This window comes from Capricornis sumatraensis, chromosome 3 (genome assembly GCF_032405125.1).
Source record: "Capricornis sumatraensis isolate serow.1 chromosome 3, serow.2, whole genome shotgun sequence".
Lineage (NCBI taxonomy): Eukaryota > Metazoa > Chordata > Mammalia > Artiodactyla > Bovidae > Capricornis > Capricornis sumatraensis.
Window position 1 is genome coordinate 148,367,377 of NC_091071.1, and position 72,089 is coordinate 148,439,465.

Consider the following 72,089-nt stretch of genomic DNA (forward strand, 5'->3'; position numbering starts at 1 on the left):
CTCCATAATTTTTGCCATGACTTTTTTCATAGCTGTGAGAAATAATTTTCTAAGAAGTTTGAGGACATTTTCCACTTTCAATAGCTGGAATTACAATTCCAACTGCAGGAAGAATGAGGACAAATTTGGAGCATGATCCCCTTACACAAAATCACTGATTTGTTTGATACAAGGGGACGATGAAAAGAGTAGGGAAAACACACACTTTGGAGTCATTTTGGCATTAATTAACCTCACTAACAATGCCCCAGAGGCAAATGTGGCCAAATCTAAAAGTTTTAGCATATGTTCTAAAGTTAAACTTAATTCAAGTTATTTTTATGCCCCATGGGTGTGCGACCAATGTTCTGAATCTAAAGGCTGGCTCAAGAAAAAGAAAGGAGAGATATGGAAAATATCAAACAAGCAAGTTATATATATTGATACTTAGGAATGGTAGTAAAAACCAATTCAAACCTTGGCCCATCATTAAAACAAAAATATTTTTAAGCTTTAGGACAAAACAGATTGCTCTTCGCCTTGTTCTCTGCACTTCTTTACTGCTGATTCTCAAGATTATAAGAAAGAGAGACTATGCATCCAATGCTTCTTGATTAAAACTCTTAGAGTCGGAAGAATCAGTGACCTAATGCAGAGCTACACTATATGAGAAGCCATTCTCTCCCCAAGTGCTTAGCACCGCCTTTGTCATTTCCTTCGTACACTCCAGCCATGGCCAGAAAAAGAATTTTGAGCCATGAATCTTTAGCCAGATGGAGAAGTCTTTTCTTAGCTTTGTCATTTTTTCCCTTCTCACTTAATGCTTTCCCTTCCTTTCCTGTTCTTTAATTTCCCTATGCACCTTCTAGAGAAATTTATTTATTAAACTATTAACTAACTTCCTTTGCAGTGCTATACACTGAACTACATGTGAAAATCCTTTAAGAGTTAGGATGATGATTTCAGAGTTCTGGCTCTTACCTCCAAGATAGATTGGAAGCACTTATTAGGCTATATGTACAAGATGTCTGGACAATGGTATCTATGGACTTGTCTTCCTGGTATAATAAAAACCTAGATTAATTCTTTTTCATTTCTTTAGTTTCATTCTCAAAAGGAGAAATGGTCACTGTTTTTGTTATGTTCTGTTTTAAAGACATGTCAGTGTGCGTCACTTCAAAAAACAAATCTTATGCATCAAAATTTGAACCAAGAAATCATTCCAAATTATTCACAATTCAAAAGGATTAATCTCTTCATGGAAAGATTCTTCACTGGTTTCTTTCAAATAAACAGTAAGCTTTTTAAACAAATTTAAATTATCTAATTATATTTTAAGATTTATGCACAAGTTTTCAGAGCTTCACATTTTATATTATACAACAGATGTATTCTTTTTCCAAGTAGATTGACTATAAATCTCACTATTAGTGTTTTTCCATTATACTGTCTACCACTGCATTACTAATTGATATTTCATAGAAATCTCACCCTGTTCAAAATATATGTCTTAGGTTATTTAATCACTTGCCAATTGTTTCTCATGAGTCGCTTATGCAACCAAAGGCTTATGAAACATCCATGAGGTTTCAGATCTTTTATCCAGAATGTACCATGGCTAACAGCATTTTGTACCTTCCCTGTACTCTGGGCAGCACAGGACTTGCTGAGTCATCCAACCTCAGTCGAAACTTTTATTATTTATTATATTTGGTAGAGTAAAAACCCTGCCAGGAATACAATCATATGTGAAAGCTTAACATATGGTATGACCAATATATCAGATTGGTGGGGAAAAGATAGACTTATAACTAAGCAGTATTGGCCTAATTAGATAACTCTTTTAAAGAGAAAAAATGAATCTATTTCTCACATCATAAAATAGGATAAATTCCAAATGTATCAGAAATGTAATCAAATGAAACCATGCAACTGTAAAATGAAAGCTTGAATGAACTGCTATATTATATGAGAGTACAAAAGTTTTTCACAACCATGACTCAAAATCCAGAAGCAGAAAGAAAAGGGACTAAGAAAATTGATGTAAAACTTTATAGAAAGAAAAAAAACCTTTACATGTGAAAAGCATTATAAAGAATATTAAAAGATAAGTTACAAACTAGGAAAAATAAGTACAATGTACATTACAAGTAGTAAATACCCTTAGTATATGAATGGCTTTTAAATTTTGAGAAGAAAAGATGAAGGACTTTATATCCTCAGAAGTGAATAAGAAGCAGTTCACAGGCAAATGTAAGTGGCCTACAAGAAACTCATCATTGCTAATGAGAGAAGTATAATTTCAAACTTCATGAGATACCAATTCTCACATACCAGATTGGGAAAATCCCCCAAATTTGACAATACACACTTTTGGCAAGGCTTTGGGAAAATAGACACTTATGTTTTCCTGGTGAGAATGCAGTTAGTTATCTCTCTTAGAGGGAAATTTGCTAATCTCTTCTGGAGGTCCCTTGCTAGATACTGACCCAGTAATCACATTTCTAGTAATCTAACTCAATTTTCGAGCTACAAAAATACAAAAAGGTTCAAGAGGCTATTCACCACAATACAATTTGTAAAGTTAAAGGTCTTGGAAGAAACCCAAATGTCTATAAGAGAGGACTGACTGAAGAAACCAACATATAGCCACACAATGGAGCATAAGGCAAATGTAAAAAGGAATGAGAATTATCTCTACACCATTCTAGACTGATCTCCAAATAAATCATAAAGTTAAAAAGGCTGCTGTATGTGTATCATTAGGAAGGAGGAGAAAGATATGAATGCCTATAAATACTTGCTCATTTTAAAAAAATACAGCGGAAGAATGAACGTACTTTTTAAAAACATGGTTACCTATGAGAACTTATTTAAAAAGCAAAGACATCACTTGACATCCAGTAGTCATGTACAGATGTGAGAGCTGGGCCATAAATAAGACTGAGTGCAGAAAAATTAATGCTTTCAAATTGTGGTGCTGGAGAAAATTCTTGAGAGTCCTTTGGACTGGAAGGAGTTCAAACCAGTCAATCCTAAAGGAAATCAACCCTGAACATTCACTGGAAGTAAAATATTCATTGGAGGGCTGGATGCTGAAGCTTTAGCTCCAATAATTTGGCCACCTGCGGTGAAGAGTGGACTCACTGGAAAAGACCCTGATGCTGGGAAAGATTGAAGGAAAAAGGAGAAGGGAGTGGCAGATGATGAGATGGTTAGAGAGTGCTCATTGTCTCAATGGACATGAATCTGAGCAAACTCTGGGAGGTAATGAAGGACAGGGGAGCCTGGTGTGCTGTAGTCTATGAGGTCACAAAGAGTCAGACATGACTTAGCCACTGATCAACAACAAATAAGAAATTATATAAAGAGGACAGGAGACAAGACAAGACTTCTTTGAATATACCTTGAAGAGTAAATTTGAGTTTCGCACAATATGGATATTTTACATAGTGTTAGTCACTCAGTCATATCTGACTCTTTGTGATCCCATGGACTATAGCCCACCAGGCTCCTTTGTCCATGGGATTCTTCAGGCAAGAATACTGGAGTAGGTTGCCATTCCCTTCTCCAAGGTATCTTCCTGACCCAGGGATCGAACCTGGATCTCCCGTATTACAGGGAGATTCTTTACCATCTGAGCCATCAAGGAAGTCCGACGTATTAGCCACTTAGTCATATCTGATTCATTGCGACCACTTGGGCAAATTATATAACAAAATTAAACATAACAAAATGAAATCCTTAAAAATTGAGAGCAACAATTCAAAGACCATAGAATGTTTGCAGTAGGGCTAAATGTGCATCACTGTAGCCTTTGGAAGGCTTTTTTGGTGTTTATTTTCATTTTTTTGTTTTGTTTTGCCTGCCCTGGGTCTTTGTTGATGAGTATGGACTGTCTCTAGTTGCAGCTCTCTAGCTGTGGTGTGCAGGCTTCTCATTGCAGTGGCATCTCTTGTCGCAGAGCTCAAGCTCTAGAGTGGTGAGCTCAGTAGTTGCAGAGCAGGGGTTTAGTTGCCCCACAGTAAGCTAGATCTTCTTGGATCAGGGATTGAACCTGTGTCCCTTGCATTGGCAGGCAGATTCTTAACCACTGGACCACGAGGGAAGTCCTGATTTTGTTTTTGGTTTTACACTTGTGTATATTCTCAGCAAGTGAGAAGTAGTGGTCTTCCATAACAAAACAGATTTTTGGTTAGCACAAAAGTTTTTTTTTAATTGAGAGCAAAATTTAGCAAGTGAATGAAACTGTGTATCATGTAGGGGTAAAATCACACAGCCAAGGTAATTGAAGTACTGTAAATTGACTATATATCTTTATTAGGACAGACCCTGAGGACCAAAAGAACTACAAACAAATCTTAAACTGCTTTCAGTGATCAAATCCTTGATTCTAGTGGTAGGTATTATTTTTCTGAGTCTGTTATGTGTGTATTGTGAGAATAAACAAAATAAGTAATTGTGCTGATGTCTTCAAACATCAGGATTCTTGGCAGGAGGGAAAGGAAGTACAAATATAAGATTTGTGAGTTAATGCCCTGTTGTCCAAAATCACTGCAGATGGTGACTGCAGCCATGAAATTAAAAGACGCTTGCTCCTTGGAAGAAAAGTTATGACCAACCTAGATAGTATATTCAAAAGCAGAGACATTACTTTGCCAACAAAGGTCCGTCTAGTCAAGGCTATGGTTTTTCCAGTGGTCATGTATGGATGTGAGAGTTGGACTGTGAAGAAAGCTGAGCACCGAAGAATTGATGCTTTTGGACTGTGTTGTTGGAGAAGACTCTTGAGACTCCCTTGGACTGCAAGGAGATCCGACCAAGCCATTCTGAAGGAGATCAGCCCTGGGATTTCTTTGGAGGGAATAATGTTGAAGCTGAAACTCCAGTACTTTGGCCAACTCATGGAAGGGTTGACTCATTGGAAAAGACTCTGATGCTGGGAGGGATTGGGGGCAGGAGGAGAAGGGGACGACAGAGGATGAGATGGCTGGATGGCATCACGGACTCAATGGATGTGAATCTGAGTGAACTTCGGGAGATGGTGATGGACAGGGAGGCCTGCTGTGCTACGATTCATGGGGTCACAAAGAGTCGGACATGACTGAGTGACTGAACTGAACTGAACTGAACTGTCCTAAATTTGAGCAAGAACTATCAGCATGAGCTTATGTATTTAATTTTTTTTAAATACGTATTTCTTAGTCTGTCTTCTGAAAAATTCTGAAAACAATGACCAACCCAAGAGCAATGAGCAGCCTTAGGTCCTACACTGCTGTTTCTATAAATAATTTCCAACTTAAAGGAATCATATTCCTTTGGGAAAATAGCTGATTCTAAGTCTGAAAAAGGAAATGGACCATCTTGTCAGATCATAACACAGGGACTCTCTCAAGGTTACCAAGATTGCCCAAGAGAATCAGAAAACAACTTGAATATACTCTCACTGCTCAAAAAGGGACACATTGGAGCGTCAATAAGAATAATGACTGCAGTGACTGAAAACACAACAAACATACTTATTTCACAACAAACATTTTTAAAATTAATGGATCGTCTTTGAAGGTTGCTAACCAAGTAACGTTTCCTGGTAACTCAGGTGATAAAGAGTCTGCTGCAATGTGGGAGACCCAGGTTCAATCCCTGGGCTGGGCAGATCCCCTGGAGAAGGAAATGGCAACCTGCTCCAGTATTCTTGTCTGGAAAATCCCATGGATAGAGGAATCTGGCAGGCTGGGTTGCAAAGAGTCCAACATGACTGAGCAACAAACACTAACCAAGTAATGCTTTTGAAAATCAGTTAAGGGGAATAATTAAGTCTTTATCCAACATTCCCTATTCAAACCGTACTAGGGTAACCAAACAGTTGATAAGGCTGTTAAATGAAAGTGGGATGATAGAGTTTAGACAGCATCATTTTGCAACCTTTAATAAATTTATAGAGATTGGCAGTGATTATCAGTGGCTGCCCATTGTACAAAAAGACTAGTAGATGTATACAACACCACTTAAATTGTCTTCTTGTAAGAAAGAAATAAAACAATAAAAAGAGTGAAACCTGGATCTGATTAAACCTCAACATCTAACCACTAGTTTATAAGATATACAAGAGTACAGGAACAGGTTAGAAAGTCTTTCAGCGATACAATTAGCAAAATCCAGGCTGGAGAACCCATGAGATGAATTACCCAGTTTCTTCAACAAATGCATTACCAAGAAATAATAAGATGGAGATGAAGGAAGAATTTGTAAATCAAAAAACAAAACACTAGAGATCAATCAACTCCAAGGTATGGCCTTATTTAAGTCTTATTTTTTAAAAAGATATTTTTTTTAAATCTGAGACAATTGGGAAAATTTGAAACTAGACAAATTATTTGTTTATACTGAAAATTATTGACATTCTGGCTTGTGAAGGGAATACTTAACTTTAGGTGTTTACATATTAAATCAGAGGAGATCTAGGATTTTATTGAAAATATTTGAGGCTGAGGAAATGGTTGGGGTAATAGATGAAATAAGGGTAACAGATAAAATTAACTGAGCCACTTGTTTATAACTATTGAAGCTGGATGATGAGCACACATAGTCCTTATACTATTTTATCTAATTTGAATATATTTGAAAACTTACATTAAAAAGTATCTTAACAAGAATATACAGAGGTCTAGAGGACCCATAAACAGGATTTCATGCTCCAGATAATAAACAAATCCTATTTTTCCCTTTCTGAGGTTTAGAATTATCTCAAATGTTTTAAGTATACAATTGTGAAGCAGAAAAAACAGTTCAAAGAGATTGGATTAAGTTGATTATTAGAGGGGAAAGTGGGTTAATGAGAAAGTGACTCAGGGAGGTATGTTGAGAGAGAGAAATTGGTTGAAAGCAAGCTTTGGGATAGTGCATGATTCTGAACAACGTGAATAAACCTTCTCAAGCAGAAATGAACCCAGGACAGGTATGATCTATTTGCCCATTCCCTAGTGAGGAGGCTGGGGATCTTCTGACCTTTGCACTCTTCAGTGTCTGGAGCCAGAATTGGGGCCTGAAAATTGGAGCAAGAGTGAGAGAGCAGATCTATTTGAGACGGTAGTCATAGAAGAAGCTGAAGAGCTGTAGTTAACCAAAATCTTTAGAGGGGACCTAAACTGGACATGGAACAACAGACTGGTTCCAAATAGGAAAAGGAGTCCGTCAAGGCTGTATATTGTCACCCTGCTTATTTAACTTCTATGCGGAGTACATCATGAGACACGCTGGGCTGGAAGAAGCACAAGCTGGAATCAAGATTGCTGGGAGAAATATCAATGACCTCAGATATGCAGATGACACCACCCTTGTGGCAGAAAGGGAAGAGGAACTAAAAAGCCTCTTGGTGAAAGTGAAAGAGGAGAGTGAAAAAGTTGGCTTAAAGGTCAACATTCAGAAAACTAAGATCATGGCATCTTGTCCCATCACTTCATGGGAAATAGATGGGAAACAGTGTCAGACTTTATATTTTTGGGCTCCCAAATCACTGCAGATGGTGACTGTGGCCATGAAATTAAAAGACACTTACTCCTTGGAAGAAAAGTTATGACCAACCTAGACAGCATATTCAAATGCAGATACATTACTTTGCTGACTAAGGTCCATCTAGTCAAGGCTATGGTTTTTCCAGTGGTCATGTATGGATGTGAAAGTTGGACTGTGAAGAAAGCTGAGAGCCGAAGAATTGATGCTTTTGAACTGTGGTGTTGGAGAAGACTCTTGAGAGTCCCTTGGACTGCAAGGAGATCCAACCAGTCCATTCTAAAGGAAATCAGTCCTGGGTGTTCTTTGGAAGGAAAGATGCTGAAGCTGAAACTCCAGTACTTTGGCCACCTCATGCGAAGAGTTGACTCATTGGAAAAGACCCTATGCTGGGAGGGATTGGGGGCAGGAGGAGAAGGGGACGACAGAGGATGAGATGGCTGGATGGCATCACTGACTCGATGGAGTGAGTTTGAATTCCGGGAGTAGGTGATGGACATGGAGGTCTGGCGTGCTGCAATTCATGGGGTTGCAAAGAGTTGGACATAACTGAGTGACTTGACTGAACTGAACTGAAAGTCCCAGGGACAGAGGAGCCTGGTAGAAGGCCGTCTATGGGGTCTCACAGAGTTAGACACGACTGAAGAAACTTAGCAGCAGCAGCAGCAGCAGCAAAGTCCCCACTAAAGAAAGAGAGGCCAGGAAGACTAATCTCAGTCTTTACATCTGTAAGACAAAGTCAGGACTCAAAATGGAAGCTGAAGCCAAGGATATTTAGCCTAGAATTGGAAAGACATCTCTGGTGATTCCTTCAGGTGAATTTTAAATGTTCAATTTGTCTTTCCTGTACACCAGTCCCACAGTGCAGAGAAGAAGGGTGGACTGAATGGACTAACTTAGTACCCTTGATGCGTGATGCTTTGACGTACGTTGTGTGGTTGATGGGCTACCAAGAACAACACTCAAGTGTGTGTACATGTGTGTCTGTTCGACTCTGTGACCCCATGGACTGTAGCCCACCAAGCTTCTCTCTCCGTGGAATTTTCCAGGCAAGGATACTGGAACAGGTTGCCACTTGCTACTCCAGGGATCTTCCCAACCCAGGGACTGAACACGAGTCTCTGTGTCAGCTGCATTGGCAGGTGGACTATTTACCACTGCACTACCTAGGAAGCCTGCAACACTCAAGACCAGAGTTTACAGCTGACCCAGAGTCATCCTTAAGCTCAGAGACAATACCAGTCCACTCATTTCTTCAACAAAGACCACACAGCATGGTAGGTACTGAGAAATTCACTATAAAGGAAAAGGCCATAGGACCACTGGGCCTCCTGTGCCACCCTCATTCTGCCAGTTCCTTAGCCACCAGAACTACTCTTTCTTGAACAAACAAAAAAACCACCGTGTCACTTCCATGCCCTCAAATCTCCATTTGGAACACCGAGGTTCACAGCACAACCTCCCAGCTACCTCAAAGCACATCACACCCTTGACAACATGTGACCCAGTGACCTCATACTCTTCTCTGGCCTGAACTAGAGCCAACATCTCTCCTCCACACCTCAGCACCTTTGTGCGCACCGCACGTCCTTCCCCCTTCTCTACTCTGCTTCCCAAACTTTCAAGGCCAGTTTAACTGTTACCTTCTCTGGGCCTCTCCACAGAGTTAGGTTAAGGCTCCTACAGTGTGCACTCAGGGTATTATGGTTTATCCCCATGTGTATCATATTTCTTATCATTGCAAATTTAGCTCATTTTTTGCTCTCATGGAAGATAACATTCATCACAACACATCTACAGTGTAATAATCTCTTTACTCTGTCACTTTAAGGTAGAAACTAAGGGTAAGTCGTCTCTATGTTTCCCTGCCCTGAAAGTTGCTTGGCAAGTGAAAAGTATTAATAATTCATTTATGTGGGTTGTGTTGGGTACGGGATTCAGGAGCAGTAGGGAAAAGAAAACAAAACCCAGCAGTTAGATTGGGTAGTTGACTTGCAATTTTAACTTGAAAATTCCAGTAACTGAAAATATATGAAAACTCACAAATAATGACAACACTTGAGTTTACTTTCTCCCACAAACAGAGGGTAGCTTGGGGGGAGGATGAAGTGAAAGGAAGCGGAGAGCAGAACAAGAGGGAGCCACGGAGAGCAGCAGTGGTAGAAAACTGTGGCAGTGCCGTTTGCTGCTTGTCTTCCCCTGTGATCCAGATCCGCTGCCAGACAGGCACTGTCCCCGGCCCACCCCCAGCTAGGTGCGCTGTGAGTCAACATGCTGATTACGTCAACCTAAGAAACGTGTGTGCAAACGGACAAAGACAGGAAGGAGAACACAGAGGTGAACTTATTCTGTTAGAGCAGTCCAATTATAGTTATTTACTTTTTTGTGTGTCCTTTGATGTTGTGATTAAAATAGTGGGTTTTTGACTTGACAATAGATATTCTTTTTTTTACTAAGGAACCACATTTGATAATAGATATTCTTAACAATAGCTCTTAACTGAAAATGGCAAAGCTGCTGATAACACAAATTAGCACTAAGATTTAAGTGATTGATAATGATCTTAGGGGGTTGTTCCTCCCAGAATGTTGCTTACATTGGAATAACAAATCTCTCCTGGTAGGTTTCATGATGAAGCATGAGGATAGGAAAACCGCTTTGGGGTTAGTTTCTTTCCAAAAATCTCTTGTAATCTCTAGGGAAATGTTTACTCTCCAGTTTTGTAGGAACATAAAATATAATTTCCCCCCAGTACTCCTGGCAAAAGATGGTAAGCATATTTCAATCAATAGTTACGGTAAATTATTTGCTGAAAACAATATAAAAATGGAAATTTTTTCTTAAAAGGAAATGACTGCAATGTTTTGACTCTACTAGTAACCTGACCCTTTTGTAAAGAAAGCACATGAGCTGTGAAGTCATAGCTGAATCCAGCAGACATTTAAGCAACAAAGCATGAATAATTGAACTGTTGCCCAATCTATAGTAATTCCTTTCTAGAAAGTTCTCTAAATAAAAATAAGTAAACAATCCCATTAATTTTGCAGTTTTCCCATTGTAGGTTCTTCTCTCTCTTCAAAAAAATATTATTATACAATAAAACAGATGTGCATATTTAAAAGTTTAAACCTATCTTCAAGGTTCACTGAAGATTCATTCTTGTTTAACATTCAGTTTTCTACTGTAAGTAAATAATTCAACAATTTTAAATATTGTTTATAAAGAAGTACCTAAAGGATCTTATCTGACCCCGAAATGTAAACTAAAAAGAAATTCTCTGTCATCTTTTTGCTAAATGTCGTCGCTCGAATATCTAACTCACCCACCAAGACACTTGTGCAAAAGCACAGATAGAACTAAGCACAACTTTGCAGGGAGACTGAAAGAGGGTTCAGCCCTAAAAATGCCCTCCTGTTCAAACGACTGACCCACCAAATACATCCTACTGTATCTGGACAAAAGATCAGAGAAGTTCCAAAAAGAAAAATAATTATTCCCCACTGATCTCTTAAAAAGCCTAAAAAGCCCGACCGTGGAAAATAACTTGGCTTAAGCTACTGCTTCTCGGGGGTTTCATTCAAGAATCCTTGACAGAAGAAGTGAAAACAAACTCCAGGAGATCCAGACACTAGCCCAGAGTAGTTTACCAAGACTAAAAGTGTCTTGTTTGCTCATGCTTGATTTTTAAGATATGGGGAATTTTTATTTCTACTATAATGTATCTCTTTACTTGTCTGTGTGTGTGTGTTGGTCACTCAGTCGTGTCTGACTCTTTGTGATCCCATGGACTATAGCCCAACAGGCTCCTCTGTCCATGGGATTCTCCAAGCAAGAATACAGGAGTGGGTTGCCATTTCCTCATCCAGCGGATCTTCCCGACCCAGGGATGAAACCCAGGCCTCCTGCCCTACAGGCTGATTCTTTACTGTCTGAGCCACCAGGGAAACCCATCTCTTTACTTGCTTTAATGTAAAAATAAAGTGGGTTCCCTTCCAAAAAAAAATCAAGTTAATTTGAAACTCCAGGAAAGTATGGAATGCATATTCTGTGAATTTTTCCCTACACACAAGCCATATTGGCAGGCCTGAACAGAGGAAAGGCATTAAAGATCCCAGTCGGATAAAATGGAAACGGGTTGTTTTTAAGCCGGTGCCTTTTTGCAGTTGGTTTTTATCAGCCATTAACAACTTGACATGAACTGATTTATGAGACAAACTGGCCAGTCTTCTAACAAGGCCTTGAAGTAATGAAACCCAAAAAGAGCAAGTTTAAACAGTAGAGGTATAAACTGGAAAGCCAGGTAAGAATATTGAACCACCACCTATAGGGTGGTCTAGAAGAAAGGGCAGAGGAGAAATTGAGGCAGTGTGAGAGAAAGCCTGGAGTCTGAAGGGACAGACAGGAAGAGAAGAAAGTTTTCTAAAGAGGGAAGGCAGCCTCCGAGATAAACTTTTCCTACATCTTGGGTTTATCTAATGCACCCCCAACCATATCAGCAGGAATGAAAACATAAACATGGGCTTAAAGCAAAATCAGCTCACTGAATTGGAAAGGAGCTGGAGAAAGTTCCTTCCATGGATTCTCTGGAGCCTGTGAAGAGCGCACAAGAGATAAAAAGAAAGAAACTCCTTCTAGGCCCTAGGCACGCTTTCTCTTCACCCCGCCCCGGCCACCAAACACTGATTTGTAGAGGAAGTCATTTTCTAGGCAGCAAATATGTTCTTCAACAAGTCATAAGAGCTCAGTTTTTAAAACAACAACAAAAAAATCAAACTCTACAATGGTGATTTCTTTTATGAACAAAGAAATACAAAACAGGGTCACCTATATCGAGCAATTATTTCCCAAACAAAGATAAACCTAGATTCCGGAAAAGCACACCAGTCAATTACGGATGGACTAGCCCAGAAGATGAGTAAGAGGCGATGCCTGGAATATACATTACAGAATGCCTCTCAAATATCTGAGAAATGTACATTCCAAAGTACCACAAGGACAAAATAAACAAGAGGGTCATACTTAAAAACGGGAGATTTCCCGGACTTTGTATAAAATAGCATGCTAACTCACTCCAGACTCTCAGGCTACTTCTCCTTCTAGAGACAGAAGGAAAGATGATTTTGTTGCCTGCCCTCTCTCTTCTCTCTCCCACTTCTCTTTTAATATGTTTTCCATATTTAAGGGAAGCCTTTTCTGGAAGAGATAGCACTTCCTGACATTAGAAATAGCAGCTTATTTTGCATTCTTTCTTTTCAAAATTAAATCATCATCTCCTTGAAAGCAAAGGCCACACTTTACTTCTTTTGTCTGTTCCAAGCAATGCTCTGTATGAGAGTCCAACAATTCCCAGTGGGGTTTGCCATAACACCCAGCATGTCCGGGTGGTTCAGAAGGTGTCACAAAATCCTTAAAACACAGCAAAATTAAAAATTAATAAATATGGTAAGTTCCATATTAACATCAAAAATAATTACCTGCCATAAAGCACTATTTTATAGAAAGATGCAAGATGTTACAGAAATCTAAAAACTCATTAATAAAACTGAGTTTTCCTTCAAAAAAAAAAAAAAGGTTTGTCCCATTCCAAAAATTTTGGGGAACCATCACAGTTCAACCTGCTCCACCACAGGCTTCAGCCTGCTTATATGTGCAGGAACCCCAAGATAGAGCATGTATTTTCATTCAAGGTCCTCTACATTCAACATTAGGCACAGGTTGCCAACCTCCAATTCAGCTTACTCTCACCAGCAACTCAACTGTTCTAGCAAGGACAGCCTACAGCCTGAGCAGCGCCCTCCCCAACACTTTCTTCCCATCCCCTCAAAGGACCTTGCAAAAGCTACTCCCAGGCTGTCCTCATCTACCAGAGTTCACAGTCTGCTTGATTCTCCCCCACATCATCTTTCTCTCCCCGGTATGCACACACTCACTCAACCATACGTTTTCCTCTGTTCTTTAATTCTTACCCAGTGACCTCAGGAAGAGGAACCAGGCTTTGTAGTGGATCCTGTGATTTCAGGACCGAGAACCAATCTGCCATGGCTGGGGGTGCCAGTGACCCACGGCTGTGTGATTGTTCCTTCGCAGGGACTGTGCTTACAGGGAGAGTCACTGGCTCAAGATCATACCCCCTTCCCTGGGAGTAACCTGTATCCAGCAACTAATCATGGAGAAGGCAATGGCAACCCACTCCAGTACTCTTGCCTGGAGAATCCCATGGACGGAGGAGCCTGGTGGGCTACAGTCCATGGGGTCACTAACAGTCAGATACGACTGAGCGACTTCACTTTCACTTTTCACTTTCATGCATTGGAGAAGGAAATGGCAACCCACTCCAGTATTCTTGCCTGGAGAATCCCAGGGATGGCAGAGCCTGTTGGGCTACCGTCTATGGGGTCGCACAGAGTCAGACACGACTGGCGAGACTTAGCAGCAGCAGTAGCAGCAGCGACTAATCAAAGACCAGATAAAAATCTCCACCGCTTGCCTAAAGGTAGGACAACTCTGAAGGGTTTGTACCTGGTCCATGGCTCCCAGAGCATCCGCAGAGTCTTTTGTGGCGGCTGCATCTCAGCCCAACATCCCCCTTCCCCAGTCCTGTACCTTCACCACCCACCCCCAACAGGGTCTATCCTAAGCGTGAAAGTGAAAGTCGCTTAGTCATGTCCAACCCTTTGAGACCCCATGGACTATACAGTCCATGGAATTCTCCAGGCCAGAATACTGGAGTGGGTAGACTTTCCCTTCTCCAGGGGATCTTCCCAGCCCAGGGATCAAACCCAGGTCTCCCACAATGTGGGTGGATTCTTTACCAGCTGAGCCACAAGGGAAGCCCAAGAATACTGGGGTGGGTAGCCTATCCTCTCTCCAGTGGATTTTCCCAACCCAGGTATCAAACTGGGGTCTCCTACATTGCAGGTGGATTCTTTACCATCTGAGCTATCAGGGAAGCCCTAAGTGTACTACCCAATAATCTTCTTGTACACGAATCTTTATCTCAGACTCAATTCCAGGAAACCCGACCTAGGACACTCTCTCTTTTTCTCTGTATTCCTTCTTTGTGAATAAAAATGAACCCTATGGTGGCTGCTTGCTATGGATATCTAAAGAGAGTTTTAAAATAAAATTATTCTTTAACATATAAGGCCTCTAAACATCCTGAGAATTTCCTCTCAATAATTCCACAAGTCTCTAACTTCCCTCTCATCCTCATAATATTAAAAAAATGCCATGATCAAAGGCATGTCATATACATAAGAAACTCAATTAATTCAGTTATTTTCTGTTATAATTAATGGATTTGCAAGCACAATCTTCACTTTTGTATTGTAATATTTGATTCTTCTACTGCTTTTCATTACAAATGTATGTTATTTCATCTATTAATTTAATAGATTTCTCCGGGCTGGATTTTTTTTCCTTTCCTCATTACTTTTGATAGAAAACAACTGATTGGAACCCAACCCATCTGTAAGTGGGAGGTCACTATTACATTGAATAATTGCCTTTGGAAACAGAGGGAAGCTTGACACCATTTCAGGAGCTTGAAACAACCTTCAGGTTTCCTCAGATGAAGCAGGTGTTTCCAGGGGCCTAACTATTCAACAGCAGAAGGGTCCCAGCTGGGCTGTTGCGGTTTGATTGCCTGGCTTCAGGTCACTACTTGGCCCACACCCACACTGACTATCTGAATAGTCTGGCCACTCATAGGGCAATTAGGACGGCCTGGTCACATGTGCAAGTGGGCAATGATTCTTTCCAACACATGGGGTATGTGAGGTCACCTAATGTATCCATCCAAAACATCTCCTCACCCCCTTTATTTTTAGAGATGAAGTAAGGCTAAACATTTCATTCCATTTTTTTAGTGATTTTTAAACTATTTTATCACCAGCACTGTGTGAGAGCCCAGAACTATAATACATATGAACAAGTCCAGAGCTTATTCATTCATATGAGAACAAAGATTCAAATTAACTTCAGACACACCAGTCAAACTGAAGGCAATGAAGAAATTGGTATACACAAATATGCCAAAAACAAACAGAAGGTAAATTTTCAGTTAATTGTTACAGAATGGGTAATCAAAGCTGCTTTCTTCAAATGTTTAAAGGATGAACAGCAAAACTAAAGCATCCCATAGGATCAGTCATTGATATGAAGACCTATTCAGCTGCCAATGGAGCACCACCTGAAGAGTGGAGGCCACCCCAGGCAAGAGAGAGACATCCCAAGAGGCACTGGGAGGGGCCTGGAACAGTCCTTCTTCTGGCTTGAGCCGGAGCTGGGAGGAGGTACTCTCCAGTGGGAGGAAGAGAGTTGCCCCCTCCTGGAGCTAAAGCCTGGAGCGCCAGTCAGCTCACCCTCAGGGGGGACAAAGAGAAGACCTGAAAGAATTCTGGTATATAGGATTAAGTCATATTTCAGTGCAGGATACCAGAGGGAAAGGTCAGAGTAGAGACAGATCAGAGCAGAGTGGCCCCATAAGGACATGTGGAGAAGCAGTCCACCCAGGGCAGAAGGCAGTGCTCATCTCTCCCTCCAGTCCTTTCCACTTAATGTATTTATTGCTCTATCCATAGGACAGTGCTTCTTAAGCTTTTTTTTTATTAGCACTCCCATAAGGGAAAGAAATGAAGTTAAATTTAAATTGTCTCTAGTGAGAGAAATTAAACACTAAATAATAAGATTTTGTTTGATAGGATTGAGTTTTGGAGAGCCATAAACCATCTTAACATCTAAGACTTTTTTCCTCCCCTCCCCTAAGAACCAATTGTTAGCCCCTTGGAGATGATATAACCCTTGATGATGCATGTCCCTGACTGATATGTCCCAGTGATAAAAGTATTGATGGAGCCACTAAAATATTTAATAGTTTTAGGTTGACTTTAGTAGAATTAACCAAATTTAATTGCATTGTTTTACAATTCAGGACAAAGAAATTACCAAACATCTCTGGAACATTTCACAAAAATCATCTGCTCTGTGTTATTTTGATTCGTCACTGTGGTTTGAAAAGTTCTTCTATATCCATCTGAAACATATGGATTTTCCACCATTTGTAAATAGCATGTATTATTTATATTGTACCATTGAGTCATGTTTCTTTGTGTACAAAAAGAAATCTGTTTATATTATCTCTTGAGAGGCATCCATGAAATAAATTTTCTGGAGAGGCAAGTGCTAATGTCCCAGCTTCAGTTCAGCTCAGTTGCTCAGTCATGTCCAACTCTTTGCAAACTCATGGACTGCAGCACACCAGGCCTCCCTGTCTATCACCAGCTCCCAGAGTTTAACCAAACTCATGTCCATTGAGTCAGTGATGCCATCCAACCATCTCATCCTCTGTCATCCCCTTCTTCTCCTGCCTTCAATCTTTCCCAGCATCAGGGTCTTTTCCAATGAGTCAGTTCTTCACATCAGGTGATCAAAGTATTGGAATTTCAGCTTCAACATCAGTCCCTCCAATGAACACTCAGGACTGATCTCCATTAGGATGGACTGGACTCCTAGGATGGAGTCCAAGGGACTCTCAAGAGTCTTCTCCAACACCACAGTTAAACACAATGTCCCGGCTTAAACACTTTGTAGTTCCTATTACATATCACAATCATACATTGACACAGTGATCAAGCTATACAGAAAAATATATTGCTATGACACTTGTAACTAAGTAAAATCATATAAAGACCTCACTTTTGTCTTTAGCTGAAAGTGGTATTTAAGCTAGAGTTCTAAGCCACCTCAGGGAGTTACTCATTTTTTTTCCCCTTGGGTATCTCCCAGGTATACGTGCAGTATCCATGTTAATAAGCTTTTGTCTGTTTTTCTTTTCTTTTTCTTGTTAGTCTTTTATCATAAAGTTCTTAGCCAAGAGCTCAGGGGAGTAGAGGGAAAATTAATTTTCTCCCCTACCCTCATGAGTTCATAGCCAGTTCTGTCCCAAACCAGTGGGCATTAAGTTATTGCTTCCCTCATAGCTCAGTTGGTAAAGATTTCACCTGCAAGAAGACCCCAGTTTGATCCCTGGGTTGGGAAGAGCCCCTGGAGAAGGGATAGGCTACCCACTATAGTATGCTGGCCTGAAGAATTCCATGGACTACAGTCCATGGGGTTGCAAAGAGTCAGACTCGACTGGCTGACTTTCACTTCACTTTCACTTCCTTATATCAGAGCTGATATTCATTATTCATTCATTCAACATATATTATTTAGGGCCTGCTATGTGCTGGCATACTGTTTTAAGTGGTAGAGATATAAAGATAAGAAATGGCCTTTGTATTTAAATTTTTTTGAAGCTGCAAATTTATCTCTTTGTCTTTGTGTTCAACGTCATTTTGCCAAGTAGTACTTCAATTAACATACCCTGATTAAAAGAAATAAGAGATTTATAAAATACAAGATGCATTTATGCCAAATGAAAGTAAATGAGATTAAGATGCAAAATTTCTCCATAGTTCAAGTGAAGAAATGGTAGAAGCTTTGGGATCACCATACTGCCTCAACTACACAGGCATGCCACATTCTAAAACCTGCTGCCCATGGCTGTCAAGAACATATTCATACTGGGAACAACAATTTAATTTCAGTTAAACTTCATTGCCACATCAGATTAAAGTTGTTAATTTGATTTTCATTGGTTTTAGAGTTTTATTCTTAGTTTGTAAATTTGCTTCAGTTTTATAATTAGAAGCATCATAAGCATCAAGAATTTATACTTAGTTTTATATTTGCACAAATGTAATATTGTCATTAGATTAATTTACTAATGACACTGAGGAACACTGTCCTCAGGTTCATATACACACTGGAAACTGACTTATGTGAACTGTGGTTGTTTCTAGAGATGGATTTATTTCAGCTTCTATTGATGGAGTTACCCTCTTTTTCAATTGTTTAGTTGATTCCAGCGTTGAAAGAAACAGTCCGTTTTTGTTATCTAGAGGCTTAAAGGGACACTTCTGGCCTTCTGTGTGTAGGGATTTGTAATTTCCTTCAAATTTATCAGTAAAAAAAAATGGTCAGTTGAGAGCTGGCAAACATCTGAAAACAATACAGAGGAAAGGAAAACCCAGTTCTGTCTATTGCCTTAGGGGATGGGGAAAAAGCTGTGCTTTCTGATAACACAGGGAAACTTGCAGAAGATACAGAAGAACAGCTGCGGTCCTCAAAATGGCAACAGCCTTTTCTTATATCATTGAAGGTGATACTGAAATCTGTACCCGGCCATCCTTCTGTTTCCCTATCTTGAAAACACAGGTGAAGAAAGCAATGTTTTGTTCTACATGGTTCCCAAATGCTTGTCCTCAGACCTCCACTGGCCCATGGCAGTTTTCAACAATCTTAGACAAAATGAGAAAGATAAGGTGGACTAGTATTTACATAAGCATGTTGGTGTAAGGTTACCAACTGTCCTTTCCCAGAAAGAACTGCTCTTTGTTCTAAGATGTGACCTTCTTGCTTTTTTGTGGTTGAAATGTCCTGGGATACATTAGCTACACACATGCTCAAAGTAAGATTTCCCTCCAGATAAGGAATCAGACACATTCACAACTTCCTGGCCTTCTAGAAATACAAAGTAATATGAAAAATGTTATATGTTAATATTTTAAAATATAATAAACAATTAAACACCACTGCTTTCACAAAACTGTACTGAGTAGATGATTATTTATTTTAATTTTAATTTTCTATTTATTTGGACATATAAAAAATTGTCAAGTTTATTTTAGTTAAGGATCTTTTATTTTGCTTTTTGAAGTTTTGCTGGTTCATGAAATCTAAAAGTTCAAGAATCACTGTGTGGTGACAAGAGCTTGTGACTTAAAAGTAGGGATTTTAAATTGAGCTCCACCTGGCTACAGATTTTGGAAAAGTTGCTTAATCTTCCAAAGCTGCAGAACCCTCATATACAAAATAAAGATGATACATCTTTCTTCATTAAGTCATTTGTGAAAATTAATGGAAAAAAAAACAAAACATCTGAGAGTTCAATTAATAAAAGTTACCATCATTACAAACTATCATCCATGGTTTTTCATACATTTACTGTGGATACAATGATGACGATGTTTAATTGGGAAGAGTCAACATTCTTTAAAATTAGACAGAACACCAGACCATAATTTCTCACTACAGTGGTTATTTTTTTCTAAACTGGACCAGACTCTATATACACAAGTCTCCAAAAAATTAAAGAGAAAGAAATGACAACACTAAATGACTTTTTTTTTTGCCTAACTAAATACCCAGTTAAGCTGATATTTTCGTTTTTGAAGTTAATATGACATCACTTCAGACAACTCCCAACATCTTTCGATGAGAACCTATCTATCCAGTATATGCACTGAGACTAAACAATACACCATGTTTTTAGAAGTAAATTCTTAGCTTAAAAAAAAAAAAAAAGGGCTTCTTAGAAAAACAAAGGAAATAGGAATTAGGATACTTGCCCAGAACAACAAGAAGTGCTTATTTACTTAAAATCAGATATATTTATGTGATTAAAATTTGATGTGTAAAGCTTACTCATTAAATGAATCATTTGAAAACGCTGTAAAGACACTGTTAATGGGTAGGTAATCTTTACCAATCTTATTTTACTAAGAGTTTCTGTTGTGCTCTGTTTTGTTTTAATGATGAATAGGTCTAAAACATAACCTAACTACTTAAGAAAATATAGATGTTAATAGATTTAAGTTGAGACTATGCTCTTCCTTGTTTGAATAATGATCAATGAGTGTTTTTTAAGCCATTGGGGAAATAGCTCAATTTTATTCTAAACAGACTCCAACTAAGAAAACAGCACAAGACCCTCTTTTGTTTACCTGGGAATTCTGAGAGCTCTGAAAGTTCACGTAGTTTTCGTGACTGAAAGAACCAATACTCCCTCCTTTCACAGACATGTCAAATTGGCTGCTCCCTAAGTCAAAACACGGCATGCTACAGACTGGGGTCTTGAGGTGGCACGTATCTTACACGTTCTTCACGAATATATGCTTTTAACTCTGCAAGTTATTCATCTAGGCTTAGAAAGTAAGCCTCTTACCTGTACCCTAACTCTTTCTACTGAGCTGTGTTTTCCTTTCCCCGTGTGATTTGTGGTGACTTGGCAACTAATAAAGGAAGACCTGGAGGACTGTGTTAGGTGAAAGCCATGAGCTCAGCAAAGAGAAGGCCAGAGCAATCACAAAAACCCCCAGATACCTCAAAACAAGAGCACTGATGAGCAGAACTGCCTATTCTCCAACGTATAGCCCATTCGACGAGGTTCCAACTACCCCTAACGGGAAGCCACACTGACACCCCATCACTCCCCCACCTGAGCACCGGAGAACTATCTTGATCTCCAGCATTCCCTTGACATACATTCTGCACGTGTATATTCATCCAGAAAAGTAGATCCTTGACTTGAGCCTATCAGGCTTTTTTTTTTTCCTTCAAAGGTAGTTAGCCAATTTCAGATATAATCTCTAAATTGAAGAGCTGAGACTGTTAACACCTTTTTTTTTTGTTTTTCAACTTGTTCAACAGCTTTAGTGACCTGTTTTAGTTTTTAAAATCTCGCAGAGATCTGGCTGGGAAATTGCTTTGCCTGATGCTATTTATTTGCAGAGGCAGAATTTCTCCACGTGCACATTCTCAGTCATTGAAGTTCACGTGTCCTCGGCACCCTAAAGGATGAGCCCTATTGGATGCAGAGAATTCCAGACTTAGAAATAACAATTCTCACAACTCAAGTGGACTTAAATATTCAGAAGTAAATTTGAAGTGGTGGAATAATTAAAATCCAAAGCAATTCCTTTCTTAATCCCTTTAAGAGTAAAAGATAATAATTATATATTTTTATCTTATCAAATTCTATGGATCAGTCCTTTTGTATGAAGTGGGCAATAAACTGCAAAGTTACTTCGAGAATTCATTATTAAATTGCTTTCCTTTTATTCATTTCTCCTCTTACTTTGATAGCATTACCAATTAAAATGCTACCTAGTTGGTTTAGAAATCTATAGACTTTTAAGTGGTTCCCATTTGGAAAAAAGTCAATACATGACAGAAACAGACCTCATTAGTGGTAAACAGCTAAAGGTAGATTCTATTGACATTATCCAAACCCTAGCATCCCCCAAGGATAAATTTAAATCCTCATTTCTTTATGGAATTCTTTCTGACTTCCCAAACTGAAATGATCTAACAAATTTCTGTATATCCCAGCAACTCAGTGTTTGTAATTAGTCACAAATGGTCTAGGAACATGACTATGCTGTTACCATGAGTTCTTTTTTATATCTTGAAAGTTATTTTGCTTCTAAGGCATGTTTACTGTGTCCTCTTGTCTCTTTTATAATAAACCAACAATTTTAATTCAGAAATCTTGAATTACAGGTTTTTGTATCTCCCCCTCATATAATCTTTTCATTAAAAAATATTTTTACTTTTTACTTTTTAACATTTTTTATTATAACATGACCGTCAGTGGGCTGAGTCAAGGGAACACAAAAGCACCTTAATTCAGCCTCGGTCTTCACGACTTTACATTTTGATAAAGGAAGAAAAACACACAAATTCAAAACAACAACATAAAATAACATGTCAAAGAATCTCTGAGGGAGATGTTCAAGAAAAGTCACACAGACAGAAAGGGCCAGTTTTGTGGAAGGTTGCCCATAAATATTTGTTTATGTAAGTTGATAATTCACTTTAATATCATGCTATGTATTTTTGTTTTATATTGACTTCTACATGTCCCTATTTGCAGCAGTTTTCATTCATTTGTTCCACAAATATTTATTGAGTATCTAAATTGTGTCACCCACTGTGCTTAATATTGGGGATATTAGGATAAGGAACAAGATACATAATGGTCTCTATACTCATGAAACATACATTTTGGGGAATTTAGACAAAGCGCAAATAATTAAGCAAAGCACTTATAATTTATGATAAGTGCTTTGAAAGGCACACACATAGAGAGCTGTGCAGAGAACAGGAAGCAAGCTCCTCTAGTCAGATTAGTCAAAGAGCATCTCTCTGAGGTAAAGTCAGTCTACTAGAGTGGACGGGTAAATATTCTGAGATTAGAGGGAGCATGTGCAAAGGTCCTGGGGCGGGAAGGAACCAAAGGAAAATCTATACAATTTTCCTGGTAAATAGTTCAAATTATTGAACTGGCAAATAGTTCCAATTAAAGCTTCAGATGTAGGCAGAGGCCACATCTTAAAATGCTTTATAGGCCAAAATAAAAATATTCACTTGCCTTTTATACTAAGAATAATGGGTAGCTACTGGAGATTTTAGCAACAAAATTATATGGCCTTTAAAGGGTATCATTCAATATGTTATTGGTGGCTGAAAAAGTGTACTGATTAATATTAATAGTGTAGATTCCAGATCTACTTCTTAAATAAGCTATTTATCTTATCTCTGCCTTGAGATAATCGGTAAAATGGGAATAATAACACTATGTGTCCCAAAAGGGTTTTATGAGCATTGAATAAGTTAATACATATAAAAAGCTTTAAATGCTGTTGGCAGATAATAATGTCCATAAATGGTATATAGATACTAGCTATTTTTTCAAGTCCATGGAGAAAAAAGATGGACTATTAAACAAATGAAATTGGAAAAGATGAACAATCATCTAACTTCCCCTCCCACCAAGATTAGATTATTAAGCAAGGATATAAACATAAAAACCAAGGTTTCAGAATGGGGACATAAAATAAGGAACAGAACAGTTAACAGTTAACATTTCACAGAAAGAGAAATGTGAAAGTGTTACTCTCAGTCGTGTCTAACTCTTTGCAACCCCATGGACTGTAGCCCACCAGGCTCTTCTGTCCATGGAATTCTCCAGGCAAGAATACTGGAATGGGTTGCCATTTTCTTCTCCAGGGGATCTTCTCAACCAAGGGACTGAACCTGTATCTCCCATATTAAAGGCAGATTCTTTACCATCTGATACCATCTGAGCCACCAGGGAAACCCAGGAACAAAGGAGATTTATTAGTCAGTCAGCTCAGTAGCTCAGTTGTGTCTGACTCTTTGCAACCTCATGGACTGCAGCACACCAGGCTTCCCTGTCCATCACCAACTCCAGGAGTTTACTCAAACTCATGTCCATTGAGTCAGTGATGCCATCCAACCATCTCATCCTCTGTTGTCCCCTTCTCCTCCCACCTTCAATCTATCCCAGCATCAGGGTCTTTTCCAATGAGTCAGTTCTTTGCAACAGATGACAAAAGTATTGCAGTTTCAGGTTCAGCATCAGTCCTTTCAATGAATATTCAGGACTGATTTCCTTTAGATGGACTGGTTGGATCTCCTTGCAGTCCAAGGGACTCTCAAGAGTCTTCTCCAACACCACAGTTCAAAAGCATCAATTCTTCTGCACTCAGCTTTCTTTCTGTACTCACATCTATACATGACTACTGGAAAAACCATAGCCTTGACTAGACAGATCTTTGTTGGTAAAGTAATGTTTCTGCTTTTTAATATGCTGTCTAGGTTGGTCATAACTTTTCTCCCAAGGAGTAAGCGTCTTTTAATTTCATGGCTGCAGTCACCATCTGCAGTGATTTTAGAGCCCCCAAAAATAAAGTCTGTCACTGTTTCCACTTTTTCCCCATCTACTTGCCATGAACTGATGGGACCAGATGCCATGATCTTCGTTTTCTGAATGTTGAGTTTTAAGCCAACTTTTTCTCTCTCCTCTTTCACTTTCACCAAGAACTAAAAGTTCTTCGCTTTCTGCCATAAGGGTGGTGTCATCTGCATATCTGAGGTTATTGATATTTCTCTCAACAATCTTGATTCCAGCTTGCGCTTTATCTAGCCCAGCATTTCTCATCCCAGGAAATTAGGAGGAAGATCTTTAAGTACTAGGTGGAAATCTTGTTGGAATACTCTGATTAATACATTGAAATAATGCCATTCTGGTTGGTAATTAGCTACTTTTTGCTATGCCTCTCTCCCTCAATCAATGCCTTCTTTCCCTTTCCAACCAACTGCACACACCTAAACCCTCCTCCCAGCCTCTAATTCAGTAGTCCATTGGTCCCATCTCCAGTGCTCCACCCTTTCCACATGGGCAGAACTGGCCCCCCGGTGGACAGATAATGGGCATCTGTCTGTTTTCCCTTCCCCAGATTGTGATTTCCCATCAGCCTTTCCCTGCAGTTGTCCCTGTGTGGCCATCTGTTAAAACCACAGCACCCACTGCTGGCTACCACCATCCGCCTGTTGTTAAATATATGCAATATATTTATCAAAATATATCACTGGGACTTAAATCTCTTCTGTTTAAGCTAGTATTTGTCCTAGACACACACACACACATACATAAGCTAAGCCCATAGATAAAAACCAGGGCCAGATGAGGGCAATTAATATCACCCATAGGAAGAGGAGAATTGAAATAGTTGAAATCCAACCCAGTCTGATTCAAAAGAAAAACACAGTTTTGGTTCTCAAACACAGGGATGCTGAATAATTACATGGGGATTAATAATTAATTAATAATTAAAATACACATTCCCATAAACTGGTGCAGTCATTATGGAAAACAATATGGAGGGTCCTTGAAAAACTGAAAAAGCTGCCATATGATCCTGTAACCCAACTCCTGGACATAAATTCAGACAAAACTATAATTCAAAAGGATACATGCACCCCAGTGCTCATAGCAACACTAGCCACAACAGCCAAGACATGGAAACAACCTAAATGTCCATCAACAGAGAAATGATGAAGACGTGGTACACATACATGACAGAATACTATTCAGCCATTAAAAAGAAAAAAGGCATCATTTGCAGCAACGTGGATGGACCTAGAGATTATCATACTAAGTGAAATAAATCAGGAAGAGAAAGACAAATTCCATATGATGTCACGTATATGTGGAAGCTAAACTATGACACAAATGAACTTATCTATGAAACAAAAATAGATTCACAGACATAGTAAACAAACCTGTGGTTGCCAAGGCAGAGGCGGCGGGGGGGAGGAATAGATTGGGAATTTGGGATCAGAAGATACAAACTGTAATATACAGAATGAATAAACAACAAGATCCTACTGTAAAGCACATACATATATAGGGAACTATATTCAATATCCTATAATAAACCAGAATTTTTAAAATGAAAAAAATTATATATATACACATATAAGGCTTCCCGGATGATGCACTGGTAAAGAATCTTCCTGCCAATGCAGGAGACACAAGAGACATGGGTTCTATCCCTGGGTTGGGAAGATCCCCTGGAGTAGGAAATGGCAACCCACTCCAGGATTCCTGCCTAATTCCATGGACAGAGGAGCTCGGCAGGCTACAGTCCATGGGGTCGCAGAGGGTCAGACTCGACTGAGCACAACAATAGCAACGTATATATGTATTAGTGAATCTCTTTTCTATACAACAGAAATTAACACAACATTGTAAATCAACTATATGTCAATAAAATAAATGTTTTAAAAAATACACATTCCCAGGCCTCCCCAGACTGTCTAAATCAAGATCTCTGAAGGTGGAGCCCAATATCGATGGCTCTAATAAACTCCTCATGGAAAACAGGCTCAGCATTCTGGGAACTCTGACTTAACCTATAGCTAAAGCAACATCAACCTGTATGGATTTCTTGACACTGGTGCCCCTGATCCCACCTTAGGCAGATTTCTTTTTTCTTTGCTGATTGTCACAGCTGCCAAGAGGTGAAGGGAGCTTGGAAGGATGAGGGTAAAGTAACTATAAATACAAACACTGACATAGATGACAAATGAATAAATCCTGAGACACAATGGTAAAGAATCCACCTGCCAGTTCAAGAGATGCAAGAGATGTGGGTTTGATCCCTGGGTCAAGAGATCCCTGGGTCAGTAGAAAATGGCAACCCACTCCAGTATTCTTGCCTAGAAAATTCCAAGACAGAAGACCCTGGAGGGCTACAGTCCATGCAGTCACAAAGAGTCAGACATGACTGAGCATGATGCTGGCAAAATGAGAAAAGTCTAGAGCAACTTAATTAATGTCATTTTAGTTACTATCTTTAAATTATTTTTCAGTTCAGTTCATTCGCTCAGTCGTGTCCGACTCTTTGCAACCCCATGAATTGCAGCAGCACACCAGACCTCCATGTCCATCACCAACTCCCGGAGTTCACTCAGACTCACGTCCATAGAGTCAGTGATGCCATCCAGCCATCTCATCCTCTGTCGTCCCCTTCTCCTATCCCCAATTCCTCCCAGCATCAGAGTCTTTTCCAATGAGTCAACTCTTCACATTAGGTGGCCAAAGTACTGGAGTTTCAGCTTTAGCATCATTCCTTCCAAAGAAATGCCGGGGCTGATCTCCTTCAGAATGGACTGGTTGGATCTCCTTGCAGTCCAAGGGACTCTCAAGAGTCTTCTCCAACACCACAGTTCAAAAGCATAATTCTTCGGTGCTCAGCCTTCTTCACAGTCCAACTCTCACATCCATACATGACCACTGGAAAAACCATAGCCTTGACTAGATGGACCATAGTCGGCAAAGTAATATCTCTGCTTTTGAATATACTATCTAGGTTGGTCATAACTTTTCTTCCAAGGAGTAAGTGCTTTTTTAATTTCATGGCTGCAGTCACCATCTGCAGTGATTTTGGAGCCCCCAAAAATAAAGTCTGACACTGTTTCCACTGTTTCCCCATCTATTTCCCATGAAGTGATGGGACAGGATGCCATGATCTTCGTTTTCTGAATGTTGAGTTTTAAGCCAACTTTTCCACTCTCCACTTTCACTTTCATCAAGAGGCTTTTTAGTTCCTCTTCACTTTCTGCCATAAGGGTGGTGTCATCTGCATATCTGAGGTTATTGATATTTCTCCCGGCAATCTTGATTCCAGCTTGTGTTTCCTCCAGTCCAGCATTTCTCATGATGTACTCTGCATATAAGTTAAATAAGCAGGGTGACAATATGCAGCCTTGACGTACTCCTTTTCCTATTTGAAACCAGTCTGTGGTTCCATGTCCAGTTCTAACTGTTGCTTCCTGACCTGCATACAGATTTCTCAAGAGGCAGGTCAGGTGGTCTGGTATTCCCATCTCTTGAAGAATTTTCCACAGTTTCTTGTGATCCACACAGTCAAAGGCTTATTTTTAGCACTAAACATATTTGTAGGTCTGGATTTGGGTGCTTTTTAACAAAGCTAGAAAAAGATGAAATATTATCTTCAAAATGTACTTTCTTTGAGTCCATGTGGCTATTTATTATTCAAGATAACATCATATAAAATAAAAGAAAAAAAGCTGATTGTGAAAAATTATCCGTGAGAATCCTGCTGGGAAAAAAGTCATTGTGAAGAAAAATTGCAAAGCGTGTAAAGTTCATGAAGAAGCAACTAAAACAATGCTTGGTGCAAAATTTATCTTGAGGTTATAAAAGTTTGTGACCATGCATAATACTGAAAATAAATGGTACAAAATCAACCTAAGCATGCCTGCTTTCCTTCCTTTTGTAGGGAAGTCTGTATTTGTTCTAGGCATTCCCACCACCCCGTACTTGGCCACGGCGTCCTGTTCTCTGCAGCCTCCTTCCTTCCTGTGCTGTCTACCTATACACGCTGCTGTCTAGACTACCCCTCAGGTCAAGCAGTGGCCTGGTGAGGTGGCCAGTACCAAGGATTGGATTCACAGCACTGGAACTTGAATGCAGAGAGAATAAACTTCCAATAAATGAAGTCAACATTCAAATTCGGGGAAATCCCAGTCCAAACACCAAGTCCGAAGAGCTACAGAGCCACAAGTCAGTGATCAGAATGTCTGTGGGAACATCAGAAAATTTGCAAATGAAAGGAAGTTTTTGGGAGAGTGGCTTTTCAGTGAGTAGGTGGTGACAGCCTCCTGCAAGTTGGAAGCAGGATGGGACACCTATGAAGTCAGTCTTCCCAAATGACAACACTGACTCTGTTACTTCCCTGATGGAAGACTCTCAAAGGCTCCTCATTTCCCAACCCCTAAGGGCCCTTCCCTGGTGGCTCAGACAGTAAACAATCCGCCCATAATGCAGGAGACCTGGGTTCAATCCCTTGGTTGGGCAGATCCCCTGGAGAAGGGCATGGCTACCCACCCCAGTATTCTGGCCCAGAGAATTTCATGGACAGAGAAGCCTGGCAGGCTGCAGTCCATAGGGTCTCAAAGAGTTGGACATGACTGAGCGACTTTCACTTTGTCTTTCAAGGGCTCTTTATGTGCTGGTGCCAACATTCCTTTCCTGTTTTATCTCCCATTAGTCATTCGGTCAACACTGAACAAAAGTTAATTCTCACTGTGTGTCATATTCTCTTCAGTGCTGGAGTCAGAGACAATTAAAAAGTGCTGACTATTTCCATCTGTCCCAAATTCACAGATGGAGGGCAGGCAGGTCAGAAACCAACCACTTGGATGTCTAATAGGCATCTTGAAATTACATGTTCGAAGTTGACTTGAATTTCCCCCTAAAACCTGTTCTTCCCATAGCCTTCCTCACTTCAGTGAACGGCAATGGTCTTTCTTCCATGAGTCAGAAGTCTTGGAACCATCTTTGACTTCTCTCTTTCTCTCACATTCCATAGCAGCAGGTCTAGTTGGTTTCACCTTCAAAATACATCCAGGATACAATCACTTCTCAGCAACTTCTCTGACACCCCCATGACCCAAGCCATCTTCTTCTCTTGTCTGGATTATTGCTCTAGCCTCCAAATTAGCTCCCTGTTTCCCTCCTCTACAGGCTTCCCTGGTAGTTCAGACAGTGAAGAATCTGCCAGGAATGTAGGAGACCCAGGTTCAGTCCTTGGGTAGGGAATATTCTCCTGGAGAAGGAAATGGCTACCCACTCCAGTATTCTTGCCTGGAGAATTCCATGGCCAGAAGAACCTGGTGGGCTACAGTCCCTGGGGTCGCCAAGAGTTGGACATGACGAGTGACTAACACTTTCTATCCTCTATAATAAATTCTCAAATCAGCGAGGAAAGCAATCCTTTATATTTCAATACATCCAGTCATGTCCACAGCCCACCTGTTCAAAACCTTTCACTGGTCTCCCATCTCATTCAAAATGAAAGTCAAAGACATTACAGTGGCCACTAGGATTGCGCATCCTCTGGTCCCTACTACTTCACACATGCATCCCCTACCGCTTACCCTGCTCACTCTGCTCCTGCAGATGTGTTTCTTCGATACCCTTTCACATCCCACCTCAGGACCTTTGCACTGGCTGTTATTTGCCTGGAACACTCTTCTCCAGGATAGCCTTGTGGTTTACTCTCTTACTTCCTCTAGATCTCTGATCAAATAACACTTCTGAGAGGCCTTTTACAATCACCTTATACCAAATGACATCATCCTCCCCAAGGACTCCTCACTCTCATCACTTAACTGCTCTATTTTTCAACATTATACTTTTTGCTATCTGACACATATGTATCTGTGTTATCTGTTTCTTGCCCATCTTTCTCCTTTGAATTAAGTGCCAGGAGTTCAGGGTCTTTGTCTATTTTCTTCACTGCTGTATCTCCTGTACCTACAACAAGGTCTAGTATGTAGTGTGCTCAATAAATATTTTTTAATTCCTTAATTTTTGAATAAAGAACTATTTTCCTTCTGTCTCCTTCTAAGTCCTGGAATTGTAACATCCCAGGAGGCTCAGTGATAAAGAATCAACCTGCCAATGCAGGAGCCACAAGAGACACAGGTTCAGTCCCTGGGTTGGGAAGATCCCCTAGAGGAGGAAATGGCAACCCACTCCAGTATTCTTGCCTGGAGACTCCCATGGAAAGAGGAGCCTGCTGGGCTACAGTCCATGGGGTCACACTGAGCACACACACGCTAATACTACTAATCATCTTTAGTCTCAGCTTAATGTCACCGGTTCAAAAAGCTTTATCTGACCCACCCTAGAGAAGTGGGCTCCTCTGGTATATGCTCATGAACTTCACCTGCTGAATGAATAAATAAGTGAGAGTGAATAGAATGGTGGTATATCAGCGAGCCTCCATTCACCACAGCTTCATATTTACACCTATACTGTTCATCATGGTTCTTCCAGCAATCAATGATTAAATCAATTTACCTTCAAAACATAAGGTTGTACTCCAGTTCTAGGTTCCTGAATCTTCCCCTCCATCCAACCAACCTGAACCACCCAGTACCCCTCCTAGCCTCCAGTACAGTGAATCTTTCCACAGTCCTTAATTCCTTCACCTCATAGTTTCACAGTTCCTCCTTGTACCTCCCACAGCTCCTTTCCCATGAATATCTTGAGTAAAACATAGGCAGGTCATTCTTCACTGTATTTGGTTTGCTTGTTGACATTTTAGGAAACTTTACATCACACATATGAGGATGGTCACTTAGATATGTAAAACTATGGCATTTGTACGCTTCCTACAAAATGTTGGATACCAAGCTCTTGCCCCCAATACAATCCATTGTAAAATCAAACTTGAGTTAACATTTTTGACCTCCAGTTTCTTTTCCAAAAACATATCACAAATTTAAGAACAGCCAATTAACCTCAAAACCCACCCCCTCAAAAGATTCATCAATCAATATCTAATCAATCAGCATTTAGTTTGTGACCAATATTGGGCTATGAATTATAGAATAAGAGACAAAATCAACCCATGTGAAACAATGGACAGAGTAGTAGAAATCAGGTGTTCTGTTCTGGCCAGAATACATTTTCGCTTCTGACTTTCCTTTGGGAAAATACACCTCTCATCTACTTTCAGTCCATTTATTTTGCTTGGAATTGAACAGTAGTCAGTGATCCAAGCGCAGTCAATCAGAGGATTCCTGCTGTGGACAAAATAATGGATTCGAAAATAGGCACGTGATCCAAGTCACCCCTATGGGAGTCAGTTCCAAACTAGTGTGGTGGCTGAGCTAATCAACTCTGGATTCGAATCCCATTGTCACCATTTACCAGGTGTGGGTATAAAAATTTGGCCAGTTATCTCTTTACTAATGGCTCCAGTTCCTTGTGCAGAAAACGGGGACATACTTTCTAGCTATAGGCTTGGAAGGCAGCTGAAATAACATGATATGTGTCAACCACTCAAAGTCATGCACACATTCAAATTCAATAAATGCTTTACCTCTGTTTGGGAACTCTTTGGAAAGAGAATCTCTCTGCTGGGACCCTCTTGCTAACACATGATGAAAGGCTCCCTGAATTAGGTAAAACCAGAGGAGAGCAGAGCTGAGAGATTAGGAGAAATGGAACATCAACACAGCAATCGAGCCCAAGCTTCTAGAAGCCTGATGTCAGCTAATGCCCAGACTTTTCTGTTATGTGAGTCAATAAATTCTCTTTTTTAAGGTAGGTTGAGTCAGGGGTTTTATCTCTTTTTTAAAGAGTTCCATCTAACACCGACCAGAGGTCCAGGAGACATATAATTGTTAAATATCATGTATGGGGAGGACACAGAGTAATGTGAGTTCCATGTGAACGAAGAAAAGTAGTAAGGATGAGGTCACTTCAACTTCTGCCACTTCTGGCAGTGGTGTCAGAAAATGTCTGGGGAGTCATTTGAGATATCATTGCCCCGGAAGCAGTGTATCGTTAATCAGAGAAAAGTCACCTTCTAGAAGAAAAATGCCATTTCAGAGCTTTTGAAAAAAAAATCTCCCCTCTCATAGCCAAAATCTAAAACTCTATTCTTTGTTGTATGTAAATGACAGCTTCTGAAACTGCAAAAATGATGCTCTCAGACAGAGGAAAGACAAACTCAGTTTACATCTCATAATCAGGTTGATTAGTCTCTAAGTCATGTCTGACCCTTTTGTGACCCTATGAACTGAAGCCCACCAGCCTCCTCTGTCCATGGGATTTCCCAGGCAAGAATATTGGAATGGGATGCCATTTCCTTTTCCAGGGGATCTTCCTGACCCAAGGATCGAACTTACTCCTGCGTTGGCAGGCGGATTCTTTTCCACTGAGCCACCAGAGAAGCCTGATAATCAAGTTACCTAGGTCTAAGATCAACCCACGTCCAAGGAGCGGTGGCTGCACTGGCACAGGAGGGCCTAGAGGAGCCATCCCACGTTGAAGGTCAGGAAGGGCGGCAGTGAGGAGATACCTTTCTTCCAAGGTAAGGAGCAGCGGCTGCACTTTGCTGGAGCAGCCATGAAGAGATACCCCATGCCCAAGGTAAGAGAAACCCAAGTAAGATGGTAGGTGTTTCAAGAGGGCATCAGAGGGCAGACATACTGAAATGATACTCACAGAAAACTAGTCAATCTAATCACACTAGGACCACAGCCTTGTCTAACTCAATGAAGCCAAGCCATGCCCGTGGGGCAACCCAAGACAGGCGGGTCATGGTGGAGAGGTCCGACAGAATGTGGTCCACTGGAGAAGGGAATGACAAACCACTTCAGTATTCTTACCTTGAGAATCCCATGAACAGTATGAAAAGGCAAAATAATAGGATACTGAATGAGGAACTCCCCAGCTCAGTAAGTGGCCAATATGCTACTGGAGATCAGTGGAGAAATGACTCCAGAAAGAAAGAAGGGATGGAGCCAAAGCAAAAACAATACCCAGCTGTGGATGTGACTGGTGATAGAAACAAATTCTGATGCTGTAAAGAGCAATATCACATAGGACCCTGGAATGTCAGGTCCATGAATCAAGGCAAACTGGAAGTGGTCAAACAAAAGATGGCAAGAGTGAACGTCAACATTCTAGGAATCAGCGAACTAAAATGGACTGGAATGGGTGAATTTAACTCAGATGACCATTATATCTACTACTGTGGGCAGGAATCCCTCAGAAGAAATGGAGTAGCCATCATGGTCAACAAAAGAGTCCGAAATGCAGTACTTGGATGCAGTCTCAGAAATGACAGAATGATCTCTGTTCATTTCCAAGGCAAACCATCCAATTTCACCGTAATCCAAGTCTATGCCCCAACCAGTAATGCTGAAGAAGCTGAGGTTGAATGGTTCTATGAAGACCTACAAGACCTTTTAGAACTAACACCCAAAAAAGATGTCCTTTTCATTATAGGGGACTGGAATGCAAAAGTAGGAAGTCAAGAAACACCTGGAGTAACAGGCAAATTTGGCCTTGGAATGCGGACTGAAGCAGGGCCGAGACTAATAGAGTTTTGCCAAGAAAATGCACTGGTCATAGCAAACACCCTCTTCCAACAACACAAGAGAAGACTCTACACATGGACATCACCAGATGGTTGACACCGAAATCAGATTGATTCTATTCTTTGCAGCCAAAGATGGAGAAGCTCTATACAGTCAACAAAAACAAGACCGGGAGCTGACTATGGCTCAGATCATGAACTCCTTATTACCAAATTCAGACTTAAATTGAAGAAAGTAGGGAAAACCACTAGACCATTAAGGTATGACCTAAATCAAATCCCTTATGATTATACAGTGGAAGGGAGAAATAGATTTAAGGGCCTAGATCTGATGGATAGAGTGCCTGATGAACTATGGAATGAGGTTTGTGACATTGTACAGGAGACAGGGATCAAGACCATCCCCATGGAAAAGAAATGCAAAAAAGCAAAATGCCTGTCTGAGGAGGCCTTACAAATAGCTGTGAAAAGAAGAGAGGCGAAAAGCAAAGGAGAAAAGGAAAGATATAAGCATCTGAATGCAGAGTTCCAGAGAATAGCAAGAAGAGATAAGAAAGCCTTCTTCAGCAATCAATGCCAAGAAATAGAGGAAAAGAACAGAGTGGGAAAGACTAGAGATCTCTTCAAGAAAATTAGAGATACCAAGGGAACATTTCATGCAAAGATGGGCTCGATAAAGGACAGAAATGGTAAGGACCTCACTGAGGCAGAAGATATTCAGAAGAGGTGGCAAGAATACACAGAAAAACTGTACAAAAAAGATCTTCATGACCCCGATAATCATGATGGTGTGATCACTCACCTAGAGCCAGACATCCTGGAATGTGAAGTCCAGTGGGCCTTAGAAAGCATCACTACGAACAAAGCTATTGGAGGTTATGGAATTCCAGTGGAGCTATTTCAAATCCTGAAAGATGATGCTGTGAAAGTGCTGCACTCAATATACCAGCATATTTGGAAAACTCAGCAGTGGCCACAGGACTGGAAAAAGTCAGTTTTCATTCCAATCCCAAAGGAAGGCAATGCCAAAGAATGCTCAGACTACCACACAGTTGCACTCATCTCACATGCTAGTAAAGTAATACTCAAAATTCTCCAAGCCAGACTTCAACAATATGTGAACCGTGAACTCCCTGATGTTCAAGCTGGTTTTAGAAAAGGCAGAGGAACCAGAGATCAAATTGCCAACATCTGCTGGATCATTGAAAAAGAAAGAGAGTTCCAGAAAAACATCTATTTCTGCTTTATTGACTATGCCAAAGCCTTTGACTGTGTGGATCACAATAAACTGTGGAAAATTCTGAAAGAGATGGAAATACCAGACCTCATGACCTGCCTCTTGAGAAATCTGTATGCAGGTTAGGAAGCAACAGTTAGAACTGGACATGGAACAACAGACTGGTTCCAAATAGGAAAAGGAGTCCGTCAAGGCTGTATATTGTCACCCTGCTTATTTAACTTCTATGCAGAGTACATCATGAGAAACGCTGGACTGGAAGAAACACAAGCTGGAATCAAGACTGCCGGGAGAAATATCAATAACCTCAGCTGTGCAGATGACACCACCCTTATGGCAGAAAGGGAAGAGGAACTAAAAAGCCTCTTGATGAAAGTGAAAGAGGAGAGTGAAAAAGTTGACTTAAAGCTCAACATTCAGAAAACAAAGATCATGGCATCTGGTCCCATAACTTCACAGGAAATAGATGGGGAAACAGTGGAAACAGTGTCAGGCTTTATTTTTTGGAGCTCCAAAATCACTGCAGATGGTGACTGCAGCCATGACCAACCTAGATAGCACATTCAAAAGCAGAGACATTACTTTGCCGACTAAGGTCCGTCTAGTCAAGGCTATGGTTTTTCCAGTGGTCATGTATGGATGTGAGAGTTGGACTGTGAAGAAGGCTGAGCGCTGAAGAATTGATGCTTTTGAACTATGGTGTTGGAGAAGACTCTTGAGAGTCCCTTGGACTGCAAGGAGATCCAACCAGTCCATTCTGAAGGAGATCCACCCTGGGATTTATTTGGAAGGAATGATGCTAAAGCTGAAACTCCAGTACTTTGGCCACCTCACGCGAAGAGTTGACTCATTGGAAAAGACTCTGATGCTGGGAGGGATTAGGGGCAGGAGGAGAAGGGGACGACTGAGGATGAGACGACTGGATGGCATCACGGACTCGATGGACCTGAGTCTGAGTGAACTCCAGGAGTTGGTGATGGACAGGGAGGCCTGGAATGCTGCAATTCATGGGGTCGCAAAGAGTCAGACACGACTGAGCGACTGAACTGAACTGAAATGAACTGAACTGAACTGGCATTTTCAGAGGGGACAACTTCAAAGGGATTCTCTTCAGGAAATGGAAGGCGCAGAATTCAGGCTTTATCTGAATTTTACATCCTAGGCTCTGTGGGGCTCTTCACCAGAAGTGCAGGGCCCATCCCTACTCTGGAATGCCTCTCAAGCATGTAAGCGACCATGCTCACCTAATCCTCCCCTAGAGTAGAATGAGAGGAAATCCATTCAACACCTCTCTCCATCCTTTTAGCAAATCAACTTTTCTACCTCTCACCCTTTCCTAGAGGAAATCCAGCTATCTTTCATTTTCTTCTAAGGTGAAGATAAGAATCTGTCTTTTCACAGTGGAGGGAGCAGCGTGACAAAAGTGTAATTTCATAGGCCTAAGATTTGAAGTTGATAAGAAGTCTTCAGAAAGGAAGAGGATATTGGCAGGTCATCTTCGAGAGTAGGAGCAAGTAAGTGTATGTGAGAGACAGAGAGAGGCCAGTCTCAAGTCTTCCAAATTAATTCCTTTTTTTTTCCTTAAAGAGCAGTAAGCAAAGGCAGCTTCATTTAGAAAGTTCATTACCACTTTATTATCTTAAAATTGCCCAACATACACCAACAACCATAACGGAAATATTGGAAGTGGAAACGTCCACTGCATTTCTCTTAAGATTAGTAGTGTCCATTGCCAAATTCACCCTTGCTTCATTAAGGTTATAAGGTTTAGCTTCTGGCTTTGCTAAACAAAATAAAGAAAGGGAAAGAAAGAAAAATATCAAGACTACTAAAGACATTTTGGAAAACGTGTCCTGAAATGAGAACATGAAGACAGTAGATCGGAGTATCAGAGGTTACTAGGATTTCACTGTTTATTCCTCTTATCAATATTTTTTAAAAAGCAGACTGCAAACCACCTGCATGGTTCTCTACCACTAATACAAACAACATAATGTGGGAGCCATCAAGGAAGGCTCAAAAGTAACTCTTCAGTCATCAGTGTCATTGAATTGCTAACATTACTGCCAAGAATAAAGGCCTCTCTCTACTCCTCAGTGCTCCCATTAGAATTTGCTCCCTTTTTCTCCTGACAAGTCCTTTTGAATTCAAGGCTATAGCTTTGAACGCAGGTTAAATTTTTCTCAATTACTTGCTTTGTATGGGATTAAATGAAAGGGGAAAGAGTCTGGTCGAAGAGTCTGGTAAAAAGCCTGTGTGTTCATAAAGCGCTGTTGTACTTACCTGTGACAGTCTTGTGGAAGGAGAAAGTCAGTTGTGCACACACACACATATACATATACATATTAATATATATTCATTACTGAACCACTTTGCTGTACACTTGTAATTACCACATTGTGCATCAACTACACGTCAATGAAAAAAAGAGGAAAGGGAAAGGTGAGAACATTCTAGCAAGGAAAAATCAGTAAGATTTAATGAAAGACCAGATATGAGGATAAATGTATAAAGGTATACAAAATCTAGGTATCAATTAGACCAGATCCGATATTGAAAGACGAAACACAAAACCCTTGCTTTCTTTCAATTTTCCTTTACTCAGAACACCTTTAAAAATTAGGGATTAAAAAAATTAGAGATTAAATTGAAGTGTGATCTGAACAAAATCTGATCTGGGGACTCAGGATTCTGAGCTTTCAGCCAATCATCTAGTATTTTTCAGTGCCTTGTATGCATAGATCTGTGTTGCCTTTGCCCACCTCCACCTCCCCCTGTACTGCCATAAAACTGAAATAAATGCTGCTGACTGACTAAGAGCTCTGAATTCATTTTGGTGGAAAAACACTATTCAAAGTTAATCGTAGCTATCGAATAGACTAGCCAACCTGTTGACCTACCGCAATTTTCATCTACAATCTAATTGTTTTGGCATTGCCTCATTTATAGCCATAGACCATCTCCACCTTGCAAATGTGTTCATTACATTTTCTCATTTCTAAGGGCAGAAAGTGAGTGTGTATACAAAGCTCATGAATATTAATACATGAGATCATACTTCTCCCCCTGAATGCCTCTCACCCTATAGCTATCACTGAACTGCTAATGGGAACACGTACCACTGTGTAATTACTTTTTGTTTTTAGAAGAAAAGCTACCAGTTCAGGTGTCTATGCTAGAAGCAACAACCTAAATTATACTTTAGGCCTCTATCACACAGCACCACACATTTATGCAAACAACAAGCTCGAGCTTGCATTTAATAACTCCAAATGAGTTGCCTGGCACCTTTAGATAGGAAATTGGCATGTAAAAGACTCCAAGGACAGAGGAAGGGAAAAATTGTCTATAGATTTTTTTTTTCCTCTTCCTCCTTCCTTTCCAGAATAAATGATGGCCTTTTATTTGACTCACTCACCAGTGCCACTGCTGCAATAATAAGCTTGTCATTTGTCCTTGAAATGTGTACCCAACCCAGTGATGCTGTTCAGACCAAGGATGAGTCAAAATAGCCTGGAAAGAAATTAGATGATCTCCACTTGCAGTTCTGATACCAACTTCTAAAGCTTCTAAGAGCCCAGGCTGCTGTTTTCAGGAACATGTATCCCTTTATAATATTTCTAGAAATATCACTCGTATTGACTAGAAATTACGTACATGCTTCTGTCTCCTGCCCTACATCCTGCTCTACACACTGGTCTCCAAACACAATTTGTAGAAAGAGATTTGGTTACAATGGGAGCTATACAAACACTGCATTTGCAAATAACTTAGAAGGGCTTCCCTGGTAGCTGAAAAGGTAAAGAATCTGCCTGCAATGCAGAAGACCTAGGTTCGAACCCCGGGTCGGGAAGATCCCCTGGAAAAGGAAATGGCTACCCACCCCAATATCCTTGCCTAGAGAATTCCATGGACAGAGGAGCCTGGTGGGCTACAATCCATGGGGTCACAAAGAGTCAGATACAGCTGAGCGACTAACACTTTTACTATGCAGAAAAGTGTTTGCTCTGCTTGCTTTTGCTTAGAAAAGACACATCTACCAAAAGACAAAGTCTCAACCACTGAGCACATCTCCTCAATGGCCACTGGAGCAAGAAAGCACAGCGCAAGCTGGGATCTTCCCTCCCACCAAGTGGAGCCGGGATGCTCTCCTGGGTTGAACCATTAGCAGAATGCAATTACTCATAAAATATCATTCATTCTATAAGCATAATGGGTCCCCAGTAAGCAGATCTTGCTGATTATTTTCCTGCCCCACACTTCCACACTTTTGTAGTCTCTCTCCTTCCAGCCCCTTTCCACAAAATCCTCAGCTGGTTTTCGACAAGCCAAATGCTTTTGCGCCAGGCTGACCAGCATGCTTGCTGTGGGCAGAGTCACTCCCCAGGTCATTACCTAGGCCATAACATACTAGGAGAATTCATATGTAAGAACAGCACACTCATCTCAGAAGTTCGTCAGCTAGTTAGTTCTCCCAGACTTTTTTTCCCATCATGACATGCCTGGCAGAAAACGTCCACACACCTGTCACATCAGTGACACTTGTCTGCTCCCCGCTGCTTAAATCCGTTAGGATGCCAGCCAGGAACTCTGTGCAATTAGTGTCCACTAGCTAGCTCTACCCTTTCTTTCTCATTGACTCAGGAGACCACCAGTGGAAGAGGACAAATAACATTAGAGTGTGGTGAGCCAGAGTAAATAAATATATATCCATTATAAACATGGCCCCCTTAAATAAATATGAGCAAGTATGGCTACACAAGAAGGGCTGGAGCAGAAGGGGGAGGAGATATAAAGATACAGATGCTTGCTTCGGAAAATTGCAATGAGAAAGAAAAAGGAAATTTATTTATATTGTTAAAGAGAAAAGAATTCCAATGTTTCTTAAAGACACTAAGGAAGACTATTCCAGAAGGGACCACTGTAATAAGGGTCTTGCAGGGAAGGAGAGACCAGCTCAATTTCGAACACAACAAGCTGAAGCGGGGATTTATAGCTGTCAGCTACCAATTGGCACTTGCCACGGGCACTTGCCATCTACCTCTACAAAGATTAAATCCTGTGCTTCTGCAGCAGCTGGTTTTCAACACCCCCTGAAAGGAGTTCAGAGTTTAGAGAAGAAATGAGGCATTCTGTGCTCGGGGGGAAAACTGGCAAGACAGATCTTCGGATAATTAGATGTTTTCAGGAGTCAATTTTATAAGCCCAAATTCTTGTGCCTCCTCTTATCTGCAAAGCACTAAAATCCTTCATGGTAACGCCTGTCCCCTGTGACCAGCAAGCTTCACAAGGCCACCAGAAATCTTCTGGAAAAACATGTACTTGATTGCGTGTATTTTCCCTTCGCCCCAAATCACATATAATCATAAGTATACTGACCTCCCCTCACCCATCTCTTTGGGGCAGTTGCTCAGAGACACCTGAGGTGCTGTCTCCAGGTTGCAATCCTCATTTTAACCCCAATAAAACTTCACTTGCAGCTCTCACACTGTTTTTTGAAGTCAACATAGCCAAGGAGCAGCATGGGTAAGACTGACAGAAAATTACCAAGAGGAAATTTCAGAGATGGGGAAGATTTAGACTAAAATCAGCTTGACAAGAGTCTTGCTGAAGGCAGGCTGGGGTGATCAGACATTATCTGGGGAATGGTGGAGGATAAAGACAATAATCAAACATCAAGGGTGAGTGAATATCAAGGGAGGGAGATTCTGATGAAACGGATGTAGCAGGATTCTTGTTCTTGAGGACAAGGCCCAAGGGCGGGAGTCGGCCTGTCAATAGCCACCCCTGCCCACCCAGAAAGATTCTTTCTGAAACTCTTTTCCTTTTAAAACTTAGAAGGCTTTGTTGTTTGCTTTATTATAAGTTGCTTTATTTTGAAATAAGAATAGGAACAAATAAAAATGTTGGCTGAAGCTCAGCTGTGCAGGGAAGTATTTTTATCACCTAGGAATGCTTTTTATTGGACACCCACACTCCCCTTTCCTGAAACTTGGCCCTGAAAAGCTGACAATAGGAGCTCAGCTCTGGCAGTCAAGGAGTTAATGGTACCAATCTAGGCTAGCCCTCAGAACAGTACACTTAATCAGTCAACTATTTTTCCTGCTTCTACCCCATACACTGACGGTATCACACACATGTTTCAACTTACTCCACGTTGAGTTAACTACTGCAAATGCATCACAACAAAGGGATTTTGTATGAAAATATTTGAAACTACTTAAAGTAACTGCAAACATATGCATGCTTTTTTGTTGCATTTTCTCCCGTTGTTACCCAGGGCCATATCGGGTATGATTTTTTTTCTCCATTGTTTTCCTACTTCTGTTGAGCATTAGAGATAAATTTTTATTGCATTTTGATCTCTTCCTCATCTCAAAACAGAATTGTATTCAGCAGCCCACACTGACAATAGCAGTGTTTCTCAAAGTATGATCTGTGGAAATGTATTTGGTAAACTTGACATTTTGCATGTATCCATAGTGATTCAGTGTTTAAGACTTTGCTTCCAAAGCAGGGGCTGTGGGTTTGATCCCTGGTCAGGCGGCTAAGATGCCACATGCTTCATGGCCAAAAAAACAAAACATAAAACAGAAGCAATGTTGTAACAAATTCCATAAAGACTTTTAAAATGACCCACATCCAAAAAATAAAAAAAAAAGATTTAGAATAATGAGGCAATTTCCCTGATCTCATGTTAGCATAGACTAACACAGTTTTGCTCATGTACATACTATAAATTATATCTTAGTCTCAAGTAGATTCACTTATAGGATTTACTCATTTAGATTTATTTCACTACAACAAAAAATTTTCCTTTCAATACAGAATCTGTACCTAATATGTATTTCAAATATGATACAGCTTGGCAATTTTTAAGAGGTGTTTGGAACAACATTTATAGACATGTTCTCTCGTAGTAGTCTATTTTCCTTTTTATTCTGTTGATTTCTTTATCACCAATATTTCTTTATAGCTTAGCAAATTAACTTCTTTGTCTCATTTTTCTTTTACTTCATTCTCTCTGACTCAGAGACTGGTTATCACTGTTTGTTCATGTATTGAATTTTTCTACCTTTATGATCTCAAATCATATCCCAGTTTTCTTGAAATATAATTTGCTGGTGAATTCTCTGAGAAGCAGACACTGAGAAGTTAAGGGAACAAAGGGTTTATTGGAAGAGTTAATAAGTTGTCTCCAACTCCTTGTGACCCCATGGACTGTAGCCTGCCAGACTCCTCTGTCTATGGAATTCTCCAGCCAAGAATACTGGAGTGGGTTGCCATTCTCTTCTCTAGGGGATCTTCCTGACCCAGGGATCAAACCCAGGTCTCTCACCCTGCAGGCAGATTCTTTACCATCTGAGCCACGAGGGAAGTTCTTATTGGAGAGTAGTCTCCATGAAAATAAAGAGGAAAGCTTGGGCAGGAGAAGTCATCAGACAGTGACAGGGACCTGATAAAACATCTCTCTGCTCAACAAGAAAGAAAGATTGCCCACTAGGGGAGTCCCACTTGGGTGGAAATGGTTAGGGCCTTGAATCACCATCTTGTTGGTTAACTGCAGGTTTTCCCAACTGCAGAACCCCAGGGCAAAGCTGTAATTGGTGCCCAAGGAGTCACAGCTAGAAGTGATCATTAACTACACTTCTCACAGCTGGGCATCGACTCCTTTCTTGAAGTGGGAATCTGAGTGGTCCCTTTCTGTATCTGGAATTCCACCTTACTTTAAAGAAATGACAAATGACCAGATGCAGTATTTTGAAAAGCCAAGGGAAATTTTGAGACTAATAGAGTTAAATATGCATCAAATACATAGATTTATCTACTGAACTGTAATTATTTAACTTTCTAATACCACACACATGTTTACACACACATACACTTGGCTTGTTAATATTTGTAATCATGCTTTCTTCACATGAGCATTTAAAAATATACAGTGTTAGAAATCCAATAGACGAGGCATGGCTTGACCCAAAATGAGTGAAGAAAGAAAAATACAGCTCTTTTTTCAAGAACTAGTTTTGTTTTCAAAGGAGGTTTGGAGTCTATGTATATATAAAGTATTAAAATAACATATTGGTATTGGAAACACAGGCAAATGTTCACACATAGTATGTGCAGATACAGGAAATTTGGGAAGTGATTTTTTTTTTTTTTTTTTTTTTGCTGTTCAGTTTATCTTAAACCATTTTGTAGAAATTGCATATCTATTTTTAAGGATTTGCCTAATCAATAAAGTTTTAAATATATAAATCTTAAGAATGTTTTCAAAATTATTTGGGATTATTAAAAATGGTCAGTCATTTGCACCAGTGTGTTATATTCTTTTTCTAGGTACTATGGGGATTGGTGAGCATTAATTATCCGTGGACACCAGCTATTAGAGAACACTTATCATAGTTAACAGTAACATCTGCATTAATACTACATGTGCCTATTAATTAACCCCCTTTGTATGGAATGTTTATGGTGCATGACATTTTCTACTATTTTCCTTGAGATAATACGAAAGTTAATGAGAACTGCACATGTGCATCAAGAAGAGAATGGAGCCGTTGTCCTAATCTTATTAAGTTTCTCCAGATGTGATAATATTGTCCTGTCTTCAAATGGCTTTTTTTATTATCACTTTAAAGTAATAATATTTAAAATTAGAAAACAAAGTAACACTAGCAAAGAACTTCCTGAACTTGCATTTATTTTTTATTTTCCTTAATAATCCTAAATTTCCTGTGGCTAAAAGAATGTGATTGCAAAGTCAATACACAGCTGATTATAGATCTAGGGGGCATTTTTCTTGCACATAAACCTGAGTTATAAAGCTCAGAGTATTTTCAAATTCAGAAGAGAGGTAGCCACAGATTCAACAGAGCATCTCCTAACCCATTTTAAAACATCATCTGCTGAAGTCCAATTATGTCTCTGTAATATGCTGAATGCTTTCACATACACACTACATACATATACTGTCTCACTGAATTATGTATTTATTCAACACATATTTATTAAGCTCCTTCTGTACTAAGCAGTAGGAATACAACAGTGGGCAAAACAAGCATATTTATTTTCTGTGCATATTTATTTTCATATTTATTTTATGTGAAAGATCATATTTATGATATTTCAGTGAAGTGGGGGAGACTGATATAATTCCATCTGTCATCAACTGCTGCAAAACAAACTACCCCAAAGCATTTATTATCATACTCACTCACTAGTATGCAGGTCAGCTGGGGCAACTTGGCTCCACATGCATCTCATTCTTTTGGGACCAGCAAAGAAGACCAAGCACATGTTCTTCTGAAGGCAATGGCAGGGCTACAAAAGAAGAAGACCCACCCTACAAGCACAGTTCAGATCTTGGCTCATGTCATATCCACTGACATCCTATTTGCCGAATCCAGTTACATGGCCAAACCTAGAACCAGTGAGGTGGGAAGTACACCTTGCCCACAATGGGATTTTGTTCTTTAGTCACTAAGTCATGTCCAACTCTTCGTGACCCCATGGACTGTAGCATTCCAGGCTTCCCTGTCCTTCTCCATCTCCCAGACTTTGCTCAAACTCATGTCCATTGAATCAGTGATGCTATCCAACCATCTCATCCTATCATTCCTTCTCCTCCTGCCCTCAATCTTTCCCAGCATCAGTCTTCAGCATCAGTCCTTTCAATGAATATTGAGGGTTGATTTCCTCTAGGATTGACTGCTTTGATCTCCTTGCTATCCAAGGGACTCTCAAGAGTTTCCTCCAGCACCACAGTTCAAAAGCATCAATTCTTCAACACTCAGCCTTCTTTATGGTCCAACTCTCACATCTGTACATAACTGCTGGCAAAAACATAGCTTTGACTATCTGGACATTTGTAAGCAAAATGATGTCTCTGCTTTTGAATACTCTGTCTAGGTTTGTCATCCTTTTCTTCCAAGGAGCAAGTGTCTTTTAATTTCATGGCTACAGTCACCATCCACAGTGATTTTGGAGCCCAAGGAAAAAATCTGTCATTGTTAACACTGTTTCCCCATCTGCTTGCCATAAAGTGATGGGAAGAGTTGCCATGATCTTAGTTTTCTGAATGCTGAATTTTAAACCAGCTTTTCACTCTCCTCTTTCACTCTCAGCAAGAGGCTCTTTAGTTCCTCTTCACTTGATATCAACAGTGGGATGGCAAGGGAAATAAACATTTGCTTAACAATAATCCAGATTATCACAAGAATTAATCACAAATAACTGAATAATATAAAACTCTGGGGGTAGGACTTCCCTAGTGTTCCGGTGGCTAAGAATCTGCTTTCTAAGACAGGGACACTGATTCCATCTTTGGTCAGGGAACTAAGATCCTACATGCCATGAGGCAACTAAGCCCATGCACTGAAACTGCTGAGCCCACACACCACAAATAGAGAACTGATGTGCCCCAGTGGAAGATTCCACCTGATGCAACCAAGACCCAGTGCAGCCAAATAAAAATAAATAAACATTTTATAAGTAAATCGGTAAACTCAAGTACCACCACAGAAGGCTGAGTGTTCTTGGTCATAGGAAAGATGGATCCCATTTTGGGGTCAAGAAGACTTCTCTGCATATAAGGGGAAATGAGATGAACTTGTTGCAGGAAGACAGACCCCTTCCAGGGCCCGAAACTGGGCTCTTGTATAACACTCAGAAATGAATTGTCCGAGGAGACACATGTGCTGACAAAGCAAGAGATTTTATTGGGAAAGGGCACCCGGGTGGAGAGCAGTAGGGTAAGGAAACCCAGGAGAACTGCTCTGCCGCGTGGCTTGAAGTCTTGGGTTTTATGGTGATGGGATTAGTTTCTGGGTGGTCTTTGGCCAATCATTCTAATTCAGAATCTTTCCTGGTGGTGCACGCATCGCTCAGCCAAGATGGATGCTAGCAAGAAGGATTCTGGGAAGTGGACAGACATGCGGTGTCTTCTTTCCACCTTTCCCAAACTCTTCCGGTTGGTGGTGGCTTATTAGTTCCGTATTCTTTATCAGGATCTCCTGTCATAAAACAACTCATGCAAATGGTTACTATGGTGCCTGGCCAGGGTGGGCGGTTTCCATCAGTGTGCTTCCCCTAACAAACTGAGGGCTGAAGGATGGGTCAAAAGTAACAAGGTGAAAAGAAGACATGAAGAATCATCTAATCAGACAAACACAAATATCATACGATAGCATATACAAATGAACCTATTTGCAAAACAGAAATAGACTCACAGACATAGAAAACAAATTCATGATTACCAAACTGGGAGGTAGAGGAGGGATAAATTGGAAGATTGCATTTGATATACATACACTACTATATATAACATAGATAACTAATAAAAACCTACTGTATAGCAAAGGGAATTCTACTCAACATGCTGTAATGACCTATTTGGGAAAAGAGTATAAAAAACAGTGAATATATGTAAATGTATAACTGATTCACTTTCCTGTGCACCTGAAACTAATAAAACACTGTCAATCAACTATATGCCAATAAAAATTTTTAAAAAGAAGTGACCAAAAAAAAAAAAAAAGAATCATCCAAGCAGGGAAATGGTATGCAGGCAGCATGGCTGTTTCAAGGAACTGATTCAGGGACTCTGAAAATGTTGTTCAGAGAGTAAGAAGGAGATGCATGATGAACCTGCAGGGGTGAGTAAAGTGAGATCATACAGGCCCTTGCAAACTCTGTTCAGGATTTCATTTCTACCTTCAGACCCGATGGCAAGCACTGGAGGGGTTTAAGCGAAAGAGAAACAATCAAATTGAGTTTTGGAAGTTAGTCCTGTTGCAATAAAGTGAACGGTTGAGAGTGGACTTAAAGAAATGAAAGTCATCAGCAGATAGATGGTAATCAACCTCACTGGCATAGTCCACTTTTATAAACAAAGTGTTATTGCAACATAGCCATGCTCATTCATTTATAGATTGTCTAGGGCTGCTTTTATGCGACAATGCAGAGTTAAGTAGTTATGACAAAGGCCATATATCCCATGAAGATGGAAATATTTACTACCTGACACTTCACAGAAAATGTTGGCCTGCATAGTTGAGAGAGCTTTAAGAAAAAATCACAGAGAAGCAGGACAAAGAACATAGGACATAATCTGACAGAGAAGAAAATTACAGGATGAGGAAAAGGAGGACCAGAAGAAACAACTGAGGACCCTAGTCTGTTTGACAGTTGTTAGCTCCATTTTACAGATTCGGAGACATGAGTTCTGAGAGTGTGATAGACTGCAACATATAGCCACAAATTCCTCCCCTCCTTATAAGAGTGTCCCTTTGCCATGTGATGTGGCTGCATCTCCCATCGAAGAGAGTACACTTCTCCGTGGCCTTGGTTCTAGGTGGTCCTGGTGAACAACATGGAGCAGTAAAATGTGGCAGAAGTGACTTTGCAGGAGTTCCAAACCTTGGCTTCAAGAGGCCTTACAATTTCTACTTTGATTCTCCTGTTCTGGGACTACATAAGAGGAGGCCTGGGCTAGTGCCCTGGACCAGGAGTCCACATGGAGACAAGCCCAGCCAACAGCCAGCAGTAAGCACTGGCCATGTCAGTGAGGCTCTGGGATGCCCCAGACTCAGGAGTTACCCAGCTGACCACTGTCACCTGAGTGAACCCAAGCAAGCCCAGCAGAATGGCCGCTCGGCTAAGTGCAGTGCAAATAGCCAGCCCATAAGACTGCTCAGCGCCGCGACAGTCTCTTACTCAGCAAAGGACAACTAAAACCAGACATTAGGCGACTTTCTTGAGATCTCATGAAACCATATAGCTATTAAGTAGCAAAGGCTAGGATTCAACCCTGGTCTAGGACCCCAAGTCCATAATGTTATCTGTTCATGTTTAAACATGACAAGTAACAACAAATGTGATATTGGATATTTTGTCTTCCTGATGGTCTGTCTATAGACACTGACTTGGCTGATTCTAGAGTTGGATAGTTTATTGTTATTTAAAGGAGTGTGGGAACGCTCTCTTCTATAAATGAAAGATGCAGAATTTAGAAATATTGTGCTAGTTTGCCAAGTGTCTGAAAATTTAATTACATGAAATTTTATTCGTTGTTTTTCTTTTTCTTTTTTTGGTTCTCATCTTACTCTAGAAAGCATTTGACTCATCCCTCCCCCATCAAATTTATTGTTTTGATTTAGATTATCCTGATTAGATTGCAAACAATATTCCTGGGAGGAAAGTTAGTAGTCATTAACTCTGCAGGGTCTAAGTTTGAATATGAATGGTTTCCTTCAAAGTGAAGCATAGAATACGCAAGTCTGAAACATCAATCCAGTGAAGGTAAACAAGGACAGTCGTTGCCTGAACGTGGTTTAAGAGCGACTGAGAGACAGAGATACCCCACTGGGTAACAGTAGAAGCCAGAGGTGATATAAAATGACTAGGCAACTGAAAGTTAAGAATTAAGAGTCAGGAGAGAAGAAACTTGGAAGGGCTGAAACCTCCTATCCGAGCTAAGTCAAAGGGCAGCTATTTAATTCTAAGCAAAACAAACAAAAAAAAAAAACATCAGAAGAGTTAAGGAAGAATGAGCAAAGGCTCCTCCAGCAGGCTAGAACTCAGGTCCATGCAGAGTCACATTTGGTACAAATCGTGGAGAAAGTGATCCGCACTGTACTCTATTTACTCCATCTTCCAACCCCTGACTCCTTCCCCATCCCCACTCCTACCCGTTCACTGCATCCCTACCTGAGACATCACCTTCTGTCCTTTTTCCTGTTGTCCACCAAAACCCCCTCTCAGGAAAGCAGCTCTTGGTTATTTGCATACTAATGAGCTTAAATGAGGGCTTCCCAGGTGGCTCTAGTGGTAAAGAACTCTCCTGCCAATGCAGGAGACTTAAGAGAAGCAAGTTCGATCCCTGAGTCAGGAAGATCCCCTGGAGGAGGGCATGGCAACCCACACCAGTGTTCTTGCCTGGAGAATCCCAAGGACAGAGGAGCCTGACCAGCTACAGTCCAGAGGGTCACAAAGAGTCAGAAACAACTGAGCATGAGCTTAAATGAGCATGTCTATTTATTCCAGAGAAATGACACCTGAGGTCTCATTATAGGAGGAAGATGCTGTGTTAGAGGAATTTGCACCAACAGTGAACACAGGGCAGAAGCTCTTTCTGTAGCTAGAGAAGGTTATGACTGTTTACAGCAGGTCTGCCTTGTACATTGATGCCAATGTATTTAGTAATAACAGTCTCGGTGATCAAAGAAATCAACAAATGAGGGTGATATGGCAGGCTGGGAGTTTGGTAAGATTGTCCTCTTTATCCAGGTAAAGATAGGGTTTGAAGAAACTCACTTGGACAAAGGAGCCAAAATAATGTCATGTGCCTTGTAGCAAATGAAACAAATGGTTGGGAATAAACTTGCGGATACTGAGATAAAGATTACCAAATCTGGGACTTTTCTGGTGGTCCAGTGGTTAGGAATCCTCCTGCCAATGCAGATTTGGGTTTGATGGGTCAGGGAACTAAGATCCCACATGCAGCGAGGCAACTAAGCTTGCATGCAGCAACTACTGAGTCTATGTGCCACAATTTGAGAGAAGTCTGTGTGCCACAATGAAGACCCAAGGCAGCCAAAGAAATAAGCAAGTATTTTTTTAAAAAAGAGTACCAAAACTACAGCTATAAATATAAACTGCATATGGTGACTGCAGCCATGAAATTAAAAGACACTTACTCCTTGGAAGAAAAGTTATGACCAACCTAGATAGTATATTCAAAAGCAGAGACATTACTTGGCCGACTAAGGGCCATCTAGTCAAGGCTAAGGTTTTTCCAGTAGTCAGGTATGGATGTGAGAGTTGGACTGTGAAGAAGGCTGAACGCCAAAGAATTGATGCTTTTGAACTGTGGTGTTGGAGAAGACTCTTGAGAGTCCCTTGGACTGTAAGGAGATCCAACCAGTCCCTTCTGAAAGAGATCAGCCCTGGGATTTCTTTGGAAGGAATGATGCTAAAGCTGAAACTCCAGTACTTTGGCCACCTCATGTGAAGAGTTGACTCATTGGAAAAGACTCTGATGCTGGGAGGGATTGGAGGCAGGAGGAGAAGGGGACGACAGAGGATGAGACGGCTGGATGGCATCACTGACTCGATGAATGTGAGTCTGAGTGAACTCCAGGAGTTGGTGATGGACAGGGAGTCCTGGTGTGCTGCAATTCATGGGGTCACAAAGAGTCAGACATGACTGAGCGGCTGAACTGAACTGAACTGAACTGAACTGAAACACAGAGGAAACGAGATGGGGTTAAAAATGATGTAAAAAAATAACAGATAGAAGGATGATCATGAAGGGCAAAGGGCATAATTCAGGGAGCGATTGAGTTACACCCATCAGACTGGCTAAAATCAAGACTAACAGCACCACATGTTGGCAGTGATGGGAGCCAATGCAATTCACAGACATTGCTGATGAGGCTGTCAAATGGCACAACCAATTTGAAGAGCTATTTGGCAGTTTCTTTGAGGTTAAACATTCATCTACCCTGTGACTCAGCAATTCCCTTCCTAGGTATTTACCCAAGAGAAATGAAAACATATGTTCTCCAAAAGACGTGTATAAGAAGGTTTAGAGCAGCCCTATTCATAATAGCCCCAAACTGGAAACAGCCCAAATGTCCATCAACAGCAGGATGGATAAATAAACTGTGGTGTATTCAAACTATAAAGCTAATCCTCAGCAGTAAAAAGAATGAGCAACTAATACATGCAACAACACTGATAAATATAAAAAATATTATGTTAAGCCAAGCATTGGCAAAGTGCAGTCCACAGGCCAAATCTAGTCCACCATCTGTTTTTATAACTAAGTGTTATTGGAACCCAGCCGCACCCATTCATGTCTGACTGTCTATGACCACTTTGGTGCTACAGCAGCAGAGCTGAGTAGCTGAGGCAGAGACCAAGCGGCACGCAAAGCCAAGAGTATTTACTGTATGGCTCTTCATTTTAAAAAGTGTTTTAAAAGTTTATCAATCCTTGCATTAAGTGAAAAAGGCCGAGGACAAAAGAATCCGTGCCGTGCTCAGTCATCAGTCTGCCTCTTTGTGACCCTAGGAATTATAGCCCACCAGGCTCCTCTGTCCATGGACTTTTCCAAGCAAGAATACTGGAGTGGGTTACCATTTCCTTCTCCAGGGGATCTTCCCGACCCTGGGATCGAACCTGTGTCTCCTGCATTGGCAGGCAGATTCTTTACCACTGTACTACCTGGGAAGCCCAAAAGAATGCATAAAATGTGTAATTCCATGTATAGAATGTGACCATGAAGATGGGGAGGAGGAGGGAAGAATGGACTGAAAAGGGGCACGTAGAACTTTTTAAAATTAATTTTTATTGGAGTATAGTCACTTTACAGTGTTGTGTTGGTTTCTGCTGTATAGCAAAATGAATCAGCCATACAGACACACTTATCTCCTCCCTTTTGGACCTCCAATTCCGGTCACCACAGGGCATTAGGTAGAGTTACTATGCTCACAGTATGTTCTCATTAGTTATCTATTTTATACATAATATCAATAGTATATATGGTGCTGATCCCAGTCTTCCAATTCCTCTCCCGCTTTCTCCCTTGGCATCCATATACTTGTTCTCAAGTCACATAAGACATTTTGAAATGATGAAAATGTTCTGTATCTTGTTTAGTGTGGCAGTTACAAATCTGTAAACAATGATCAAAATCCATCCAAGAAAACACCTAAGATATGGGAATTTTATAAAGAGTTTTTCCTTTGGAAAAAAGTTGGAAATACACCACTAAGAGAACCTTATCTTAGGGAAAAAGAATTGTAGAAGTACAATTTACTTCATTCTAAGAAAATTAATTTGGAAATTAGAAAAAAAAAAAGGATTGAATTTCAAAAATAATCCCCTCCAAAAAATTGAGATAGTGAGAGAAACACCTGATAAGAAATTCAGAGGTCCAGGAGTTCTGGTTTCCAAAAAGAAAGCTTTCACTTCTTTGTCCCATGACTTCTGCTGAGGCCCTGACCTCTGCAGGCTTCACTGTGTTTACTTCAAGCTGCAGGTGTTGGAATTGGCAGTCACTGAGGTCCCTGCCAGTTCCATCTTTCCATGTTTACTTTTTAAATTTTAATTGCTGTATACTTGCTGTACAATGTTGTGTTCAGTTCAGTTCAGTTCAGTCGCTCAGTCGTGTCCAACTCTTTGCGACCCCATGAACGGCAGCACGCCAGGCCTCCCTGTCCATCACCAACTCCCAGAGTTTACTCAGACTCATGTCCATCAAGTCAGTGATGCCATCCAGCCATCTCATCCTCAGTCGTCCCCTTCTCCTCCTGCCCCCCAATCCCTCCCAGCATCAGAGTCTTTTCCAATGAGTCAACTCTTCGCATGAGGTGGCCAAAGTACTGGAGTTTCAGCTTTAGCATCATTCCTTCCAAAGAAGTCCCAGGGCTGATCTCTTTCAGAATGGACTGGTTGCATCTCCCTGCAGTCCAAGGGACTCCCAAGAGTCTTCTCCAACACCACAGTTCAAAAGCATCAATTCTTCGGTGCTCAGCCTTCTCCACAGTCCAACTCTCACATCCATCCATGACTACTGGAAAAACCATAGCCTTGACTAGATGGACAATAGTCGGCAAAGTAATGTCTCTGCTTTTGAATATGCTATCTAGGTTGGTCATAACTTTTCTTCCAAGGAGTAAGTGTCTTTTAATTTCATGGCTGCAGTCACCATCTGCAGTGATTTGGGAGCCCAAAAAAATAAAGTCTGACACTGTTTCCACTGTTTCCCCATCTATTTCCCATGGAGTGATGGGACCGGATGCCATGATCTTTGTTTTCTGAATGTTGAGCTTTAAGCCAACTTTTTCACTCTCCTCTTTCATTTTCATCAAGAGGCTTTTTAGTGCCTCTTCCCTTTCTGCCATAAGGGTGGTGTCATCTGCATATCTGAGGTTATTGATTCCAGCTTATGTTTCTTCCAGTCCAGCGTTTCTCATGATGTACTCTGCATATAAGTTAAATAAGCAGGGTGACAATATACAGCCTTGATGGACTCCTTTTCCTATTTGGAACCAGTCTGTTGTTCCATGTCCAGTTCTAACTGTTGCTTCCTGACCTGCATACAGATTTCTCAAGAGGCAGGTCATGAGGTCTGGTATTCCCATCTCTTTCAGAATTTTCCAGTTTATTGTGATCCACACAGTCAAAGGCTTTGGCATAGTCAATAAAGCAGAAATAGAGGTTCTTCTGGAACTCTCTTGCTGTTTCCATGATCCAGTGGATGTTGGCAATTTGATCTCTGGTTTCTCTGCCTTTTCTGAAACCAACTTGAACATCAGGGAGTTCACGGTTCACGTATTGCTGAAGCCTGGCTTGGAGAATTTTGAGCATTACTTTACTAGCATGTGAGATGAGTGCATTGTGTGGTAGGTTGAGCATTCTTTGGCATTGCCTTTCTTTGGGATTGGAATGAAAACTGACCTTTTCCAGTCCTGTGGCCACTGCTGAGTTTTCCAAATATGCTGGTATATTGAGTGCAGCACTTTCACAGCATCATCTTTCAGGATTTGAAACAGCTCAACTGGAATTCCATCACCTCCAATAGCTTTGTTCTTAGTGATGCTTTCTAAGGCCCACTTGACTTCACATTCCAACATGTCTGGCTCTAGATTAGTGATCACACCGTCATGATTATCTGGGTCATGAAGATCTCTTTTGTACAGTTCTTCTGTGTATTCTTGCCACCTCTTCTTAATATCTTGTGCTTCTGTTAGGTCCATACCATTTCTGTCCTTTATCGAGCCCATCTTTGCATGAAATGTTCCCTTGGTATCTCTAATTTTCTTGAAGTATCTCTAGTCTTTCCCATTCTGTTCTTTTCCTCTAGTTCTTTGCATTGATTGCTGAAGAAGGCTTTCTTATTTCTTCTTGCTTTTCTTTGAAACTCTGCCTTCAGATGCTTATAGCTTTCCTTTTCTCCTTGGCTTTTCACCTCTCTTCTTTTCACAGCTATTTGTAAGGCCTCTTCAGACAGCCATTTTGCTTGTTTGCATTTCTTTTCCATGGGGATGGTCTTGATCCCTGTCTCCTGTACAATGTCACGAACCTCATTCCATAGTTCATCAGGCACTCTATCTGTCAGATCTAGGCCCTTCAATCTATTTCTCACTTCCACTGTATAATCATAAGGGATTTGATTTAGGTCATACCTGAATGGTCTAGAGGTTTTCCCTACTTTCTTCAATTTGAGTCTGAATTTGGTAATATGGAGTTCATGATCTGAGCCACAGTCAGCTCCTGGTCTTGTTTTTGTTGACTGTATAGAGCGTCTCCATCTTTGGCTGCAAAGAATAGAATCAATCTGATTTCAGTGTTGACCATCTGGTGATGTCCATGTGTAGAGTCTTCTCTTGTGTTGTTGGAAGAGGGTGTTTGCTATGACCAGTGCATTTTCTTGGCAATATTCTATTAGTCTTTGCCCTGCTTCATTCCACATTCCTAGGCCAAGTGTTAGTTTCCACTATACAGCAAAGTGAATCAGCTCTATGTATACATACATCCTCTCTTTTTTGGATTTCCTTCCCAGTTATGTCATTGACTCTAGTCCCTTGTGCTGTACAGTATGGTCTATTAGTTATCAATTTTGTGTACAGCATTAATAGTGTATAGGGGCATCCCTGGTGGCTCAGCGGTAAAGAATCTGCCTGCAATGCAGGAGACGCAGGTTTGACCCCTGGGGAAGATTCCCTGGAGAAGAAAAGGGCAACCCACTCTAGTATTCTTGCCTAGGAAATCCCATAGACAGAGGAGCCTAATGGGCAACCATCCATGGGATCAGAAAGAGTCAGACATGACTTAACAACTAAACCACCATCACCAATAGCATATATATGCAATCCCAACCTTCCATTTCATCCCATCCCCACCCTTTCCCCTGCATGTTTTTTTGCTACATCTGTGTCTCTATTTCTGCTTCTAAATAAGATTGCCTATACCATTATTTTTTCAATTCCACATATATATGTGAGATTTGTTAATATATGAAATTTGTTTTTCTCTTCTGACTTACTTCACTTCGCATGACAGTCTCTAAGTCAGTCCACACCTCTAAATGTTTATGTTCAAGCTGCCAACAATCAGACACTCCTCTCGTGTAGGAAGTGGCACATCCCACACCCCCACACCAAGTTCTTCGCCTTCATTATCCAGCCAATCATGGAAGCTTGCTGTTGCCTTTGCCAGCCTGATGTCTAGCTTTTGGTGCCAGGTAGGGTGACTGTAGCCATGAAATTAAAAAACACTTACTCCTTGGAAAAAGAGTTATGACCAACCTAGATAGCATATTCCAAAGCAGAGACATTACTTTGCCGACTAAGGTCCATCTAGTCAAGGCTATGGTTTTTCCTGTGGTCATGTATGGATGTGAGAGTTGGACTGTGAAGAAGGCTGAGTGCCGAAGAATTGATGCTTTTGAACTGTGGTGTTGGAGAAGACTCTTGGGAGTCCCTTGGACTGCAAGGAGATGCAACCAGTCCATTCTGAAGGAGATCAGCCCTGGGATTTCTTTGGAAGGAATGATGCTGAAGCTGAAACTCCAGTACTTTGGCCACCTCATGCGAAGAGTTGACTTATTGGAAAAGACTGATGCTGGGAGGGATTAGGGGCAGGAGGAGAAGGGGATGACAGAGGATGAGATGGCTGGATGGCATCACTGACTTGATGGACGTGAGTCTGAGTGAACTCCGGGAGTTGGTGATGGACAGGGAGGCCTGGCGTGCTGCGATTCATGGGGTCGCAAAGAGTCGGACATGACTGAGCAACTGAACTGAACTGAGGCAAGAATCTAGGATAGAGTTTCAAACAGGACTGTTTGAGGCAAAGTAAGATCTGATTAACTAGAACTGGTGATGAAAACAAGCACTGTCTTTTTGACAGCATCAACATAGACAATGTCAAGGAACATACTATTTCTATCTCCTTCCCTTGACCCAAAACCATAGAAGAGAGACACATTCTCTAATGTGTTTACTCATAATTCTGTTGTGTAAAAAGCAAAGTGGGTCAGTCATAAAGGGGAACTGGGGACAAAAGATGTCATACAGCGGATCTCTACTAGTAGCATGCCATTGTGTTCAGTCTCTCTCAACCCCCCCTCCCTCAAAAAAATACCATGTGGCCACACCTGGGAGAGTTGGCATCAATGTATAAACTAGAAAACCTTGTCTGGCTTATTGACTAAAAGAATCAAGTTAAATTAGGCTGCACCTTTTTTTTCAAGTATAGGGTGTAATACATGAGATCTGGCTCATGGAATTTAGAATCTTTTTGGTATAACTGGCCCTAGTTCTACTGCACAGATAGATCATTCCAACAACATCCAGATTCAAGAAGCCCACACCTTATTTCTCCCCTACGTAGTGGCAAAATGCTCTTATCATTTACCCTCTCTATTCATTCCCCCAACCTGAAAAACAGTGACAAAAACCATGCATCGGGTTAGACACCATCCTGCCATCAGGGAAGTCATATCCTGATGAGTTGACTCATTGGTAATTTCACAAGCACAGTGACCCACCAGTAAAGGAAAGTATCCTGTGCTTCATTTTTCTGCTAGACACCCCACAGAGGATATAGCGTTGGCGCTAGTGGTAAAGAACCTGCCTGCCAGTGCAGGGGACATAAGAGATGCTGGTTTGATCCCTTGGTCAGGAAGATCCCCTGGAGGGGGAAATGGCAACCCACTCCAGTATTGTTGCCTGGAGAATCCCAAGGACAGAGGAGCCTGGCCAGCTACAGTCCATGGAGTCACAAAGACTCAGACACAACTGAAGCGACTTAACACGGAGACACTCCACCAAAAACGATCCAGCTTCACCTATTCCCACGGCCTGTTCTTCACCAGGCTGGTAGCCAGAACCTTGCTTACAAGCTCTAAGCTCTCTGCTTATCTCATAGAGAAGATAGAGATTTTTTTTTTTTCATTATTTCTGGGCTTTAAAAAAACAAACACTAGTTATCAGGTATCTGGGAAGTCTACACAAGGACTTACAGACTCTCAGCTATATAAAGGCCAGAAAGATCAGGTAAATCAGTACAGTGAACCTGGTGTGAGATGACAAATAACAGCTGACCTTGGCTTCAGTGATGAGAATCCAGTACGGAAAAATGGGGAGAGAAGAGGCAAAGAAAGTGAATGCCAGCCATTACTCACTGCTGAGTTGGCTATTGTCATGAGGAGTAAAAATTCCACCTTTCCAAACCTGCTGGATTTTCAATAAAACATGGGCCTATCCAAATAAGATCCTCATTTGTAAATGACAGTGATTAATTCAGACTTTAAACTCTGTGCGGCATGCTATTGTACACACCAAGAAAAGAAAACAAGAGGGCGTGAGGCCAAACAAGGGCCACAGGGCTTGTCTTCCACCCCCAATCTAGGAGCATGGAGGGAATTAAGTGTGATTCAAGAGAGGAAGGGTAAAGAGGGAGGGCAGTGCCAGCTGCCCTGAGCCTGCTTGGGTCCCAGCGACAGGACTAGAGAATGGAAGGATGCAATTTAGTGGAGTGATGAGACCAGAGCTTGCTAAGGCATAGTGCCTGGATGCTGGACTCTCGAATGGAGACAGGTATATAAGGGACTGAAGGAGCAACACCAGATGCTTTGTTTCAGGAGCCTCAGGAATGGCTTCAGTGGATGAGTCTGATGTGGAAGGAATGAACTTGGTGGTCTAGCCACCTGCTTTGAAGCCCACTCCTGGAGAATGACCAAGGCCACTCCCCATTTTCCAAGACCATATAACTTTCAAGTTTCTCACAGAGTATAAGAAGTGGAGAGGCAATTCCTTTCAGCCCCTCCCCTGCTACACATAATAACAATTACTGACCTCCCAGGAGTACAGAACCAAGTTGGATTAAATTTGATATAGAGAAATAAAGAAACCGACATCTCTTGTACCTCAATTATCATTAAACAGTTCATATGTTGTTGTTGCTTAGTCACAAAGTCATGCCTGACTTTATCTTCATGGCATCTGGTCCCATCACTTCATGGCAAATCGATGGGGAAATAATGTAAACAGTGACAGACTTTATTTTCCTGGGCTCCAAAATCACTGCAGATGGTGACTGGAGCCATGAAATTAAGAAGCGTTTGCTCCTTGGAAGAAAAACTATGACAAACCTAGACATAGTATTCAAAAGCAGAGACATCACTTTGCTGACAGAAGTCCGTATAGTCAAAGCTATGGTTTTTCTAGCAGTCGTGTACAGATGTGAGAGTTAGATCATAAAGAAGGCTGAGCTCCAAAGGACTGATGCTTTTAAACTGTGGTGTTGGCGAAGGCTCTTGAGAGTCCCTTGGACAGCAAGGAGATCAAAGCAGTCAATTCTAAAGGAAATCAACCCTCAATATTCATTTGCAGGACTGATGCCGAAGCAGAAGCTCCAATACTTTAGCTGCCTGATGTGAAGAACCAACTCACTGGTAGAGACCAGCTGGGAAAGTTTGAAGGTAGGAGAAGAGGTCAACAGAGGATGAGATGGTTGGAGAACCTTGCCAACTCAATAGACATGAGTTTGAGCAAACTCTGGGAGATGGTGAAGGACAGGGAAGCCTGGCATGCATCAGTCCATGGGTCCCAAAGAGTTTCACAGGACTGAGTGACTGAATGACAAGACTATAACCAGCAAGGCTCCTCTGTCCATGGGATTTCCCAGGCAAGAATACTGGAGTGGGTTACCAGTTCCTTCTCCAGGATATCCAAGGCCAAATTATACTACAGCAATAGATAGTACCATGAGGAGCTTATTAGCATCTTAGCCATCACTTTGATTATATGACATCTCATAACATTTTTATAAACCATTGCATAAATACATTGTTGCTTGAAATGTGGAGAATTTTGAAATGGAAATACAATAAAAAGTGGAACAAATGAATAGCTACAGTATAAATGTCATCATCTAGATAAAATCTCTCAAAACATGAGGTCTATAGAGGAAAAAATAATAAAAGGAGTATTTGGTGATGAAAAAGCCAGGAGCCATTGTTCTGACTCAATCATGGTTATATCATTATAGAGGCAGACTCTAAGGTTCCCTGAAATAAAGTGCCAGTTAATGGGTGGTGAAGCCAGGAGGTAAGTCCAAGTAATGACTCCAGCTACAGCTCTTTACTTCCTGCAGTTGTGCAATTGTTTTTCTTTTTTGTTGTTGCTGTTGTGGTTTTTTTTTCATTTTTGTCTAAAACCTACGTGAACATCCAAGTATCAGCTTCCTCACACTCTGAGACGTGCTAAGGCCACTCTTCATTAGGAATGTCCCAAAACTCAGCATGACTGGACCGTAGCCCCTAAAGTGATGACCTGTAAGCAAGAGTGATCAAGATTAATAGCCAATTCATACAAAAACTGGTCTTGCCAGACATTCTGGGTCCAATACACCTAGCAGATGCATTTCCCAGCATGAAAGATTAGTGCCTGGAACTAGCTGGCCTGGATTCCCTGCAGTGTCTAGTGTCACTGGTGAGAGAAGAGTTACAGATTTACTGCTGGACTACAGTACAATGAAATCATTCTTCGGTCATCATTTCAAACCAACAGACAGACTCACTTTTTTTTTCCCTCATAAAAGTCCCTTGACACATTTTCCTCCTTCTTTAAGCAACCATTATCTGCACTATAAAAGTGAGATCAAGTAATAAATTTTTATGCAGTCAAGGTAGTCTCCCTGACTATCCACCATTTAATGATAACATTTGCTTTTTAATTCCTTTCCATTGGAAAAATGCCTTTATTTGTAAACAGCTGCTTAGCAACATTCTTTGTGAATGCTCATATCTCACTTGGAACACCTATCACTTGATTTGGGAAATCCTCAGGGCTTGTGCAGAATTCTCAAAACAAGGACAAAAGCAGAAGAAAACATATGAGAAAGTTGAATCATTCCAATTTTCTAACCAGAAAAGGAATTTAATAAATATGAAAAGCTGCCTTTACTTTGGATGAAACTGATGTGATGTTGAGGGGAAAAAGAGATGAAATTAAGACCTGGGGAGGTAAAGAACAGTTTGTCCATCTATGATAGAGCCCAAAGCTAGAGCAGACCAAGTCAGGAGTTGGGAGATAGGGAATATATAAGAAGATCTGTAACTGCAGATCTATCAGTATCTGCAGTCTATCATTAGAATCCCTGTGTCTTGGACCAAATGCAGCCCTAAATTTTTACAGATAGTGGGAGAGTATTCTACGTCCTAGGATCTCACTCACTCACATGCTGTGTGTATGTATGGAAAAAGAAATACAGAATCCCAGAGTGTTCATCATCATCCAGACCTGTCCACATCACAGGGAAAGAAGACTGTAGGTGAAGGGATATTTGCCTGGAATTGGCAGACTCAGGCCAACAACGGAAAGATCTGATTTCCCTCTTTAGACTTTTCCTACCCAGTACCATTTCCTCTCTTTTCTTAGTTATCTATATGCCAAGCTCTGCCGAGTAGGTGGAGCTGACACTTGGGATGCAAGAGGCCCTGCAGTAAAAAATCAACACTCCCTTGTCGAAAGTCATTGACATTGCCTATGAACATTAATTAAATGGCAGCCCTCCCTCTGCTGTACCACTCTCGAGCTTTGGGAAAGAAAAAGATACTCAGGAACAAAATAAAATATGAAAATAAGACATTCTGTGAAAGCAAGACAGAATAAGTGTGGTAGCCAGCCTCCATGATGGCTTCCTGTGATTCCTATCTCCTGGTGTTCACACATCTATGTGTAGTTTCTTTCCCCACTGTACCAAGGTGGTCTGGGCGACCAGTGGAATATAGCACAAGAGATGGCATGCTGCTTCCAAGATTAGATTCTAAAGATATTACTGCTTCCGTCTTGGTCGTCTCTCATTCTCTGTCTCCCTTGTAACACTTGCTCTTGGAGAAGCCAATCTCCACGTCGGAAGGACATTTTAAAAACTCCATGGAGAAACCATATGGCAAGGAACAGACCTTCAGCCTGCAGCTGAGTGAGTGAACCTTCTTGGAAATACATCTTCTAGCGCTAGTCAAGGCTTCAGCTCATGCAACACAAACCCTGAGCCAGAATCACCCAACTAAGCCATTCCTGGATTCCTGACCATCAGAAACTGGGAGATAATAAATGTTGTCTTAAGCCACTAAATTTGGCGGTTATTTGTTGTGTATTAGTGGATAGCAATAAAATAAAGATAAAATGCAGCATTTGAGATGTTTAGACCATAAACTCCCTGGTGATAATATTATACTTATTCTTTCGGGAAAAGAAACATCTGGAAGAGAAACTTTCATTTCTTTGGTAGAATGTAAAATGTATTTTCTAGCCATATGAACCCTGAAGCAGGAAATGGCAACCCACTCCAGTACTCTTGCCTGGAGAATTCCATGGACAGAGGAGCCTGGCGGGCTACAATCCATGGGATCACAAAGAGTCAGACATAACTGTGCAACTAACTTTCACTTTGACTTTCAGCCGTATGAAATTAGATTTTTATTCATTCGGTTATCAAGTAGCTTGTATATACACACTACCAGGATAAAATGATAGAATTATAAAGACATGCCAATGTCTTTAAAGTGTTTAAATCAATAGTCCCACACTGACACCTTGCAGCATGTTTTGTTTTCCTCCTTGGTGTTTGTTTGTATTTTATTTAATCTGAGTTAGTAGCTATCTATGGGCCTTCCAGGTGTCTCAGTGGTAAAAAATCTGCCTGCCAATGCAAGAGACTCGAGTTTGATCCCTGGGTCAGGAAGATCCCCTGGAAAAGGAAAAGGCAACCCACTCCAGTATTCTTACCTGGGAAATCCCATGGACAGAGGAGCTAAGTGTGCTAGCATCCATGAGGTTGCAAAAGAGTCAGACATGACTTGGCGACTAAACACCAACAATAGCTATCTATGCTGAGTATTTTCCTTTTGACCTTCAAGCTTCACTCTCCCTCTGTTCCCAGGGCTGGCTTTTGGGGACTGAATCAGTCGGCCACTCTGCCCTCTGGGTTTCTCTTGGTTTCAGCCAACGGAGGATTATGTGATGAGGACTATGCGATGGAAGATTATGCAGAAGATCCGAGCATGAGAGAAGGAGATGGAGGTGCTTAGGTACTTGGCTCCTTCCCTACCATGGATTGGCTACTTCTTCCCATCTAAGACCATGTTCAGACAGCCCTCTCAGCAATCCCCTACAGCCACCGCTGAGCCCTTTTGATCAAGAAGCGGTAACGTTCCCTGCTCTTGCTAGTCCAAGGTGCTTTACCATTCTTCGATGGATGAAGGAAATCCTGTTCACATCTTTTAAACAATTCCTTTATTTGTCCATGACCTAATTTGAATGTGACATCTATTCCCTGCCAGGACTGAACAATACATTCACCTTTAAAAAATGGGAGATTTTCCACAGAGGTCAGGATATCCACATTCATCTTTTAAAAAAATCAGAAGATCTGGCAATTCCAAGTTCATTTTCCCAAGCAGCTGCTACCTGTGCCCTTTTTGAGCTCTCATGTTACCCACCAGTCCCCACCACTGTCTATTATGTGACCCACTGGCCAACTTTCAAATATTCATGTGATCTGCTTGTTGCTTTATCCTCATTTGAGTTTGTGAGCTCAGCCTAAATCTGTGGCAGGAAAGAGATAGTCTTGAACACAAATCACTGTTATACAGTGTGGTGTGTTGATGCCAAGAAGTGATTAAGACAATAAGAACAATGGCAATTAAGTAGATGGAACTTTCATTTCTGTCTGTGTGAAATTTCATGAGGGAACTGGAGCTTGACGTCTTACTTTGAAGAAAAATAGCACACTTGAAGCATGGGATATGAAATAGCTAGGGAGCCTGGTTGTTATTCATACCATTGCCTGCATGGAAAAATAAATTCTGGGATACAAGAATATGATTTAACAATAAAACTTTTGTGTTATTAACCCTTATTTGTGTCATTAATAACCCTTATAAGTAACTCTAAGTAGTTACTTCTAAAGGCAGACGCTTTACCATCGAGCCACCAGGGAAGCCTGACACTTTTAAAGGAGATATGTGCAAATAGAAAGTCTAGGATTAGTGACCTTGATCTAAAAGATTTTAATGGAAAAATCATTAAAATTGAGGGGGAGGGGGAATGAAGTTCATTACCACCAAAATTATTTAGCATCATTATAGGTGAACTAACAAAGGTAAGTAGACAATAAAAATAAATGAGGTGTTAGTATTGGAAAGGAGGAGTCAAAATTATTATTTGCAGTTGATGTGAGTTTACAGACAAGAAAACACAAAGAGTCAACATAAAAGCTACTAGAAATAATAATAAAGTAAGCTGATGAGTTACACAAATTTTTTTTAATATATAACTTTTCTATATATTCTTTCATTCAGAAAATATTTAACAAGCATCTACTATTTGCCATGCAACATTCTAGGCATTGATGATATCAAACAAACCAGATAAAATTATTCTTGTACTCATGAAGCTTATATTCTTTTTTTTTAACTTTTAAAAATTTATTATTGGGCTGCTTTGTGTCTTCATTGCTGCACATGGGCTTTTTCTCGTTGCACCAGGCAGTTCTCTCTCTAGCTGTGGTGAATGGGCTTTCCCTGTTACAGAGCGTGGCCTCTAGAGCACAGGCTCAGCAGTTATGTCCCATGGGCTTAGTTACCCCACAGTATGTAGCATCCTCCTGGACCAGGGATTGAACCTGTATCCTCTACATTGGCAGGTGGATTCTTAACCACTGGACCACCAGGGAAGTCCAGAGCTTGTATTCTATGAGGAAAGGCAGACAGTGTATAATGCTGGAAAAAAAAAATTAATAACTCTGAGAACAAAATGGAGAATCTTATTCAAGCCAACCTAAGGACTGTAACCTGGGAAACAGTCTCAGAAAATTCTAAGGACTGTTCCCAAGAGGTGATGGGGGGAGGCCGGTATACGGCCAGAGTTTGGTAAAAGGGTATTTGCAGTTAAGCTCACATCTTGGTAAAAGGTTACTGCTGCTCGCAAAGAACGGCTATCTTGAATGTTTTAGTGCTTTTCTAAGTATGGGGAAAACGCAAGAAACTGGATTCATAAAACTTCTCCTGAAAATACCTCACCATCTGAGTACTGGCTCTGCTAGTTTTCCCAAAAGGCTTCATCCCAGTCTTCACCCTTAGTGACTACAGTAGCTAATGACTTGATTCTTGTAGAAGTGGATGGGGGGCAATGTCCCTTTCAGTCTGAATTTCAACTAACCTTTAGGAAGCGTTTCATGACCAATCTGTAACTCAATGTTAGGAATGCTCATTCCCAGGTCACTTGAGGATTTCATTGACTGGCCATTCCATGTGCTATTACTGGCCTAGGCCATGTTAACAGTAACGGACCATGTTAACAGTAATCCATTCTTTTTCAAACTTTCTTACTTCTGTATTTAGAACAAATTAAGGAATGCCCTTTAAAATAATTATTCTAGTGAATAAGGTTTAGAAAATAAAGCATATCTCGAAGAGTGTAATCATTTTGAAAAATTAACTGGCCTCTGGAGTTTTCTTTTGTTGTCTTTGAATAGCTATCAACTGTTAAAATAAATTTGGTTAATTGACATTTGTAAAAGTAAAAAAAAAAAAAGTTAGCCAGCCTCTACCAGGATCAATTGATCTACCAGGACAAATTTGGAAGACAATTAAGGTTTATCTTGGCACCTTGCTTCCCCTTTGTGTCTCCTCTCTCTTCCAGCACTGAACGGTTATTCCAGGGCATTTCTTTCTGGCTCTTAACTACTAGCATTCCCTGATGTGCTATCACTAGGTTTCTCCTACACAGTAGCTGTGATTTAAATCAGGATATAAAAAATGACACTAGAATGCTCCAAAGACATCTTTATTGTGATACAGGGACATCAGACATTGCGTAGTACGAGAGGCAATTGTGCCACTTCAACTCTCAGCACTTAATCTGTTTGCAAACTTTCTCCATTCCCTCTCCTTCCATTTGCTTCTTTCTTTGCTGTGACAGAAAGGAAAGCACTCTGATTTTATTAAGAATTCAAGAGCAAATTCATGGGCTTCCCTGGTGGCTCAGCTGATAAAGAACCCGCCAGCAATGTGGGAGACCTGTGTTCAGTCCCTGGGTTGGGAAGACCCCCTGGAGAAGGAAAAGGCTACCCAATCCAGTATTCTCACCTGGAGAACTTCATGGACTGTATAGTCCATGGGGTCACAAAGAGTCAGACATGACTGAGTGACTTTCACTTCATTTCACTTCACTTCACTTCAAGAGCAAAAGAGAAAAAAAATCACAGAATTCATCTTTTAAAAAAGAATGCACTCATAGTACAACCAGGCAATCAGGACAGCTGTAGAGAAAACTCTCATGACATGGAAATTAAGGCCCACCCCACATTTATCAGGCCCACAGCTGGCAATTAGGAATTTCAAATGAACTTTGTGACATATTTTTATATATTTCCACAAATAAACTGTCTCAACTAGACTCACACCATCTTTTTTTTTTTTTTTCTCCTTCCCTTTCCATATGAGAGCTTTTCTATCTCTGTATGTTTTCAAAATAAAGAACTCTTTTCTTTGGCCATTAATAGATATATTCCATGCTGACAATAGCAGATGGAATACAATCTGTTTAGCTTAACTGAAGGCTGGATCTTGTTCATAAGATATCAGAAACTGCTTTATTTACCCTCATAAACATCATCCCTTGCCCACAATTCAAAGTACACTCACTCACAGTGGTTTTTCTGTAGAGCTTTTTCTTTAATGACCTAGAAGAGAAATTTCATGTGGGGGTACAAAAGAGAGGGAAATATTTGGCAAAAGTTTGAAAGCACTTGATAATGACTTCAAAGATTCCAAAGATTAGATTAGGAAGTTTGCGGAATGTTTGAAGAATAAAGCAGTGCATTAATTAAGGGAACTGTAGTTGATTTAAGACAGACTTCTTCATTAAACATGCTTATGTAATTGCAGTTTCCAAAAGAGTTGTGCTATGAAATGGAATTTTTGGTCTATTTCATAAAATCTTTGAATATACTTTGCCTCCTAATGACTCTAATGATCCCTCCTTCCTGGTATGCCCCAAGTAATCTCCTCTCCTTGAGTAATTTGCTTCTAATCAACACACCCTCTTTTGCTGGTTTTGATGAAGCAACTAGCATGTCACAAGGAGTACAGTGTTCTTGCCCACATTGCAAGGGATCAAGAGTGGCCTCTGGCCAGGAGTCAACTAGAAACTGAGGCATTCAAGTTCAACAGCCCTTGTGAACTTAATCTGCCCACAACCACATAAATGAACTTGGAAGTAGGTCCTTCCCCAGTCGAACCTTCAGGTGAGAACTTGGCACTGAGAATCCCTTGACTGCATCCTTGTGAAAGTCCATGAAGCAAAAGACGCCATTAAACCATGCCAGTTTCCTGACTTAAGTAAATTGTGAGGTAACAAACATATGTTGTTGAATGTCATTAAGTGTTAGGATAATTTTATATAGCAATAGATAATTGATACAAGTGGGAAGCCCAATACAAGTATATATTTCCTATTTTGAAAATGTCTGTGATCTCTACAATTTTCTATAGATGTATTACTGTATACTTATGAAATAACTTACCAAAATTCTCCCTATTTTTATAGTTTAGCTTTAGCTATGATAAGACCCAGCAAACTAATAATGACCAGAAGAATCCAGCCAAGCTATGAATGCAAAGGAAAAGTTCTTGAAGAATATGAAAGTGTTACTCCAGTGAACACACAAATGATTGAAAGAAAAACAGCCCTGTTGATGATATAGAGAAAATGTAAGTGGTTTGGATAGAAGATAAAACCAGTCACACTATTCCCTTAAGTCAAAGCTTAATCCAGAAGAAGGTCCTGCTGCTGCTGCTAAGTCTCTTCAGTCTTGTCCGACTCTGTGCGACCCCATAGACGGCAGCCCAACAGGCTCCCCCGTCCCTGGGATTCTCCAGGCAAGAACACTGGAGTGGGTTGCCATTTCCTTCTCCAATGGAGGAAAGTGAAAAGTGAAAGTGAAGTCGCTCAGTCGTATCCAACTCTTAGCGACCCCATGGACTGCAGCCCACCAGGCTCCTCTGTCCATGGGATTTTCCAGGCAAGAGTACTGGAGTGAGTTGCCATTGCCTTCTCCAGAAGAAGGTCCTAACTCTCTTCAACTCTATGAAGGTTGAAAAAAGCAAGGAAGCTGCAGAAGAAAAGTTGGATGCCAGCATGGGTTAGTTGATGAGGTTTCAGGAAAGAAGTCATTTCCATAACATAAAGTAAAAGGAAAAACTGCAAGTGCTGACATAGAAGCTGCAGCAAGTTATCCTGAAGATCTAGCTAAAATAATTAATGAAAGCGGCTATACTAAACAACAGATTTTCAATGTAGTGAAATAGCCTTCTATTGGAAGAAGATATCATCTAAGATTTTCATAGCTAGAGAGGAGAAGTCAAAGCCTGACTTCAGAGTACAGGCTGACTCTCTTATTAGGGATTAATACAGAGGGTGACTTTAATTTGGAGCCAATATTCATTAAGCATTCCAAAAATCCTGGGGCCCTTAAGAATTTTGCCAGATTTCTGCCTGTGTTCTATAAATGTAATACAAAGCCTGGATGCCAGTAATTCTGTTTAAAACATGGTTTATTAAATATTTTAACTCCACTACTGAAATCTACTGCTCAGAAAAAAAAGATAGTGTTCAAAACATTACTGCTTATGGACAATGCACCTGGTCACCCAAGAATTATCATTGAGATGTATGAGATTAATAATGTTTTCATGCCTGCTAAAACAACATCCATTTTACAGCCCATGAATCAAGAAGTAATTTCAAATTTCATGTCTCATTCTTCAAGAAATACATTTCATAAGGCTGTAGCTGTCATAGATAGTGATTCCTCTGATAGCAAAGTAAATTGAAATGTTCTAAAAAGGATTCACAATTCGAGAAATAGATGGGGAAACAGTGGAAACAGTGTCAGACTTTATTTTTGGGGGCTCCAAAATCACTGCAGATGGTGACTGCAGCCATGAAATTAAAAGACGCTTACTCCTTGGAAGAAAAGTTATGACCAACCTAGATAGTATATTCAAAAGCAGAGACATTACTTTGCCGACTAAGGTCCGTCTAGTCAAGGCTACGGTTTTTCCTGTGGTCATGTATGGATGTGAGAGTTGGACTGTGAAGAAGGCTGAGCACCGAAGAATTAATGCTTTTGAACTGAGGTGTTGGAGAAGACTCTTGAGAGTCCCTTGGACTGCAAGGAGATCCAACCAGTCCATTCTGAAGGAGATCAGCCCTGGGATTTCTTTGGAAGGAATGATGATAAAGCTGAAGCTCCAGTACTTTGGCCACCTCATGTGAAGAGTTGACTCATTGGAAAAGACTCTGATGCTGGGAGGGATTTGGGGCAGGAGGAGAAGGGGATGACCAAGGATGAGATGGCTGGATGGCATCACTGACTCAATTGACATGAGTCTGTGTGAACTCCGGGAGATGGTGATGGACAGCGAGGCCTGGCGTGCTGTGATTCATGGGATCACAAAGAGTCGGACACGACTGAGCGACTGAACTGAACTGAACTGAACTGATGGGAAGTGATTAAAATGTCAATATTATCAAGAGTTTGGATGAAGTTGATTCCAGCTCTCTTGGATGACTTTGATGGGCTTAAGATTTCAGTGGAGTGATAAGTGGTTAATATTCAAAATATACCCCCCAAAAAAGAAGAAAAAATCCATGTAATTTGACTTTTTTAAAAAAAGAACATGACTGAAAAATGGGCAGAGCACCTGAAATGACATTTTTCCAAAGGAGACATATAGATGACTAACAAACACATGAAAACATGCTCAATCACTAATCAGGAAAATGCAAAGCAAAGCCACAACCTGTCATATCTGTCAGACTGGAAATCATCAAAAAGACAACAAATAGCAAGTGTTGCCAAGGATGTGGAGAAAAAGAAATCCTTGTGCACTGTTGGTAAGAATGTAGATTGATATAGCCACTATGGAAAACAGTATGGAGGTTCTTCAAACAATTAAACATACTGCTACCATACAGTTCAGCAATTCCACTTCTCAGTATTTTTCCAAACCAAAAACCCCACTAATTTGAAAAGATATTTGCACTCCTAGGGCTTCCCTCATCGCTCAGTCAGTACAGAATCTGCCTGTAATGCAAGAGACCTGGCTTCAATTCTTGGGTCAGGAAGACCCCCTGGAGAAGGAAATGGCAGCCCACTCCAGTATTCTTGCCTGGAGAATCCCATGGATTCAGAAGAGCCTGGCAGGCTACAGTCCATGGGATCGCAAGAGGTGGACATGACTTAACAACTCAAACACCACCATGCACTCCTGTGCTTATTGCAGCATTGTTTACAATATTATTTACATTATTTACAATAGTCAAGATAAGAAAGCAACCTAAGTATTCATCAATAGATGAATGGATTAAGATGTGGTGTATACTCACACACATATGTACATACATACACAATGGAATATTACTCAGCCATGAATAACAATGAATCTTGCTGTTTGCAACAGCTTGGATGGACTAGAAAGCATTATGCTAAGTGAAATATGTCAGACAGAGAAAGACAAATACCATATGACTTGTGAATCTAAAAAAAAGCAAATGAAAAAACATAAAAAGAAAAAGTCATAGATACAGAGAATAGACTGTGGTTGCAGAGGAAATGGGAAGAGGGGGATGAGTGAAATAAGTGAAGGAGATTAAAATATGCAAACATCAAGTTATAAAATAAATAATTCACAGGGGTGTAATGTACAGCATAGGGAATATAGTCAATAATATTGTAATAACTTTTGTGTCAGTGGTAACTAGACTTATAGTGGTATAGTTTTGTAAGGTATAGAAATATAAAATCACTATTTTGTATACCTGACACTAATATAATATTGTAAGTCACTTATACTTTGCTTTTTAAAAAAGACTTTAGTGGAGGAAGTAACTGCAGATGTGGTGGAAATAACAAGAGAACTAGAATTAGAAGTGGGGCCTGAACATGTGACTGAATTGCTGCAATTGTATGAAGAAGCAAGAATGAGGAATTGCTCCTTATGGATGAGAAAAGAAAGTAGCTTCTTGAGATGGAATCTACTTCTAGTGAAGACATCATAACGATTGTTGAAATGACAACAAAGGATTTAGAATATTATATAAACTTAGTTGATAAAGCAATGGCAGGGTTTGAGAGGACCAATTCCAATTTTGAAAGAAGTTCTTTGAAAGAAGTAGATAAAATACTATCAAATAGCACTGTGTGCTACAGAGAAATTGTTCATGAAAGAAAGAATCAATCCATGCAACAAATTTCACATGGTGACTTATTTTAAAAAATTGCCACAGTCATTCCCATCTTCAATAATCACCATTCTGATTGGTCAGCATCTATCAACGCCAAGGCAAGACTCTCCACCACCAAAATGATTATGACTCCCATATGGCTCCAGAGGGTTAGCAATCTTTTTATTAATTAAGTATTTTTTAATTGAAGTATATACATTTTAGATATAATGCTTTAGCACACTTAATTACCTACAGTACAGTGTAAACCTATGCACTGGGAAACCAAGCAATTTGCAAAACTCACTTTATTGTAGTGGTCTGGGACCCAACCTACAATATCTTTGCACTATGCCCGCATGCTCTAGGGCAGGCAGGGGTGGAGTCCCAAGTTTTGGTACATCCTGACTCATCCACCATGGTCTTCCAGCCCCTAGGGGAATATATGCATTCCCAAGGTCGTGTGTTGAACGTAGAACCACAGCCAAGGGAACTTGATGGTTTTCCATGGCAAATTCCATGACAAATATCCCTCAGACTGTAGGAGTGGGGCTGACTATAACTGCTTCACTAAGTACCTCTTTCTCAGTATATGCTGAAAACCACAAGCTCTTCTCTCATCATGACAAATAAAAACAAACCTTACTTGTTTGGTTTTCTTTTTTTAAACTGTATGGAGTCTGACCCCTTCTTTTATACAATTACTTCAGGGAAATCAAAACGAATTAGAGCACCTAGTTTTTTGTGTTAACTGCATTTTAATGTCCTCAGTGAGATATGAAGAATTCTAGCATCCTATGAAACATGAGGATGCTGTTTTCTAGCCTTCTCTTCAAATTATAGAGTTTCTGGCTCCTGTGGAGTGACTACAGTTTAAGAACCCAAAGAAAGCCAAGCATTTGACCAACACTGTTTTATAGAATAGATGAAAGTACAAAAAACATTATAGTTTCTCAATAATTCAGTTCAGTTCAGTCACTCAGTTGTGTCTGACTCTTTGCAACCCCATGGACTGCAGCACGCCAGGCCTCACTGTCCATCACCAACCCCCAGAGTTTACCCAAACTCATGTCGATTGAGTCGGTGATGCCATCCAACCATCTAATCCTCTGTCATCTCCTTCTCCTCCTGCCCTCAATCTTCCCCAGCATCAGGGTCTTTTCCAATGAGTCAGCTCTTCGCATCAGGTGGCCAAAGTATTGGAGTTTCAGCTTCAACATCATTCCTTCCAATGAACACCCAGGACTGATCTCCTTTAGGATGGACTGGTTGGATCTCCTTGCAGTCCAAGAGACTCTCAAGAGTCTTCTCAAACACCACAGCTCAAAAGCATCAATTCTTTGGCACTCAGCTTTCTTTATAGTCCAACTCTCACATACATACATGACTACTAGAAAAACCATAGCCTTGACTTGATGGGCCTTTGTTGGCAAAGTAATGTCTCTTTGTCTTCAATCACCACCTGCAGTGATTTTGGAGCCCAAAAAATAAAGTCAGGCACTGTTTCCACTGTTTTCCCATCTATTTCCCATGAAGTGATGGAATCGGATGCCATGATCTTAGTTTTCTGAATGTTGAGCTTTAAGCCAATTTTTTCATTCTCCTCTTTCACTTTCATCAAGAGGTTCTTTAGTTCTTTAATTTCTGCCATAAGGGTGGTATCATCTGCATATCTGAGGTTATTGATATTTCTCCCAGCAATTTTGATTCCAGCTTGTGCTTCTTCCAGCCCAGCCTTTCTCATGATGTACTCTGCATATAAGTTAAATAAGCAGGGTGACAATGTACAGTCTAGATGTACTCCTTTTCCTATTTGGAACCAGTCTGTTGTTCCATGTCCAGTTCTAACTGTTGCTTCCTGACCTGCATACTTCTCAAGAGGCAGGTCAGGTAGTCTGGTATTTCCATATCTTTCAGAATTTTCCA